We start from the raw sequence: 70949 nt of genomic DNA, 5'->3' as shown, positions 1-70949 counted from the left end.
TTGATCACACTGAAATTAGTAGATATGCAAACTTACATAAAGAATCAGGCACAAACTGATCCTAAACTTGCCAGGAGGCAAACACATGTCCCCTGGCAGAATTTTTCTTTAAAAAACTGGCAAGTTTGGGTCCCAAATTTCCATGAGTTTCTAATGGAAACTCATGGAACTTATGGAGGTGGTTTTTTTGTTTGTATGAAATATAGGAAAACTTGTTGATGTCAAGTAACGTGATCAAAGTAGCCTATTTTAAAAATGTATGACAATTACGCACGTCATGTTTATAGGGGAGCCACATTCCCACCCCCTTAGGTGCATAAACATGGCTGTTTCAAGAACAAGACTGTTGTATTGGGGTGGTCAAAGGGTTCTGCAGTGAAAAGAAAATTCAATTTTCTATGCTTATAGTGCATTGCAATTACTTTTACTTGTTCATGTAGCTAATTGCTAGATAAGAAGCACCAAGCTTTACCAGGTAGAAAGTGTAGTCCAAATAATATAGTCACATAATAAAAAAACAGGATCCTGAAGCAGAGTCAATGTTTTAGCGATCACAAGCTTTTGACACTGTCACAGCATCTTTCTCAAGTGAATATGGCAGGAATCTATAAATCACGTGAGTTTGGGTGAACCATGTCATGTACAAAAACATCCCTGTCGAGACAGTGGATTTGAACTTCCAGTCCTATACGGGGATGTTTTACACGACTTGGTTCAACCAGGCTCATGTGACAAATAGATTCCCACCATATTCACTTGAGAAAGTCGCTCAGTGTCAAAAGCTTGTGATCGCTAAAGCATTGACTCTGCTTCAGTATCTTGTTTCTTGTTATGTCTACTACAGAGACAGGAAACAGTTATATCTTTTCTCAGTCATAATCATATTTGTCACATCACTCACCTGGACCAGGAATATGTTTCAGTTCATGTTTCATTATAATCTTCTCGTGTTTTAGCTCGCCGTATCGAGCCACAACACTCCAAAAGAACAACCAGTCCAGGCGACATCTGTGGTTCATGATGATGACAGCATTCTCACCCTTGGGTGCTTTGTCGCCAGTCACAACAATCTTCACTCCAAACATCAGCTCTGTGTCAAGAAATGTAAAAGGTTAAGTGTGCATACAAGCCAAGTGGCCCATCAGGCCGGAGCTTATCCCGGTTTCTGTAGCATGAAGCGACTAGGAGTATTTCTACTCCTGTTAGTCCATCACAGGGATGCCCCCAGAATTAAATTTGCTGGTACCCAATTGTACACCTGAGTGCCAGGAGAGAGGCACTGTGAGAGTAAAGTGTCTTGCCCAAGAATACAACACAATGTCCCCAATAAGGGCTTGAACCTGGACTGCTCAATCCTGAGGCAAAAGCACTTTATTTTGGATGTTTAATTTTGGAACACTTTGTATCTTATTTCGAACAAATTTCAGATGAAATATTTTGGACCCTTGATGAAACAGCCAATGTGAATTTACGCCTACAAAACACAAATTAGACTGAAACAACATTCTGTGATTGTGTTACTGTACCCTAAAGGTTTTACAGATACAACAATGGGAAAACAACACAAAGTCTATCAAGCCTTTACGTATCTCATTCTGTGTCTCAACTAGAGTCTGCCCCATAAAGGAAACTAACAGCTTTGCAGCTATTTAAAGGTTTTATACTGAACTGTAAATATTTCGGATGCTTCAAATTTCAGACATTAAAAAATTTCCTGGACAGTGTTATTTTCGAACACTTTTTTGGTCCAAAATTATATTCATCTGAAAGTTTTTGCAAATTTTTGCAGTTGTCATGTATTAACCAACTTTACCACTGTTTTTAGCTTACATTTGTACCTATATAGCAATATTTAATAACACTAGACCATTATATTCAGGTTTCCATCACTGAAAATATGTTATTTAGGTGTTGCCTTCTTGAAGTCATTCTTAAAAAATCCATATGATCAACACAACCTCGTTTGATTTCAGCTGCATGGAACAAACAATAGGACACAGTTCTATAATTTTGCAACAATTTTTCCAGTTGAATGATTTTGTGCAAAAAGGGCATACATCTCTTTTTGGGCCAATTTTCATTTTTTGTAGGATTGAGCTAATTTTTGGCAGACTGCCAAAGTCAGTTTTCCAAGGGCATCTTTTAATTACGGAATGATGCTTTTCATGTCAAAACAAGTCAGTCTGCAAAAAATTAGCTCAATCCTGCTAAACATGAAAATCAGCCCAAAAAGTGATATGTGCCCTTTTTGTACGAAATTTTTCTGTAGTTGATTGCAACGATTCATAATGACCAAAAGTTGGACTGTAAGCAATGACAGCTGCATGCATCAGTGATCATAGAATTCTTGACCTTATTCTGTTATATTTGCTTGTTTAGATGCTCTCAACGGGGTTAACATATATCATAAAAAAATGGAAAATTTAACCACTAGCCATAAAAAATGTAAATCATAAAAAAAATTCTAGCTATGAAAGCGACAGTCTGGAGAACTCTTGCCAAGACTTTTTTGTGTCTTGTTTTGTAATAATAATACTTTTTTCCATCATTCTAAGACCTTAAATATATTTCACAGTAACCCACATAGATTCTTAACTTTATTAAACAAGGAAAATTTATTTTTGACTTCTTAAAACAAATTTTAAGATTTCTGTTCACCATTATGAAAACAAATTAGCTGTTAACTATTCACTATAAAGGCCACCTCCCAATTGAGAACCTCTGTTTTAAAATATCCATCGCAATCATAAGGTGACCAGACTGTGGTCAGTAGTAAGTATTTTTGACACTGGAAAGTATACGTTGAAATGCAACCATAACAGTTATTCAAATAAATCAAATAAGTAATTAGTCATCAGCGTAAACATAAGAAAAATGTTATATGACTAATATTGTCCAACTAGTAGCTGGAGGTTTCGCACCCAAGAGAGTTTACACCCACCGAATTCACACCTACATTGACTCAACTGGCGATCAAGAACTTAAAATTTATCTTTCTCTTACCGACAACATTGTAGGCATAATGAAACAAAAAGACACAAAACATGTTTATTTATCTTTCTTTAATCCATTGAAGGTGAAGGCAAACTCAAAATAGAAAGTTTATAATGAGTTCAGGGGTGCGCACTTGGTGGGTGTGCACTTGATGGATGCGAACTTGATTGGGTGCAACACAGGTAGCACTCGTCCAACCATATTACACCAATGTCCAACTATGAAATTCAAAATATGCTTGGATATGAAATGTACGTGTTGTGGTTCAATATTAACCTTATCAAATTTTGGTACTTTCCTTTATTTCACAGACATTATAATATAATTAACTAGAACAAAGGAAAAGTACCAAATTGTACCAAGGGTAAATCTGATCCACAACATCACTGACAAATTAAACTCACGAGCTGTCTAAGGCAAATCACATTACATAAAATCATGGCCACTATTGAATGTTTTTATCACATAGTATTATCTGCTGATAGTGTCCGGCAGATTTCAACACCTTTCCCTTACTCTCGCGATGAAAACAATAGGTTATGTAAAGCTTAAAATCAGTTTCTATCCGCCCACAAATATAGCACGTAGACAACTTTGTGCGTTTAATTACTGGATAGACTACCACGAACAAACAATATAATAATACTTAAAGCAATATCGATACAGGACATCTATCCTGAACTATTTTAAGTTTCCCAAAGACGGGTTATTTGGGCACAATTAGGTACTTCACTTACCCAGAAGGGCCTTTGTATGTAAACAACGTAAGTTTGTCATCAGATGTGGCGAAATTGATGATCGGAGGAAAAAAAATAAACAGTGACTTGTTATTTAGCGAAAATACACAATACGAATCAGATGCCGCGAAGAACAATCACTTCAACGATAGTTTGGAGAAGAAAATCACCATGAGAAGTGTTTTAAAAATGCTTTTCTCACCGGGGGCAACAAGAGCCACGATGAAATCAATCGATCGTTCAGCCACCGAAACCACTGCGGTCGCAGCCATAACAGAGGCATTGTGGGACCCATGAGGAATATACAGCCAAAGAATGCACAAAAATAAAGAGCCAGACAGTAAAATAGCCCTCCGGCATAGCTTCTGAGCATTTTGAAGATCCTGGATCAGCTTCGGTACCCCAAAGATGTCCAAAAGATCGAAAGAGAAGGCCCCGAAGATCGCGAAAGATCGAGAAAGCGTGACATGTGACACCACAGGATTGCAGCTGGCTTTTAGAGCACGCGGGCTCGAACAGCAGCATGCAGTGTATCTTGGGTACATCGTAACGCAGCCTCAAAGATCAAAGACCAGTCGTGTCCACTCATAACAATTCCCCCCCCCCCCAAAAAAAAACCCCGATGGCTCGTGATATTCACATTTCTTCTACCCATAAATGAGACTAAGAGTCACTGAGAGTGAAATTGGCTTTTTAACGCACTTTGGAAAATTTGGTCCAACGAACTTCAAGTCAGTCTTTAATCCTTATGAGTTTTACCAGTTGGGTGCCTCCAAAATTTTTCGTTCACCTTTCGTGCATTTAGGAACGAAATGACGGCTATCCGGACTAGTTTGACTACAGACCACTGCGGTGTGGCCAGAGCCTCAACGTACACGCACAGATCGCGCAGAGCCAATAAATTTACCCGTGGTGTGGCAGTGATGGGCAGATGTTTACTCTTTGTTCGGGCAGACTCATCATCACATGGTGTATAACAAGGTCGAAACACTTTGTTTACTGAACCTTAACTATACCCTAATTTTTGAGAAATGGCTACAGGACTAGGTGGAGTAAAAAATTCGGTCTATAATCATATGCAAGTGATTAACAAAATCGAACGACCGCGAAGTTAATCACGTACTCCCGGCATATAAGAAAGACGGGGGTGCTTGTCGGAAATTTTTAAAAGGGCCCCTAAGAGGTACCAAGATACTGTTTTGAGGTCTTTTTAATTGTGGGTATGGCTTGAAATTATTTTCATCCCTAAGAGGTACCAATTCTAAAACAACACATAATCTTCTGCCATATTTTTTTTTTTTTTTGGCTCAATACCCTAAAAGGCACCGCGAAAGCTTCCACTGTGGACCTTTGAGGATGAACACCCTCAGAGGAACCAAAACCACTTTTTTAAGCCCTAAAAGGTACGACGCGCAGTCCCCTTCCATTTCATATGGGACTGCCCTCCCCCCCCCCCCCCGGGAACGTGACGCGTACTGCCGGCCCAATATCACCAACAATGACTTGTCTACTGTCCAATAACCTTAGGGACGACATTTACGACCTCAATATTGCCTGGCACCGGACACGTCAACTGTCCAATACAGAGCATATGTCACCCTAACAGTCCAATACGGAGCGTATGAGGAGTTAACTGCCCAATAAATGCTAACCACGTAGGGCCTGTATTTGTTAGTCGCTACATAGTTTTGATTAATGGATAATTTACAGAAATTTATTTGAATTGCAAGGTTTCTCAACAGACCAATTTCGATATATCAAAATTTCTAACTTGGCTTCGAAGCTTAGGGGAATAAAATATCGAAATAGACCAATTTCCATATATTGAAATTCAGCCTAAAACAACCTCAGTACGAAGCTCTGGGGAATAACTATAGAGTTTGTGGGGTTTATTCCCCGGAGCCTCGTGCTGAGGTCTATTGTGTTAAGTCTATTGGCCAATTTGTTTAGTAATAAAAATAGCCCCAGAGAACCCCAAATTTTTATTTAAACTAGATTAGATCTTACATTGTAAATTTTTTAATTCTTATTTTGTAATTATTCTTTATTGTTTATTTACACACGACTCCACAAGCTGCAAGCTTAATTACTTATCGTGTTTAAATAAAGGTTACTTACTTACTTACTTACTTACTTACTTACTTACTTACTTACTTACTTACTTACTTACTTACTTACTTGGAACAAAAGAACCTTTCTAACTCCACATGTCATAGAATCTCACTGTTACAGAGAGGGGGACATTGGGAGTTTCTAAACACCGCAACATCGCAAAAAAAATTAACGAACACCGCATCACCGCAAGAAAAGTCATCGAAACACCGTCACCGCAACACGTATTTTTAGCGCCATGATTTGTTCATCTACACTTAAAATAATACTTTTATACCTCAACAATTTTCCACAAAATAAACGCATCACAACGCTTTTCATTGCGGGTATGTCGATACTGCTGATGCCTGCAAATCAGTTTTCTTGCTCTTGTGAAGAAACCTTGCGCGAAGCTAGGAAGCGGATGGAGACAAAAGAGAGGAGCCTCGAGAGATGGCCTTTACCCCAGATCCCTCTCTTCCTTTACTTCACGCACTTTTCTTGGTGTATAAACCGACTGCCTGAAGCCCTATCTTGACCGTCGGAAAGTATTGCTTTCCGGAGCTAACTGCGTTTGCGTTTTTTGATAATCGTTTGAAAAATAGAAGGTCAAGAAAGTCGCAGGACAATGGAGCGGGTATAGACCGGTATCAGAATGACCTAAAGACGAAGCCGAAGCCGAATAGCAAAAGGAAACAAATAGTAAACGTGTCTAATTTACAAAGCTTCCTTAGCTTAGAAAGCCTTCTTTCTTCCCTGCCAACGCGACATCTGAATATATTTTTTTTGGCTGGTAGTTTTCGCCACCTTTTCCTTTTTTCGTAGAAATTAAAAAAGCTGCCCAGTCAATAATACATTATTGGCGTTTCCAGAATTTCTAAGATTGTTTCTGTCCTCGTTCCTCCACGTGTCTACCGAACACTCAGCTCCGGGTGACAGAGGTCGAGTTACTTGTCAAGTTACGTATAAATGAAAACAGCTTCGGATTGGCAGCCGAAGCATATTGAAGATCGACTAGAAAGTGATGGTCTGTATTTTTTAATATAAATTATTAACCTCAATGGTACGTGTTTGTCATAAATTAGCTTCGATTAACGAAGTTTACATGCTAAATTTAGGTTAAAATTAGGTTTGAGAAAGGTAAATCAAAAATCCCCAGCACCGCAAACAATTTCATTTAACCGAACACCGCAGCGTGAAAACACAAACATCGCGCACCGTAGTGTTTGAGATCACCGCAACACCGCAAGTTGAGATTTTATTCACCGCATCACCGCATTAAAAAAACATCAACACCGCCACACTGCAAGTCCCCATGTCCCCGTCTTACAGTTATTTGGCAGTGGTCTAACTAGGGCATGTTCTTTCTATTTCAGGAAAATCATTTACATGCACAAAGCTTCAGACACAATACATTTACAGAAAACAAACATTCATTTGTGTCCAAATTTCTTTCATTATGGTCATTAAACTCTCATTAACACCAATATCACCTTCATTTGCGCGTAAGGAACGTTCAAGAAAAACATTTACATATGCATTAACATTCAAAATCATCAAAAGAAAAACAATACCTTCATTTGACATTCATTGACTGTAAATGTATTTTCATTTTGGTCGAAGAAAAATTCGTTGTCACGAAACGACAATCATTTACACTTTACGACATTCAGTTTTCAACAAAAGACTTTCAATAACACAATTTGCATGAGAACTAACATTCAATTGCATTATTATGCAACCATATCCATGCAGGTAACAATCTTAAATGCGGTGAGACATACATTACCGTGTTTTCACCTAACGTTAAGAGAAAACAATCGCTCATTAGCGTAATTCTTTTGAACAGAGATATCTCGCCCAATTTTCCTCGAAAATTTGATTATAGAACAAGGGACCATATGTACTTTTTTCAAATCATAATTTCACAATCCTCCCCTTGCAGATATAAATTCGGCCACTTACGAAACTTTTTGCGTACAACTCAGAGGGCGCACTACAGTATCCGTGTGACATACATGTACATGTAGTGACAGTTCGATTTGTCCAGAAATGCCACGAAGAAATAGAATCGCATTTGAACACCGCGAAAGGATAGTCAGGGCTTTTAAACATGTCAACGAAGACTATTTACTATTTACTAGTGAGGCAATTGAAGGATAAATCGTTCAGCGAATTTGATATTCTATCTTTCAAAAATAAATGTTATTATGGCTGTAATGTTTGTCTCGCCGCATTGAAGATTGTTACCTTCATGGATATGGTTGCATAATAATGCAATTGAATGTTAGTTCTCATGTAAATTGTGTTATTGAAAGTCTTTTGTTGAAAACTGAATGTCCTAAAGTGTAAATGATTGTCGTTTCGTGACAACGAATTTTTTTCGACCAAAATGAAAATACATTTACAGTCAATGAATGTCAAATGAAGGTATTGTTTTTCTTTTGATGATTTTGAATGTTAATGCATATGTAAATGTTTTTCTTGAACGTTCCTTACGCGCAAATGAAGGTGATATTGGTGTTAATGAGAGTTTAATGATCATAATGAAAGAAACTTGGACACAAATGAATGTTTATTTTCTGTAAATGAACAGCAAAAGGTGTAAAGGACAGAGCGTTATCACTCATGTGGCAGGCAGCCGTGCAAATTTATTGGAACAAAGGAAGTGTTTTCATAAGAAAAGAGTTTATCTCCCACAGGCTTAATTTGGAACACAAACATGGCCGCCGTTTCACTGCTTTGGGACACTGACTAATATGGCTGCCTTGACGTCATGTGAAAACACTCAACTAGTCACGTGACCAACTAGTGCAATGCGGCCGTTGCAGATAACAGGTGCCGCTATGTACGCGTTTTTAACGTCGTTAATGTATCTTTTTATCTACTGGATGTACAAGAATAATTAACTTCAAAGGCTTCTGTTATCTTTTAAAGTCTTGTTTCCACTCCATTCAGTACGGAAAATAGAAACAAGTCTTCGACACGGTCTGTTTGAGATGCAATTGAAGTAATATGCACTCAACACGTACCTCAAACTCTCTGATGCGTTACGTGTACACAATGCATGTAGTCGACAAAATGATCGGTCACATATTGAGGTGAAAATTCACCGACAAGGTAACACAGGTAGCTAATCTGTCTCACAAGACAACATCAGTTTACTTACCTAACAGAGCCTGCTCGATTGAACATACAACCAGCGACATATGCCCATGAAAGAAAGAAATATTGTAACAATTTTAAAACCGAAATATAAGCAAACTGGTGCTGAGGAATATTATTTAGAAGAAAATCAAAGAGCAAGGAGTGAGACTGAAAATAATTTTTCGAGAAACTTGACAATACTGAGACAGCGAGAAAGGCAAACTATACAGAAGAAGAATATCGAGGACTCTTACCGTTGGCAGCACAAGCCACCAGACCATAAGGCGATCATTAACCCAACGAAACAAACTTGGCCGTAGCCACAGCAGAATTAATGTGGGGCCCATTACAACCAAAGGGCCAAGAAAGGCTGCAGAGTAGGTCGCTGCGATGAAAAAAACTCCCTTTAACAATCGCCTGTTTAACATGGTCGCTATTTCCAAGCGCTGAATCAGTTGATGTCTGCGACGCAACCAACTAATTTGATCGTACTGTTTACAGTCCTCGTTATATTCCCGTCAGATCTAACACTGTGGCGTTACGTGAAAAATTTGAATATTGGAGATTAAACTGAATCAAATTACTGAGTCATGAAAATTATGCACAGTGAGTCAGTCCTTCTCTTCGATCCGTGAAGACAGCTTCTCTTTGTCTTTCATTGGCTTTATTGACAATGCCCCCATTTTAAAAGGCTTTGGTTTAATTTAAATAGCCCAAAGCAGGATGTGGATTGGCAAATATGCAAAACTGAAAGCACAGTTTTAGTTTTTACAGTGATTAATCCACGTGTGTTACTTTTTAAAATAACATTTCACGCGCTCGATCGGCACTGCATAAACTGTATCCTCGCTCTGTATAAACTGTGTTTTCCTCATCAAAAAATAAACTGATATATAAAATAAGTAAATTTCTCATACTTAATCAGATCGTGAAAACCGTAAATACTGTAATTCATGTCGTTTTGTAGAAATGATGGTTTGATTTAAAAAAAATCAGCCTGACTACATTCATGCCATCCGTTATTTTCTTCGTGACGTAACGTTGGTGTCAACCGAATTTTATATCGTGATACGTGACCAAAGTTTGTGCTGCGTCAAATTTCCACTCACCACCAGTATCAAATGTGAAGGTCGGAAAATTGAGCTTGGTCGCTTTGATCGAGATGGTGAATAGCGGCAAGGCCTGAAAGGCCGCATTTTTGAAGTTCTGTTTCTATTTTTACGATAATAAAACTGAAACTTGCCCATGAAGACGTACAAATGAAAGCTAACCCTATCCCTAATCAAACCAACCGCAGTGTTAACCGAAGTACAAATGTTATCTGGCTAACCGGAGGGCTATGCAATTGAGGATAACTCCGGGGTCGATGATTCTAACCCCCTTAAAACAGCTGTAGAAAAGGCGCGTAAAGCAACAACAAAAACAACAACAACTTTTATTTCACACTTGAGTTAGAAAGCAGTACTGTTCACGCTGATATTTGCAAACTACCATTCGTGTTACGCGAACGGTCTTAGATAAAGTTCTATAAAATAAAAAGACTAAAAAGAATAAATTAAAAATGAACAATATAAATTAAAATAATCTTTCAAACATTCACTTACATTCTTCACCATCTACGGGTATATTACGACCTTAAAACGTAACCAGCTTCCAATTGGCTTGATAGCTCAATTGGTAGAGCACTGCTCCGGTACGGTATCGCAGAGGTCATGGGTTCGAATCCCGTTCAAGCCTGAATTTTTTTCAGGCTTAATTTCACAACTGCTTGATTAAGTTGGGTGTATAACTGCAATGACCAATCATATCTTCATATCTTTCTCCGCAGATCAAACACATGACATAATCATTTGTAATAAATTATTTACTTGGCTATTCCTTGCCTAACTACAGTACATGCACTTTCTTATAAAGAATGCTTATATCTTCATTTTTTTCTGGATATTCGTATTTTCTGCCGACCTAAGACTGAAAATATTCTCTTGTTCTTTTTTTCTTATATCATTGTGCATGTATTTCAGTAGAAAAAAAAAACCAATATAAACGCATGTGACCAGGAAGTGAGGCGTCGTCCACACTACGCATGCTGGAGAATTTGAAAACAGAGGTTTCACTCTGAAAACGCATCAAATGCTTTCCGTCCACACTACCCCGGAGATATTAAAAAGGCGACAATAAACGTTTTTTGGGGGGGTTTGTGTTTGAGGAAAACTCGGTCAGGGAAATCACATGGTTATCGTGACGTCATCGATTTCGAAAAGCTCCGTTTTCAAATTGTTTTCCGTCCACTCTAAAACGCAAAGCCGGCGTTTTCAAATTCCCCCTGTTTGAAGAGCGTTTTCGAAAAGCTCAGTTTTAGTGACGGATTAGTGGGGACGGTAGGCCTGACCGTAGAAATAAAACTACGTTTTCAAATTTCCCTAGCGTGGTGTGGAGGGGTCCTGAACTATCAAAAAGAACTGTACTGATGAATTTAACCATGCTCACCAAGGGGACAACCAGTACTTGGTCAGTGGTCAACTTAAGAAAACACGTGACATCAATGAGCTCTAAACCTGAGCCCGCGATATGGTCACGTGATACTAGTCAGCCGATACCTTGTTCTGATAGGTGTCATTTGACCACAACAGGTGTTAATTATTCAATATCAAAGATGTACGCTGAAAACCAAGGCTGCATTTTAATTGGAATACGGCCGCCATGTTACGCAATGTCGTCGTCGTCGTCGTCGTCGTCGTCGTCGTCGTCGTCGTCGTCGTAAGGCGAACGCAACCGTGATCCATGCCACTGGCCATGTTTACCATGATAAAAGAGTTGCATGGTTATGCATGTGGTTCTGTTCCTCTAGTTATGGTGCTCCGCTTGGCGATCCTTCACGGCGGGCCGTCGAAGTTCTGCTATGATGCCACGAGTTTCGGAATCATTTTGGATAAAAGAAATTCAGATCCTCTCTCAATTTACCGCGCGTTTTCTCTTGTCGAAAATCTACGCTCGATCGTTTTGGCTTTCTGCCATTGTAAAAAAAAAATTCAGTCCTGTTGTTGATGTTAAATTGTATCACAATATTGTCAAAGTTGCCAGGGGTTTAAATCAACTCAATTTAAATTACATTTTTGTTGGAAGTGGGCGTGAAAAAACAAGTTGATCCGCCTGGATGAGGGTGAAATTTTGATTGCCGTACAGTCAAACACTATTTGTTGATAAAATGGAATGAACCAATCATTGAGAGAGATCTGCGGGATGAGGAATAGACCACTTAATTTCAACGTCATTTCAGTGTAATTCCAAAGCAAACCTTGTCAATCTTTGTCACATTATAACTCGTTATGTCTTCGCCGTAGCAAGTATAACTGATCTCCAGAGCTGCCACGAAGCTGAAGGGAAGACTGTAAAAGGACAAACACAACAGCCGATCGACGTGAACTAGTAAGTCAAATTGTTTAAATCTGTAGATTGTGTCCCCTCGACGTTCAAGTTTCTCAGCCGTATTATTAAGTTCAACTCATTTAAGGTAAAGTTGCTAATTCTGGGAAAGGGTTGTAAGTTTCTGTTTTGTGGGGGATGCTGGAAGCTGTCGTTAGTCATTGAGCTGTAGGGCGAAATTCCAACACATAACCGTAGCTCATTGCAAAAAAAAAAACGACATAGAGGTTTTTTGTTTCTATCTAGTTAAGTTCGTTTCAACTGACGAGAAGGTACCGGCGTGTGAAAGATAATATATTTATTGTTAAGCAAAATCTTAACATACCAAAATGTCATTTTTTTAATTCGGAAATTGGCTAGCTGCTTCAAACAAACAGCAGTTTATTTCTCGAGACTGGTGAATCAGTGTAAGTTATGCTAACTGGCACAACATCAGAACGTGTTTGTCATAAAACTAAACCCTAAGAATAACCTATAAGTTGACCACTTTTGTCCAGTTGTCTGGTTTTGGTTTTTTTTTTTTGTAGTTTTTCTTTAGATATCATCTGCTATACATGCTATGCTTGATTCGAAAATGTGGCCATTAAGTTATTTAGTTGCCAAATGATTTTGCTGGATGCAGTGCTAGAATGGGGCACGGCATTCCTTTGTGCAAAAAACCGGGCAAGAATTAAGTAGCGCATGTAACTTGTTTGTTTTCAACTCCTTTGGGCATTAAAGTTATGACTTGGTCGTCATCCAAAATAAACGTCGCCGAAATTTATGACGAATAACGATGCATAGCTTTCAACATTTTTGACAAGTTACTAGGTCGAAGAAAACGAAGGTTGTTAACAAATTACATGGCTTCTCCGGTGAATGATTTGAAAGGCTTTTCGTTGAAAACGCCAATGACTTTGTGGAGGATTTTATTTACGCTAGATCATTTATGTCATCCTTGCTTGCAGAGTTGTGCAAGGTGTTTGTTAAATGTTGTGGGTCAAATTGGGTCGAAAAATTCCTTTCACGTTAACTAATTTGTTTCCGACCTACATTAATCTGTTTCAAGCTGCTGAAGATAAAAATCTCATTATAATCACAATAAACAGTTTGAATTAATTCATCAAAAACATGTTTTTAATCATTCGAAATCGGTAATTTTCTTCTGTCGAGAATTTTTTCAATCAGTTGATAACATTTTGTCAACAAATAAGTTATTAATTATTGAAGTTCCTGCTTTGTGTGCTTAAGTTACTCGTGATAATAGCAGTTCACTGATTTTGCTCTAGATCTGTATATAATGCTTGAATGATTTAGCGCTAAGAAGTTTAGCACCTGATACATATACCGACGAAATATTGTTCTTTAGCTCTTCCAGCAACAAATGATAAATCTTAACCGTGTGCTACAAACAAATTCAGTTGAATGCGATGATTAACTGCTAATAAGACAACAATACGGTGACAACAGTAAAAAGGAAGCAATGCCGGTATCATGAAAATCAAACGGTTTGAATTTAATTTTCATTTAATGATTCGCTTTGGTAAACGTTCTCCCGAGGGTCATATGTTTTACGTGTTTGCACCCTTGTTTACACTAACTGCCCTTTATTTCAATAAACGCTCACATGCAAATTCCGATAGACGTATTTTCATTACACGCTCAATCTTGCAATGTCAGTGCTGAGTTTAAAAGAACAAAAGTTTACGGTTTGTATGTGAGCACTTTGAGATGCGCGTTTTTTTTTTTAACATTAATTAAAATGAATAAGCAACTGTTTGTCCATGGAACGGTTGTTAATTAAACGGCCGTCAGAGAAAAACCAAAGTAATCACTCTAGCCAATCACAAAGCACACAGGCAATCCAGTGAACCAATCAAAACTCAATGTAACTATGGACAGGTAGCCGACGCAAAGCGTGGGAAAAATCATGCGAGCGGGGCACGATTGGTGTTGGTTTTACTTTTGATTGAATAACGTGACGTGCGTTTTTTGGCCAATCGCTTGACGTGGTAGTACAAAGCCAAAGCAAACGCAAGTGAAAATCGCTCGACAATCGCCCTTTCTGAGTTACACATAAAGGGAGCTGTTAATTTCAAATGATCGTGACAACTTTGCTTAGCAAATTTAGATATTTCATTGAAAAGTTGCCGATTGAAGTAAACCCTGAATCTAAAAATTTCTTAAAATGTTCAGTAATGATTCTTGCAAATTCAGTGAAAACAGTTGAATTTTTCGCTTAGTTAAATATAGTCGCTTACCCTTGGAAAATCAAGTCACTAAATTTACGGCAGCCATTATTAAATTTCCTTCTAGGTAAACACTATTGGAGTGGCCAATTAATTTCCCCTTAAAGGATTAGGATTTTTAATGAATGAGTTCAAATTGTTTAATGTGATTATCATTCGATCACTTCAGGTTGAAACAGATTAACATGAAAACAATTTGTCTTACAAGATATTTTCAAAGGCCGTGCGTCATGTAAAATGCGGGACTTAATCCCAGGCAAACAGAGCGGCCCTTCAAAAGGTTTCCGGCAAAGACGCACCGTGTCGTAAACGGAGACATTTCATTACCCGGTAAAATATTTGTCGCTTTGTCCTCATCATTAGTGTTTCAATTCGTTAAAAATGTCACAAAGCTATATGGCTTTCACACCTCAGGGTGATAAAAGAATTTTAAAGTGATGCTAATTATTTGCGTTCATAGTGCTTAAAATTAAATTATAAAACAACCATGCAACACCAAAATAAACGAGGCGGTTACTTCGTGCGCGAATGAACTCTTGCTTTTTGTAGTTAAGCTATTTTCGTAAATAAGGTTAATCACGCTCTCAGAATATGTCAAACCCATGTCATCAAATCTATTGCTGGAGCAATTAACTTATTCCGGATCACGCCGAAAAACTGTTAATTGGACCGTTATGTTGTTACTGCCAGCTCTGCATGTAAAGTATAACTGATGTGACAAAACTCTATTACTACATATCAACTAACTCTATTACTACATATTAGAAATACTTGTACCACAGGTATTTCTGATTTGTAGTAAGAGAGTTCCCAAAATTACCCCTCCGACTACAAGTTCCCCCTCTCCCCCCTCCCCCCGCCACCAATTCTCCGGAATATATGACAATGGCTGACGCTTAACTCCGAAGAGCCATACAGCACTTCAATAAACAACTTTCTACTGTATGGTTAGTTTTTTAGTTTATTTTGTTACTGTACAATATGTTCACATTCGTGGAGCCAACACTTTTTGAAACAAACAAGCTGACAAAAACGATTGTTATCCAGATTTTCAATACTCATGATCAAGGATTACAAGTTCCTAAAAACAACTGTGCAGAGTGTTCGTTTAAATTAACTTCAGTTGAATAATAGCTCTTGATTATAAAAAGAAACTCTAAAAAGATCTAATACGAAAAGGTAAAAAAGAAAGACTCTTCGCCTTTTCGCGTGGAATTGTTAATTTTGAGTCAAAACCTTGAGTGAACTTAGAACAAGGGAAATTTGTGAAAAACGCGAAAATGTTGAAATACTGCCTAACACTGCAGAAACCAATATTGTTTTATAGCTGTTGCTGTTGCTATTGTTGTTCTTGTTGTTGTTTACAGAAATTGATGTTCAAGGATTCAAGCATGAAGAAGCTCATTCTGTTGGTGGGATTTGCACTGTTTTTTCAGGTTGTGAAAGGTAACTTAACGTCGAGTTTGAGGAGTGTAGAAAATGTTTTACATTCTGAAATCTGAAAATTCCACTCAAACGGTTTTGGTTTTGGTTTTGGTTTTGGCAAGGGTCTGGATGGACTTAAACTGACAGCTGAGAATTGGTTAGAATTTTAACAAGTTAACTAGTGAACAAACCAGAGAGACGATTAATTTAATGGTTGGATGGAAAGAGTTTATAGAAACACTTTCCGATTCTGTGGTTTCCTCAGATACTTAATTCAGACAAAAACGAAAACCCATACTCATTTTCACGCTAAAACAATTCGAGATCTATTCCCGACTTCACAGCGGGGCACAAAAATATTACAGCTAATAAAGGAAGTGCTGGACTGTGTAGGGTAGGGGCGTTTGCAGTCACAGTTTAGAAGTATCGTCTTGGACTCCGGATCGAAAGGTCGGGCTTCGACCTCTTCAGGGCCTGAGGTTATTGGGTAGTGTTCTTAGGCAAGACACTTTACCATCACAGTGCCTCTCTCCACCCAGGTGTTTAAATGAGAATCACACTTAACCTTAAGCTTTTCTTACTTGCAGGCGCGAACCACTCTAGTCTTGTGGGACCTATTGGCAAAGTCACTTGTCACAACAATCACACGGTCGATATAGCCATCACCAACGTAGATGATCTTGCGAGGTGGACTGAAACTGAGTGGCGATTACAAAACAATGCCTCGTGCCAGCCAACATTTCAGAACAATAGGACGGTAAACTACGATGGTCTTCCCCTACCGGACTGTGCTTTTTCTTCACAACAGCTTCCTAACAGCGTCAAATACATCCTTAAAATCAGCGCAAAAAAGGGTGACCCTGGTGGTACAGGCCAGCTGTACGAGTATGATCACCTGTACTATGTGTCGTGTGAATATGGCAATCAGAACAAGACAGTGGCAAGCTTTGTGCCGGTCAAGAACCGTCAAGACAACGACTCAAGTATGTGATATAAAACAGTACGTTCCTTGATAAGTGGGTGTGTTTGGGGATGGAGGTCAGGGAGTAAGGAGAGGAAAGGGAAGCTAAGCATGCACTTAGTAGGCTCTGTTAAAAGTGTTTTAAGGGTAACAACTTCAACTGGTTACACAATATACATAAATTCCACGTAAATCCTTACTGTCTTGTGGATGTACACGGAATTCTTTCGTCAAGGGCGCAGCTTTAAGAAAATTCTCTTATGTTTGATAATAAATGTTGTGTCCATGTCGCAGTACTCAGGATTTAAATTAAAAAAAACAACATTTGATATTGATAGGATGGGAAAGTAGGAATCTGCCCGGGGGATGTGAGGATTTCTCCACTCCCCCCCCCCCCGTCTCCTCCCCGAGCTAGCTTTACACCGGGGGACGTTGCCACGTGACCTTGACAGGTATAGAATAAGTCGTCATGGGAAATAACTCACAAAAAGAGATTAGAAAGGTTGCCCATTTTATAGACTGTTCACAGCCCTCTATTTTGTCGTATTTATTCGATCGTTGAACGCGCGGATAGAATCGCGAGAGAACTGGACGCCAGCACAAAACGGAAGACTTGGCCGGGCCGTTTTTTTAGGGTAAATTTTTATGTTGTGTTTTGAGGAGGAGTTGCTCGATACAATACAGCTTCGATACAATACCAACTAGCAAATAATCAATAAAGGTCAGGTGACCATCGTCAATCCTGGACTTCATCTTTGTATCTATATATTTAACAATTAGATTATGAGCTCGAGATTTCTATCGCGTGATAATTGACGAGGGCGCAGCCCGAGTCAACTATCACGCATAGAAATCGAAAGCGAATACCTAATCGTTTTGGTATAAATCTAAGTCGTTCAAAAGTCTAACTAAATCTTGTTCACAGACACTTCGAAAACGCAAGAAAAGCGGCCGTTAGTTCGTTAGGAATAGATAGTGAGTGAATGACATTCCTGATAGAACGCTAGTAAATTTATACTAATAACCTATATACTCCGAGTAATGCTCCTCTGTGAATCAGATTGCGATGTTAGCAATAGTTAGTCACTTTTTTATATCAACATTATGTTATCTACATGTATCTTTCAGGCAGTGCATTCTTCACCTTTAAACTTGAAGCTTTCTATTACTCTAATTTTACTGGTGAGGTCCCTAGCCCAGTTGAGCTGGGCAAGACTTTGTATTTCAAGGCGACGGTACAGACTATAAGTGCTGCACCTAACCTTGATCTTTTTCCTGTGCACTGTTGGTCATCAAAGAGCGCCGAACCAAACTCAGGCGAAGGAAACATAACTCTGATAAAAAACGGGTAAGTACATATATCCACTCTGTTGTTTCACAATCCAGGACACAGACTATAAGAATAGTTTATCTTAGCATGAAGTGACCTAGTTCCCAGGTTCTCTCTTCTTCTTGCCTTCGTGAAGTCAGACCTTAGAAACGAGGTTGCATGTCAAGTGGTCATTGGTCCATCAAAGTCTCCTCTTTTAGTGCTGCAGCATGCACCTCACCCCATGAGGAAACAAGAGTACCACACTGGGCGGACCTCTCTCTCTCCCTCATTCAACGCTATGTTCTCTTTTGACCTCCCTCTTTTCCCGGCGTCCTTCTGAAAGTACTGTGACGCATAAAAGACACAACTATAAAGCAGAACCCTATTTTGCAACACTGCTCTTTGGCTATTATATCAGGTAATCTTTGTTTAACTTGAAGAAAAAAGTCAGTCGAAAACCATTTTGTTACGTTTGTCTTGTTAACGCGTCCACATTTCTGATGGCCAGTTAATGGTCCCCGTAACGCGTTAAGTCCAGTGTATTCATCTTTGTTTCTTTTCAAACCAGCTGCGGTAACAAGGCTGTGAGTGAAGACATGTCCGAATCCTTGTCATATACTTGCGCAGATGACAGTGTAGCCGAGAAATTCTCCATCCGGACATTCAGGTACTATGGTGCTGAGGAAGGCGATGCAGTTTACTTCCATTGTGATCTCAGAGTTTGCCTGGCAGATGTCGATAATTCAACGTGTCAGTGCCCTTCTGTTTCTGACTGTAACCCTAACGCGAGAAAAAGGCGTTCACTTGCTGATGAAGTCGATCAAACTAAGGTGTACCACACGTCAACAGGTCCTTTTATTTTTAAGAACGACGAGGAAGAAGAGGAAGAAGAAGAAGGTATGTAGAATTCGTTTCTGTCAATTAATTAATTAAGCTTGTTTTCTTACATGTATTGGACAGTTCAGATTAACTAGATTTCAACACGCCATTTTCGAGTTGTTTTTCCCCTCTGTTTCAAAACGGGTCTGGGTGCACAAGCCTTCACATGGAAATGAGTTGCAAGACAATGAAGGTGCAGGAAAACTTCATTTCCTTATGAAAGGTTGTGCTAGTTTTGACTAGCAAGACTAGTTTTGAAAAAGAAGTAACAGCAACTCATTTCCTTCGCACGCACGGCAATCGAGAAACAACGAGTGAAGATAAGTGAAATTATGTTGATTTCACTTAGATCGCGGGAAATAGGTTCTGGAATTGACGTCACTAGTCCCATTCCCCCCGATTGTGGCCTCACTCGGACTTGAACCCAAATGGCGTCTTTTTTGGCGGGATTTTCCGAAGATTTAACCAAATTAAAAAAATTTTTCGAATTTGTATTCTGGATAATACGAAAAAATAATTTAGATAGAAAAACTTTTAGGGGTTAGGTGCACTTCAAATAAAAAGAAGTTTCTTTCAATCCATTTTGCTGTTATCGAGTGAAATTTCTTACCAAGTTTTGTTTATAGAAAATAACAGTTATTTAGGGACCAAAAGGAGAAAAGTTACTGAATAGAATTAACATCAAGGCAGGGCAGTCAACCGCGATGACGATCCTTCCTATCTGGCAAAAGTCAAATTTCGTTTGAGACCACCACTTTCAGGGACTTTTTTCTTAACTTTTCTCGCTACTTCCAGCTACTTTCGGACGGCCAATAGCCTTTGGGGGACTACAGATTCAACGATTTTATCAAAGTATATAAAGCTGATACAGCACTTCCACTCTTTTATTTAAAGTTAAGCTCTGAATACAGCACAGTAAAAAGAGAATCAAATATCCAGTTTAGGACCAAGGCCTCGCCGGCAACGACGATTAGGCCGTTCTGCCGTTCTGGGGACGAGAATGTGTAAATCACCGTGACAGTTTTTGTATGACTTAATGAGGCACTCGTTTCCCTTCAAGCGAATGATTGATCTTAGAAGTTCTTCTACCAAGAAATAATAACCGATGATTAATTTCCATCACTTGGAAATGAGAACATTACAATGTCTTTCTCTCTTCTTTGTTTCAGGTGGTGAACCCCAGTCCTTTCCGACCAATTTAGCGGTAACTGTGACGGTCAGTGGTGTTGCTGCCTTAGCCATTATCTGTGCAACCGCTTACCTTGTTGTGCGCAGCTGCAGCAAGCGCAGGCAACGTGGAGATTTGAACGTGGCTACCTAAACTCCAGACTCCGGGGGGGGGGGGGGGGAGCTACCATATGACAAGGTCGGGGATGCTCGCCGTCTCGCTTAGGGATATAAATCAAGGATTCTGATCTCCCTTAGGGTGTTCATGATGAAACGCGCTAATAATTCTTAGCTTTCAAAGTATCTTTTAGGGTGCACTCAAGAAAATAGGGATAAAAAAACGCTGTTAGTTCCATGTTTTGGCTCGATTTCCGCCACTCTCACGAGTCTGGTCTACTAGTGCGGGTTCCTTTTCTGAACAGTGGCTGGTAACCGAGCCTATTCCATTTTAAGTGGTATCTTTTAGGGGTCAAATAAAGCCCGAACCACGCCCAGTTTGGTCTCCTTTAGGGGGATCTAAAATTCAAATTTTCCGACGAGCAGCCTCAACCTTTTCATATGGGAGTTCCTCAGAGCTCCAGATTAAAATCCCCGGCCATTTACAAGAGCTCTACAGACTATAGCACTAGCGGAACACACTCGACATATATTTCATTTTAATTTTTGTTTGCTATACGTTTTTAAAAGCAGTAAAGAAACGGCTTTAATGAAGAAAGTTTACTGCATGGCGAGACAGAATCGTGATCTATACTGATCTATAAAGTTAATTTTGGATATTGCGTTAGACCACAAAGCAGTTCCTATTTTAGTCAGGAAGTTCGACGTCGGTGAAACATTCATCACCCCAAAATCAAGAGACATAGAATACTAGCTGATCGACTTCATGTTAATTGGACGGAGTGTCTTGTTTCAAATTTGGAATAAACCTTAATAACTAAAGTAGGGAGGAGATCAGCGGACAAGTGCGTCAAAATATTTTGAGGAAAGAATCAGTACAGACTGTATCGCAGTTTTGTGCTGTGATTGCATGGAAGGACGGTTAAATCAATTAACTTTGCAGTTTCTCTGAACTGACCCAGATAAACCTCAACTGTAATGGTACTTGACTGTCGATTTTTTAGCATTGTTTCCTCCGTTTTTGACAACATTTTAATTCGTAAACGTTATTTTAGTACTACTTTAAACATTCTAGATAATACTGATTATATTTGATATTGTATATTCCTCTTTAATTTTATATGCCTATCTGGCGATTTTGCGCGCGAGTGCTTTTGTTACAATTCTTTCCTCGCGCGTGAAATCCCTCCTGCTGGTTTTTAGTTTTTAAAATACATAACGAGAGATGGAAATAGTTTAAAAACAACATAAGAAATACAGGCCATTAAGATTATCGTCTCTTAAGGCCCTCTATAAACAATCCCCGAATCTGATTTTAAGCTGCTTTTTGTACTTGTTTTTTCGTGTGTTCTAAATAAAAATTTTATAACTGAGACATTTTTCTGGCGACCCTCAAATGGTATTTTCTAAGGAAGCGGATATTGCCTGATGGGATATGAGGGGAAAACGCGAAGCGCGATAGACGATCGAGTGCTAGATTCCGTCCACGAAAAGTGCACGCGAGGAAACCCACGCGAAGCAAAGGCCGAGAGAAAACTGGTGATGAGGAAACTGCCTGCACAGATACTATGGAGTTTTTTATGCAGTGCTAGATTTCATTGACACCGTTTAACAGCCAATTAGAAAGAGAGTCAGAGAATAAGACAGGCTATTGATTATAACGACACAAACTGCGTCAGTGCTTATCATCAGTAAACCGTTATCCTTGCTGGGACAAGTGCACACAGGACTTACAAAGCGAGGAAAGACAACAAAACAAAGACCAGTGCAGCCAAAGTACGTCAGTAAGGTAAAACATTTGTGTTAGCTGCGTACTTTATAGTTTTTTCCTCGGAGATATATATTTTGAGATTGCAGGTCTCAGTGTGAGTGCTAATTAACTATTGTAGGTGTTTCAAGTAGAGGCTTTCGAGTGTCCCTGGGGCAATCTCGAGTTCTTAAACAGTCATGTATACCGGCCACTTGTACTGATATCCGACATGCTCTTCTAACCAAATCAGTCAGCTCATTCCTTTTCCCACTGATCTCATTTTTGTCTTCCCTAAAACTTCTGCTTACAGCCTGCTGTCATTGATGTAACAACATACAAATAAAATGAACCCCGGCGCGTAGACGGGAAAGGATAAAAAACAAATTAGCTGAACCTGACGAAGTCCAACACGGTAGAATTTCAACGTGCATTTGTCCGTATTATCCGTGATGCGAAAAAGCATTCTCTTGTAATAATGTGAACACCGGAACTAAGTTTGGTTATGTGTCTTTCCTGAGATGCTGTAACGCTAAAACTTTCCTCTGCTAACATTTTACGTAGTAGCTTACTGCTGATGCTGAACTGAAAGTATACAGGAAATCGGAAGTTGAAATAACATTTGCTGTTACGACAGTATAATTATAATTCACGAATTTCCCTATTTTGCCCTTGTTGATTCTTACGATCTCACTGTTTGTTGCAATTTTCTACACTTCATTTGAATCTGATCTGGAAAATGTCAAGTGTGCACTGTACATAAAAGGCACAATATCACACCACTTATAGACAAGCCAAACATTTTTTTTTTTTACCTTCGACTAAAGAAATCTGTAAAAGCAGCTGACTTCATGTACGGCAGAAGTACCATCAGATGTTATCCTTTTTCGTAAACTGTATAATTCAGGGCTAATAACTGGCATATTATGGCACGGAATACTGGGTCCTCGCTTTTCTTTTACTGTACACTGCAGAAACATTACGTCTCCAACTAAGGGCAAATCCTCCGCACCATATCTGCCACTGTACGAGTCAAAACAATAACGACACCTTGTGTAGTTCTACCTGAGCTTTTCAGGAACATAGGTATGTACTGAGAAAAACCTAATCACAAAGCTAAGGACAAACCTCACGGTTTTTCACTTTTCATCTCGGACCTTCCAAGCGAATTTCTGTCTATTGTTCGTTTGTGAAGACTTTTTAAATTTCGTCTGTGTCGTCATTTGGTCGTCATCTGGACCCGCGCGTGATTACACGCGCGGTCGATGCGCGCCTGCTGTCCGACGCGCTGTCCTTATAGTCTGCGCGTACTCAGGTCGCCTAAGCTCCATATTAGGAAGTTGATTTTCATTGGTTCGGAATAATCGACAGTGGATCAAGGTAACTCGATTTGAGGTTAGAAGTTGCAAACGAAGTTTTCGGCTTTCCCGGCCCTACCAAGTTTTTCAAGCAACCGTCAGTAAAATCGAACATTGTCCGCCTTTAAACCCTATACAGGCATCATGCGTCTAAAAAGGACAATTATCAATACAAATTGCCTCTACAACACGTATACACTCAGCTCAGTGATTGCTAGGGAGACCATGCACAACGGCAACGTGGCCGTCACCAAACGAAAGGTTCAATGAGCTGAACAATGGCTAAGCACGTGCGTTGTAAATATTTGACATATTTGAGTATTTCTTTGCTGTCCTCTGTAAAACAAACATGCAACGTGAAATAATCAAGTTCTGCGTGGCATGGGGAGGGCAAACCACGACGGCTAATTTTTCGTATTTCCCGTTCAGAAATTCTAAGGAGTGAAAAGCAAGAAATGAAACGAGAAACAGAAAAAGAATAGTATGCACTATTTGTTTAAGACCATAAAAAATTGTAGCTCAGGCTGTGCCAAAGTCTTTCTTAATCTTTTTGACCATCAGCGACCCTGGAAATGTTCTTAAGGTGGACGTGACCGGAAGTAAACTATGCCATTTTAACAATTATTTCACGTTTCGTTGTAAATTCCATTGCCTTGTAAACACTGCCAGGCCAATATCTCTATAAGGGTGTTGTGTTCCCAATGGTTTCAGAATAAACACCAGGTACGTTACAGATTTGTTTTGTAAGCGATCTCTGACAGTAAGCGCCCGTTTACGTTTCACTCTGAAAACACATCAGATGTTTTCCGTCCACACGACGCCGGAGAAATTTAAAAAAAACGCAACGATCACCGGTTATCTTGGTTGTGTGTTCAGTTGGGGAAAACGCGGATAGGGAAATCAGATGATAATCGTAGCGCCATCGTTTTCGAAAAGCTCTGTTTTCAAAATTTTTACCGTCCACACGAAAACGAAAAGCTGGCGTTTTCAAATTCCTCCTGTTTGAAGAGTGTTTTCGAAAAGCTCCGTTTTCGTGCCGGATTAGTGTGGACGGTAGGCCTAACCGTAGAAATAAAGCTGCGTTTTAAAATTTCTCCGGCGTAGTGTGGACGCTGTTTAGTTCATCCTATGATAAGCAATTAGCAATTCTATGTTTTTTCTTCCAAAAAATACCCTTCAGTTTATCTCAGCCTCGCCAGGATTCTGAAAATTCTGAAAAATCTTATGCTCAATGCTCAATGGTTCTTACAAAAAAACTATAATAATAACCACCCTCATTAGAAACTCTTATATTTCACCTTTTATTTACTTTAAATTTCGTAGTAATTGATGTTAATTCGAGCATTGTATTAAAGCGTATCAGTAACATATAATTAGGAAAAACAGAACAGATTGATTTCAATTAACCCATAAAACAACATGTAACAATTATCCCTAAACTGTCACAGAAAAACAAAAGAAAACAACACCATTAGTGTCTGATAGCATCCTATTGTGTATTTATCTATTTTACGGGTTAAGGGTAAAATCATTCTTAGGTAAACAGACAGGCACTAACTAACTTTGTACAGCTACTAAATAAATTCACGTCACGAGATTGCACGTGCCATTAAGCACCTCCTTCCTTTAGAGGAATACGTTATGCACGGCATACCTCGAAAACTCTGGGTTTTTTTTTTTCAAAATTGTCATCTGTAAATCGTCTTTTGCTTCCTCGGCAATAATCATCTTTGATTATTTACTTTGCTGTTTTGCCACCTTAGAGAAACATTATTTTGACTTTTCCCTCAATTTGAAAGCAACTTTGCACTCCAAAAAAATATAATATCCTAGACGAAGTGTCTCCTTAAATATTTTTAACTGCAAGCAAAAGCAAAGTTACTGTTGTTTATAAGAACTTCCTGAGATTCCCGTAGGTTTTTATTATGTCAGTATACAAATGTTTCTAGTCTTTTCGTTGAACAGATCCTGCCACTCAAAGAGCGGGCATAAGCTTCTTATCCTAACTGATATCACGGAATTCCAACTTCCTTCAAGCACGTACACATTTTGTCACGTAATAGTGAAGTTAAGCAAACCACGACGGCAACGGCAACGAGAACGCCACCAAACAAAAGGTTTAATGAGTAGAACAATGGCTGTGCACGTGCGTTATAAATCTTTGTACATTTCTTGGCCGTCCTCTGCACAACAACAACGTGAGAAGACCAAGTTCTGCGTATTTTGGAGAACGCGAACGACGACGGCTTATTTTTCGTATTTTCATTTGGATTAAACGCTGGCGTTACGTATTTAGCCTGAACAAGTTTTAAGACCAATAAGCGCACTGAACAGATCTAGACAATTGCAAAACTCGAAGGTAAAATATAAATTCATTTTTTACTAGGCGTTGTCCTCGGGGTCGCCGCTGTCATTGCTCAAGCTCTCTAATAATTTTATGTTGCTTCACAAGATGTCAATTTCGTTCCACGTTGGTGTCCATTTCTTGGAATTTGAAGGGTTTTACATTATCGAGAAGGTTTATTCAGAATTCTTAGGAGTATAAATACCGCCAGATGTCCCATGATATTCATCTCAAAATTTTCAAACCAAGTTTCTGTTCCTTGCTTAACACATATCCATCCTTTCTACTTAAAAGCCGATCGCTTCCCTCAGGCAGTTTACAAATGTACACTTCACAAAAGACTGTGACTAAATTATGCGCAAAACTACCGTATTCGAAATAAATTCCATTGATTAAATTTGCATGTGGATATAACAATGTTAAACCCCCGACACGGGATGGAAATATTTAGGGATCAATTTCATTTAATTTCACCCCAGCAGTAGTATGCAAGAGTGTGGGGTGCTCTCTTTAAAAGAGGTAACAAGCGTCCTGTTACTTTTCAATAGTTGAAGAGTACAAATATTAACTAACTTGACGCTGCACAGATCACACTGTGTGTACGCTACCATCCTGCGAAGAGGTGTGTGAAGATGTCCTGCGAATCTGTGGGGGAGAGAGCTCCATCTGGGTCTGGAAAGGGCCAGTTCTTTCTCTGTCTCCGTCCATAAAACCGTCCTGGTCGTCCCTGAAAGTGAGTCTACCCTCTAAGGCATTCGGAAGGTCGGTATTCGTGAGCAGAAAGCCATCGGTTTGCCGCTTTCCATGAACAATATGGTAATATATAAACAGCAGTAGATTTATAAACAGGATACCGCACAAGGATGCGAGGACTGCATTCACGTTGGAAACCTCGCAGTTGGTGGAGTCAAACTCGACAGAATCGCACTGCGAGCTTCCTTTGTTTGATAAGTGAAGGAACAGTGATATCAAAGCTGGCCCGGCGAATCGACCGAGAGCTTCGGCGAAGTTGAAGAACCCGAGGAACAGTCCTCGACGATTGCGAGCCTGATCGCTAAAATCGGTGATTTTCTGCGAGTAATAAACGCCGACACCGGTGAAGAAAGATGCACCGCCGGAAGTCGCGAGCGCCACGGCTCCAAAATAGAAGCCATTCCTCAAGCGTTCATCGGTGATTTTGTAGTCGAGGAGCATCACAAATCCCCATACGTTAGCAATTAGTCCAAGAATAGAGAACATGGCCGGAGAAACTTTTCGATGAATTGTACCTCGTATCAGAACTCCAGCGAAGACGAAAGCGATGCCACCGGAAATATACACGTTCCACAAGTCTCTCTGTGCTGACACGAGTCGGTATTGTCCGAACGCGAGGGTAAATAAGTCGCTTATGATACCCCAGAAACACGCCGTTCCGAAAAACATCGATAGCGTTAGCACTGTAGTGTGAGCTATCAGTCCTTTGGCTTCTTTGTAGTCAAATTTCATGGCCATATGAGGCGCCATTGGGTTTTTGAAGCAGTATTTCACCAGTGGCAACATTATCACAATAACATTGGCAGTCGCCAACCAAGCCGGTGTTGTGTACATATTGAACACTTTACCCGTGGTCATCGAAACGTTGTTCTCGATATTACCCGCTAGTGGCGGCACAAGAAAAATGCCGATTATAGGTCCTCCTAAAAGACCAACTGCTTGGGCAAGCTTGAAGCTAGCAACGGATTTTCCTCGAGTTTCTCTTGGAGTTGTGTTTGTCAAGTAGATTAGTGCGAGAGTAACCGAGCCGGCACTAAGCCCTGCTATGAAACGCCCGATGAAAATCATGATGAGCGACTGCGAAAGAACAGACAGGCCGTATAACACATTTCCCGTAACGTTAACAGCCAACGCCAGCATTACGGCGAATTTTAAACCTCGCAAATCGGAAATGTAGCCCAGCAAGGGCGAAACGACCGCTTGGGCGAGTGCGTAACTTCCGAACATGAAGCCATAATAAGTGGTGCTTCCACCGAGCGAATACCAAAGTTCTTGAACTGACAAAAGCACTATAGAATAGTCCACAGCCATTGTGAAGCCAAAGTAATGGATGGCAACGGTAGACAAAAGGCTTTTAGTCGACATGTTGAGACCTGCGTATCAAACAGGCCCGTTAACAACTACAATGATAAAATCCGCTTTCAAGAATATGAGTAGTTCCTGTTTTCAGTGGATGGCGCGAGTAGGCTGGGAGCAAGGTCACGCTTGGACACGTGGCGTGTTAGTCTCGTTGACCCTCAAAGATAGCCTTGAGTGCCTTCAATTCTGAGTAATCCCTTGTCTTTTGTATGATAATGCAGTTATTGCTCATAATTTTGTATGTTAGCTTATGTTGTAGCTGTGACACTCTTTCTCTGAAACAGCGCCAAGTTGGCTGTCCAAATCATACAATATGCCTAGATTGCGTCACACAGTATTGCACATTTACTATATTACACAACTTCACAATTCAGCATTTAATACATTTCACGCAGACTTAAACAAACTTCCATCAATTTCTTGCGAGTTCTTTGTATAAGTGAAAAGTATTTTTTATACATATATCGAACTAAAACATTTAAAGGTTGATGGTGAAAATTTTAAGAACACTCCACGCAGAGGGCGTAAGAATAAACTCCGTCTATCCGCCCATTTCATAATACGGCCACTTCACCGTATCATGGTAACGCTTTATTATTGGCAGATCTAGGGTTACTCTGGGATTGAAGTGAAGGAGACGTAAAAGAACTTTCTGCGGTGGCCGAAATTTTTTGTTATATTTTTGCTCTTTCATTGTACTGAATCATTTTTTTAAGCTGTTGTGTTTTGAGGTTAACACAACAGACGATATTGTCTGGTCTCCCGGTGATGTTCTTTATGGGTATTTCGGGGCTTTGAACACGTTAAGGAATTTGGGGTCTAGTCTATTTATCGCAAGGGTGTTTTTCAAGATGTTCGTTTGATGATGCGGTGGTCCTCGGCGGCCCGGCGTGGAGAAGGTGGGGACGGGGGTGGCCTTATAACTCACGGCACCTTTCAGTTCCGGCTCGAATCATTTCAGTCCGTCAGTCAAGTCTATCGCTGGGACAGTCAGCCATTCAGTCAGCCTTAAGACTAGTCAGTCAGTTAACCAGCCAGTCAGTCACACAGTCTTTCAGTCAGTCACTCACTCACAGGAAAAATCCCGTGTGACTTGTCACGCAATCCTTCCTTTGGGTGGTTAATGTTGATTCGAGAAAAGACTGCGTGACATGTTAAAAGAAAAAAAAAACATCGCCCGATCCCAGTGCATGTTACTCTGATTGGAATCAGAACTCCGATGTACACACTAATGCTACTAGAATGCCTGCATACACGTACGTGTCCTACCCAAAAAGCGTTAAGTTGAAAAATATCAAAAATAAACACTGATCTTCATTTTACACTCTCTAAGATCTTGGTCCATAGTTTACAGTAAACATTGCAGTAGACCTTCTAATTCTAGATTTAGCCATTTTCCCTCTCATCTTCCCAAGAAAAACGGGCTCAGCTTAGCAGGATCCAGGAAATATTTTAGAGTCATCTTAGTTTGTTCCGAGATAAATCGAGTGACCGCGTTGAACTGGTCCTAGCTGTCAGATTTGTTTACATTGACAATTACATAATGTTTCAAATCAATCAACTCGCCGAACTACGTGCAGACATTTCGTTAAACATTGTTCCATCTGCCCATAAAGGAAATGTAGAAAGTCACGCCAGTTATATTTTGGATGCTTGGATGTTAACAACCACAAAAGCGTTCTCTAACTTTGGTAAGTAAAAGCTTGCAAACGTTTCGGTTAAACTAGTAAGAGAAATGTTTTAATGCAATTTGGTTCGGCAGTCTAATTGCCACAGTAAAGCTTGAAGTGCATGGATTTTATAGATTTAGAAATCTAAATTGCGTGCCACAGTAAAATACAGCTGAGTAAGTGAAAGCTGCGTGCTTTTTGAAATTAAATTTTCGACTACACGTCCATGTATACGAAAAATGCACAACAGATGAACGCGTTCCTACAAGTAGTAGAAACTTGTGTTTACTAACTGGGAGTACGTATTTAGCGATCAAAGACCACAACCATTTAGTTGATTAAGACAATTAAGTATCATAAAATGTTGTTTATTTTGATACATGGTGCAAAAAGAAAAACTTGTGGAGAGTAGTTTCGGCCGTGCAACATGAACCCTTAGAAGTCATTCTCCACGTAAAACGTGTTCGCGCGCATGTATTTCCAGCGTCCAGGGGCACCCAACGACCGTTTTCTCTCGAATGCTTTTAAAAGCTGTTTTAGGCTATGTGGAGTACTTTTAAAGCTCTGTAGGTTAATTTTAGGTTGCGCTAAAAAAAAATTATCTGTTCGGTTATTCTAGGGGAACTTGAGTATTCTCGAATTTATTAGGGCTTTTTTGTCCATTTCCCGAAAACCTTAGGTCTTATCGCCTTTCCGAAAATGATAGCTGACCTTTTTTCGGTACCCAAAACGACATTTTTTACAATTCGAAAACAACAGACATTAAATTTCTCATATCACGAAAGTTCGAGGTGACAATTCTCTTAAGAAAATCAGAGGGGATTAAAGGTCTTCCGAACAGATAATTTACCGAAACGATCCGTTGGGTGCCCCTGAGCGTCGTTACCTAGCATGAAGTCTTCACGTTTTAATTATTTTCTGCGTAAAAGACAATTTTGGTTGGCCCACTGTTTTGTAAACTGTAGTCTATATAACATAGTTTGACCTGGGGTTGGGGTATTCCTTTTATTAACAGTCCCTGTATTAGGGAATATTCAAGTTGTTTTCAGGGGTTTATAATATAAGTTTCAGTTGAGTGACCACATGTTTATTCGAGTACGGTATAATTATTAGGACCCAAGCAAAACTGGAAAATCTGCGGCCCATGTCTGTTTCAATCTGTTTGGTGCAACCATCTGGTTACTTTCCAGGGATAAAATGAATCTAAACGAATGCCTGGTACATAAGGGTCTTGATTTACAAGAGAGTTCTACCTCGCTGACTCCCCACCCCCACTCTGTAAATTATTTAACATTACCCTGTAGATCAAAACACTGTCTCGTACAAAAATGATATATTGTTTTATAATTTTTAAACTACCTGCAAACAATGTTGCTTTGGTAAAGGAACTGTAAAGGTTTTCAAATCTTAGTTGATCATAAAATGATCTCAAAGCTTAGAAGCATTATTTCTACACAGCAAATCAGCCTTTTTCACTTGTCAGCGGCTTTTTAAATCTCTTAATCCATTAACCTTCTATTGTTGTGCCCTTGATTGTGTGCTGCAGATACCATTGTTCAAAGAGAGATGATATATTTAAGTGATTTGGGTTACACTAAGGTCAAGATTGTTGCTATTTTAGGTTCCCATTTGGGACTGTTAATCTTCAGTAATAACAGAGCTCTAGGGTCGCCAGTGGGACTGAATTTTTTTCACTTGCGACTAACTTTCCATGCTTTTCACTGATTGAAATACTTTTGCTGGCAACTAAATCTGAAAACTTAGGGGTCAGCTGGCCCCAAGGTTTTTTCCTGAAAGTCAAGCCCTGAATAACCGCTCTTTATAAGACAAACAAAACATGTTTCACATCTGGTGGACAAATGATCTTGGATTTTTGAAACCGCACTTCACATTACCCTCCTTGGAGTTCCTTAATACTAGGCCATAGTGCCGGCCATTTTCTTTATATTTTCTTTTTGTCAGGTAAATATTTTCCCTCATTTTGGGTAGACTGTAGATCATGACTATAACTGAAAAATGACATTGAAAAAATGTACATACTTGACTTCACAGTTGCTTACTGGTAATTTATTTTCCAGGAAAGTAATGGGAGAGGAATTATTAGGATTTGTTGTCTTTTTCTAGTACAATGAAACCCTTATTGTTAACTGACTGTTCTGTGTTCTGCACAGGTAGACTGTGCAGCCAAAAGGCAAACATTGTTGGAGAATGTCACCTTAATCATTCAGTCTGTTGATAAACATGGCTTGGCATTCAACAGTACTAGTGACGTCAACAGCAGTGTAAATAGAATCCTGGGAGGGGGAGGGGCTCCCAAGCTAAAGGTTTGACAATATGAATTTGAATTAGACTTACAAATAAGACCAATCTCGGTATGACTTGTCAGGAGAGGATTCCCACATGAAAATGTCAGGGATGCTCATTGTCTAACTTAGGGGTGTAAATCATAGATTTTGGTCTCACTTAGAGTGTGCAGGACAAAAAGCCATTATTTTTAGCCACATTTAAGGCATATTTAAGAATCGCACTTGAAGAAACAATGAAAACCACTGTCATGCCAGCTTTATCTTTTAGTGGTCAAATAAAGCTTGAGCCATTGCCCAGATTGGTCTCCTTTAGGGTTTAATTCCAAATTTTCAAAGAGCATCGCCAACCTTATCACATGGGATCCCCCACCCCCCTCTGGGAATGACTAAAGCCTTCTTTGACCACCAAAAGATTCCATCTAGCCTCCTTGGCTTCGTGCTGCGAATACCCTGCTAATACAAAATCTGGAACTTACACCCCTTAGTGAGTGACTTGCATTCCAACTCTTTCACACAGGAATCCCATACCCTCAGATGAAATGTGACCAATTGGGTGCTTGTTTCATTTGCAGTGTAATATCGCTGTGGAATATTGTCAAGGATTTAAAGAAGCACTTATTCAATGGATACAAAAGAAAAGCCAAATGTTGCAGTCACTCCATGTGAGGTATGAGGTGTTTCTAGGGGGGTTCTAGGGTTGAAGAACACAGACTGAAACCCTTTAGTAAAGGTTTTTGAAACAATTTTGACAACATTAATGGCTCCAATGTATCAACTGTTTGACTCAAATAATTATTGTCAATAAAGACAGCACACTAGGGTTGCCGGTCCAGGAGTTTGTCGACTTTTGCCAACTGGCTCATAGCTGCCGGAGCTTATCCCACTTTCTGTAGGATGAAGCGGCTAAGAGTTTTTCTACTCCCCCTGGATGGGATGCTAGTCCATCGCAGATCACTCCCCTGCAATTTCTTAGGTTTCCCCAACAATTCACTGGTACCCATTTATACTCCTGGATGGAGAGAGGTGCTGTGAGAGTTAGGTGTCTTCAGCCCAAGAACACAATGCAGTGTCCCCGGCCAGGGCTGGAACCCAGACCCCTCGATCCGGAGACGAGCACACTAATCATGAGGCCACCGCGTCTCCACTAGGCCACTTGACAACACTATAATAATATTAAGAAATATTTTCTCGTGAAATGCAGAGGTTCATCTCCTTACCTACTAATACTTAACCATTGGAAATCTGGCGAATTTATATGGTAAAATAACCGTGCAGCACTTTTCAACTAAGAGACAATGTTTCGTTGGCATATGAAAATGTCCTGGACATTAATGCTCTGTGGTTCAAACATTAAAATGTGGGTAATTTCCCACTTTGCAATTTTAAATATAACTTAAATGTGTCTGTTTTCAGTGTGGCTCTTCTTCAATGGCCTGTAACCAGTTAAGGTAAGACACTTTCTTGACTAATTTCTTCAAACTCTTGACACTTCAGCACCTATCATTTTCATACTACCCACCCTCACATGTTCATCATCATCACCATTATCATAATTATCGTCATCATCTTCACCACCCTCACCCTGTATGTGTGCCTGATGTGAAGTTTTTTCAACCTCCCAGATTAGAAAATGAGGAATTAAGAGATAAACTACAAAAGTTACTAGAGAAGTCTGAGGGCTCCATGACTGGTAACAACAAAGATGAACTCACTTCACTGGGAGAGGAGAAAATAGAGAATGACAAAGAAATTAAAGAAATGCCAGTGACTGAAAAGAAGGAAAGAAATCTGGAATTAACCCAAGAGCAAGTCAAGAGGTAATTTAGAAAATCATCATCATCACCAGTCTTTATAGCGCCAATTACTGTGCATGTGGCCCCCCAAAAAAGATAAAAGCACAAGCTAATTTTCAGATTAAAGTTCTGTAAAACAAGCAAAAAAGACCAAAAGCTTACCTTGCCAAGTTAGAAGCTTTCTGAGTTATTTCAAGTGGCCTCTAGATTAACACTTGTTTAAATATTAACTGTAGTTTTGGAAGAAATGTTGTTTCAATGTTAATATTGTGGTTGCATTGGATTTAATTTCAGACTTAAAGCAGATTATGACGATGTAGTGAAGAAAAATCAAGAGCTTGAGAACAGAATCCTTCAGTTGGTAATTAATATATTTTCCAGTGATCTGTTAATTACTGAAACATGCATGAATTTAAATATGTTAAAATGTGCTAGCTAATGGTATGGAGAAAATAGGTAGTGATCACTCTGTAGAAAGTAAGGATTAAATCAGTTCATATGCAATTTAGTATATTGCGACAGAATCAGAAATGAGCTGCGTGTGTCAATACCGGTAAGTGTTGAAAGTTACAAATTTATCTAGAATTACTTTGGTCTTTCTATCATTGATTTAAAATGCTCAGGTGCCTGTTACCCAACCAATCAGATGTAAACCAATCATTTGTTGGTCCCACACAATTTCCTGTACTTCAGGCACCTATGTGAAGTATATCTGTAAGGTCCATTGAGGAACAGACGTTTTATCTACATGACTCTACTTGTCGTGTCAACAGGCTGCCGAGCTTGCATCAGAGAAATCCCGCTTTGAAGAAACAGTAGGAGCCATGTCAGAACAGTTAATGGACTTTGTTGAGAAAATGAACAAGTTGGAGAAAGAATCTGTGAGTCCACATTGTGCAGTCAAATAAATCTAAGAGGAATGGTCCAGGGCCATGGCCATCTTTCTGTGGAAGAATATATTAGGCACACAAAGGGCTGAAATCCCTATTCTTTTCTAAGAAAGGAAAAGCCTAGATGCTCACCCACCCACCCCCACCCTTTTTTGGGGGGCAAGTTGAAGGAGAGTAAAGTCTGTATGGGGTCAAGCGGTCCATCACGCCAGAGCTTCTTCCAGTTTCTGTGGCATTAAACTCCTGCCTGGATGGAACGTTAGTCCATTGTAGGGTTACTGCCCAGCATTAACTTCACTAATACCCATTTATACAACTGAGTAGAGAGAAACACTGTGAGGGTAAAGTGCCCTTTTGGGGGCAAGGGAAGGTACATTACAGTATCAGTTTATGATATTGGGATAATTAGTATGACATCACCGGGGCTTATGGCAATTGATTAACTTTCTTGTAACTAGATGTAACTTGATTTTTGTTGTTAACTGATTGTAGATGAAGAATAAAAAGGACTGTTCCCTGGTTGTTCAACTTTTGAAATGTAACCAGTCCCTAGACAGAAAGTTTGTGTCTCAGAAAATGGATATGGTAAGTAACACATTTTTTTTCAGTTGAAAATGATTTTAACCAGTCAGTGACACATTAGTACATAGTATCAAAAAAGATTTCTGAGTTCTCCCCAGAAGACCATGGGCTCCTGGTACTTACATCATAGGGGACCAACTGAAAGCCCCTTTAAGACACTCAGTGGTGAGATGACTACTACTGGGGTACACAAGACTGTGGGAACTAGTGCATTAATAAAACTAGGTTCAAATGTGACAAATGTCTGGGATACTGCTAGGATCAATTCTCTTGACAAGTGGGGATGGGTGGAAAGACATAAGAGCCTTGTGGCTTCCTTCTTTACTGTACAAGCTTGACAAAACAAGTGACTCTTGAGAGTTCTGTTGCAGGCTTGATTTTGATTGGTTTTAAAACAATGAAAATAAGTGGAAGTAAAAACACCAGTGACTTGATTCAGCCATGTGTTTGCCTGATAGTCTGATATTTTCTGTCTTCCAGTCAGAACTTTCCAAGGTCGCCTGTTTCCTAAATGCTGGTCAGTTGTAACAAAGACTCTGGGTACAAGGTTTTATGAAATAAATTAAGTTGTTTTTTTTTTTTTTTCTAACCTGTAGTTGCCATCAGAACTGAAGGACAAGTTGACAATAGAGCTTGACCTTAAACAAGAGCAAGAGCCTCTCAGTCATCATCCACCATGGAGTAAAAAACTTTGGAGGACAAAGAGCACGGGATCAGATGGGAATGCAAAAACCGACGCACAGAGAAACCCTTTTCACTCATATACAATAAATGAATGATGGACTGTACCCATGCACCTCCCTCCCCTCAGCAACCCAATGTCACCTTCCAGTGTATCCTGTTAAAACGGACTGGTACTGTGCAGTTAAGCTAATGGGATATTGATGAAGCTTTCAATTGCATAAAACATTTCTAAAAACTCTCGTCAGTCATGCTTGTAATTAGCTAAGTGGTCAACTGAACCTTCTACCCGTTGGAATTTTTAAGCCTGTTATGTTTGTATATTGCCATAATTTATGGAAATATTTGTTTCGTTTAGTTTATTAGTGGCATGCCCGAGAACTAGCTTAGGACTGTAACTCAGCACATTGGTCACTATAAACATAATTTTTAACAGTCTGAACATTTCACTGACGGTTTCACATTTAACATTTCAAAATGAAATCAGTGCTGTGAACAGTATAGAAGAATTTAAAGCTACTGTCTACCTCTGCGACCCACGACTAGAACCGGCTAGTGCTGTAGAAGTTTACTAACAAGATGTTATTGAAGCTGTCAAGAAACATGTTCAAAAAATATAATCAGTAGTGTTAGGGCAGTATATGAAAAATCAAGGCTGTCAGAGGTAATGAAGATTACTTTTTTAGTTTCTTGTCGTAATTATAATCAGAATTTCAGTTTGTTATTTGATCAATCAGCTGAGGATGGAAAAATAAGAGAAGAAATGGGTAGATATGAGGGAACATCAGATAAACATTGATATTATGAAGATTGAACCAAATTATTGGAGATTTATCTAACTGTGTGTTTGTGTTTGTGCAGAATTTGCGTTCTGGATCACTCTCTTGTTTATTATAAAAACAAACCAATAGCTAGTTTCAAAGATAGTAAACTTGATATTTTGACTAAATCCTTTCTCAGGTGTTGCGAAATCAACTATATTTTATGAAAGTGCGTCCAACAACTGGAAAACGAGTGTTAATAACATAATTAATCAGAATATTTTTATAAAACTATATTATTATTTGATTGAAAGAAGACTGAGAAAAAATTGTGATATTTTTTACCTGTTGTACAAAAGAAAATAAGCTCATTGTTTTTATAAAAGTTAAATTAATAAGAAAGGGATTTTGTGAAGTTTGCGTTGTGGAAAACCACAGACGTTTTTGAGCCACGGACGTCAACCGAAAGTCGAAACTTCTCCTCTTCGACGCGTATTACTCCCTTTCGTTGAAAATGTCAAGTTGTAAATACTAGAATGAGAGCTTTGTAACTCAGTGGCCGGGCATGAGAACGTGCTAAGAGCAAGAGCATAAACTTCCGGTTGACGTCCGTGGCTCAAAAACGTCTGTGCTTAAGCTCTCTATTTTCCTTTGAAAAGATGTAGGCTAAAAATTTGACTCTTTCCGAGTGAGAAAATTGTGTGTTGAATAAGCTTAACTTAATAAATATTCATGACAAGGAGAATAAAAAGTAAGTCTAATAAGCTTTGAAATACGTCTAATATTACTGATGATTTTGAAGATCATAATTCTACTGAGAGTCTACTGAATGACAGTTGTTTTGACATTTAGCTCACCTTCGGTCACCTGTATTGAAGTTTGCACGGTTTCTCAAGTCTCTCCTGCGGTTCAACGTCCACTGGAAAATAACTGAGTACTAACTTGGGCAATTGTTGCGTCTTATCATGTCTATCATGCTTATCAAAATTTGATAATATAAGAAAATTTCACCGCGCCGTTTTTGAACTATTTCCGAGTTGCCTAGTTCCGGCTTTCTCCCAGGCCTTCACGGTCAATTGATTTAGGTGACGTGTATCGGTGACGTTTCCCCGACGAATGGCCTCAGACCACGTCACCCAAAAACGATTATCGAGGCCTAGGAACAGGTGAATGTCAACTGTTTCCCGCTGATATGTAGCTGACGCAAACTGGAAACGAGAGGAAATGACAAGGGCTGGACTTGTGCAAACCATGCGAGAGCGACTCGCAGTTGCTGATTGGTTGAGCTATTAAATGGCCCGTGTGTTTTTTGAACGCTACCCACGAGTGAACTCACTATAGCGCTTCTCCAACGGGAGATGCTGAAAAGATGCAGTCGTTTGTCGTGATATCAAAGGGAGCAAACAATCTTGTTGGATAGGACGAGAATTGTAGTAAGTAAATAAAGGAATGACAAGAATGAATAGTTTACCTTTGTCTCCTGTTGTCATCTCTTACGCGACCTAACAGGGAAACCGTTATCTACATGGCCTGCTAAACCTCGTATACCTAGCCGGACCTTTTCGCGCTGTGCAAAAACGTTTCTGGTTTATATATAATTTGACAAACTTGAAGGGATAAAGCAGACGGTCCTAGCCCGTCTGAAATAAGAAAACAACTTAAAAAAGAAAAACATCCTGCCTTTTCTCGACGCGTCATTGGCTTCGTGGCGGTAGTTTGCAGCTGAAGGAAACTTGTCGCCCTCAGTCAGAGTATATTTAATATGTGCAGCTCCAAGGATTGTTATTCTTGATCGCTGAAATATAAATATGTATTCCACTGCATGTTGCCTAGAATTGGGTCTGTGACTTAAGTTAATATTTTTTCTCCATTTAGTAACCGTGTTAAGATTTGAAGCCCCTCTCAAAGTTTTACACAAACAAGAAACCATTTCTGGTCAAGTAGCCGATGTCTTGTGTGAGTTTCGGGCCCCGTCCACACTACGGCAGGGGAATTTGAAAACGGAAGTTTCACTCTGAAAACGCATGAAATGTTTCCCATCCACACTACGCCGGAGAAATTTAAGAACGCAACATTCCACCAGTCATTTTGGATTTTCGTTTAAGGCCGGAAAACGCGGGAAATCACATGATTATCGTGGCGCCATCGTTTACCAAAAGCTGCGTTTTCAAAATGTTTTCCGTCCGCACGTAAACGAAAAGCCAGCGTTTTCAAATTTCTCCGGTTTGATTTAGCGTTTTCGAAAAACTCCGTTTTCGTGACGGATTAGCGTGGACGGTAGGCCTAACCGTAGAAATAAAACTGCGTTTTCAAATTCCTCAGGCGTAGTGTGGACCTGCCTCGGATTTCTAAAAAAAGGTATCTTGTCCGCGTGCTGGGTCGCGAAACAGAGTATCAAAAGTCACAGATTTAGCAGGCTGTCTACCCCTACAACATCTATGAAATCAGTTCCAAATGACTGCTTTTAAACCGATTTATTAAGCAACAATGCAATCCAATTCGCTCTCTGTTAAAACTGCTGCAAAGTAGCGGACTTTTTAAAGTCCCTATTAAAATAGGGATCGATTGTTACACAGTTTACTTGCGAGTCCGGTGAATACGAAAAATATTAATAGTTTTATTCACTGCAACTCGGCTTATTAGTTTTTAACTAAGCGTCTTATTTACAGCTTCATGCATGGTTAGGTTATAAAAATTAAAACAGATTACAGAACACACAGTAGGAAGTCGCATCCTTCAGTTAGTATACTTCATAGAAGACTTTACAGCTTCCTCTCCTTCTAAAAAGCACAGGTTTCTCATCATTAACTTAGAGGTCGGCTCGAACTCGCATTTAAGATAAACACGGCTGTTGGCAGCCCTCAGGGTTTCTCTTGAACAGTTCAGTTATTTCAGCAACGAAGTCGGCCAAGCCGTCCAGGTTTACTTGAAATAAGTCATAATCAGTTCACCTTTATACAAAACCAAGCACAGCTGATCAGGTCCAAGTCCATTCGTGGCCATTTTTTTAAAACATGAAGCAAGTTCTACTGATTAGGTTGATCCGTGTATAATTCCTTCATAATTGTTTCTGCCTATAAGTAGTACTCTTTTGAAATGGGTTACTGATAGACGCTTTCCGTGACAATGCCAGATAGGAAAACGCTGTCCCTGTTTGCTCTTAACAAGAAAATAGAAATTAAAATCCATTATAAAAAAAGACACTCGAAACTTCCAGTCAAACTTGACCAGTTTCGGTCACAAGTTAACACTCGGAAAGTATTTTTCTCACAAGGTTCCGTTTGAGGGCTCTCTTGCATGACCAGAACGAAAGCACCGAATTATTTCATACAGTGCTGTCCAGGATCTTCATTAAAAAAATAAATGACTAACTTTGAACGATGTCAAAAGAAAGCACACTTACTCAGCTTTGTCGTTCATCGTTTTCAGTTGCATGGCGAATGTGTGGGCCAGCTCTGTCATCGTTTGTCCTCTCGCGATTGGCTCTGTTTCTGCGGGTTCTGTTAAAGGCTGTTGGTGATTCTCGCTCGGCTTCAATGCTCTGTATATTTTGATCAAGTGATACAAGATTAAAAACTGTAAAATAATACACACCAGGCTGGAAAATTCTGAAGTGCAAAACTTGATTTCGAAATGCGTATTTAGAACGATCTCACTGAAGAAGACAAAGCTAGCTATGAATATCAACTTCAAGATGCCCTACAACTGCTGTTGAGTACTAATTTATTTCTTGTTTATAGGGGTCATCTACCTATAACAATACACGGTCAAAGGCTTTCCGGTCTCGGTTACGTTCATGGAACATAAAGCTGGTCTAAGTGCAAATGACGTCATGAGCCACGATGTCATTGAATGCGCCTACCTACACAAAACAAGCAATATCTAAAGAGAAATTCGAGGTATGAATGATTTAGGAAAACAAGGCTTCAATGGCTTATTATATGACTTGTGTGACTTAAATGTCCGCTGAAAATACAGAGCGTTCAGCCACGGTCATTTCAATGCATCTTAAAAGAAGCATAAATTGATTGCATTTTTCCGTTTCAAGTCAGACAGACCGTCGGCAAGATTAAAAATAAACATAAGTGAAGCGTGAAGTCAAATATGCTTACGTTGCACAAAAAACTGAATTGAGGAAAACACCAAGCTCTTTTTCCTCGTCGACGTCCATCACGCATGGATAATTCAAATATGGTAGTTTGATAAAAAAAAAAAAAAAAATTAGATAGATAATAGAATCAAACATATTTGTTCAAAAATCGATCACCCAAAATAATAAATGTATGGAAGACGGTCAATTTAAGCGACGGCACCAAGTTCAGTAGATAGTATCACTTACTTAATAATTTGTGTATGGTGGTATTGCGTTCGCAGAACGCAGTTCATAATCTTGGGTGGTTTATAGTTTATTTTATATGTTCACGAACATGACGTTGAATTGCCTTGGCTTTGGGATGTTAACCGTGGGAACAACTCTATTTCATTCGCTGTAGTTTGATTGCATTTGTTGATTAGTTCCAGTCCCGACAGATAGCTCAGTCCTTATCCGGTCGAATATTGTTTGGTCCAATATTGTTTGGAATGGGTGGAAAAGTACCCTGAAGGCAAGATCCATAAGAGTGAGCCTGAACCAAGGAACGGCAATGTAAAAATACTGTCAACTTTTATCAGTTCATCGGGGGAAATATTCGAATCAGTAGCACGGAGTTTGTTTACGATAAACAAGCACACGATTGCAGATGTTTGCTTATATTTGTGCTTCCAGCTTAGAATGATGTACGTAAAAAAATATATATACTTTTGCAAATAAGCTTTTACGCTTAAACATGAACCAGTTAATGTGAAAATATGTAGCATGAAATAATGTAAATATTTTTGTGACTCTACGGAGACTAGCACCGTCGCGCAACGTATCAACAAATCGTAGTTTACACAGGGCACCCCTTCATCGGCATGTACTTTGACACTGATATATCTGTCTGTGAAACCTCGGTTGTTGATGGAAAATGTTGATTTTAGCAATAGATAGAGGTTGAAAGTCAGCTAGCTACTGAAATCATTTAAAGTATATATTTAAGTGACGGCGTCGAAAGTACCCCTTAGGGGTGATTTCAGAGAAACAAAGAAGACGAAATGCCTGCATGCATATTTCCATAACATTTAAGTGTTTGTTTTTAATAAGATACCCCGGCCATTCATTGACAGTTGCAGCTGGCTTAGAAAAACAATCATTAAAAATAATTTAGATGCGATAAAACGCAGTCCCTGTGGATCATGTGTACTAAGGCTCCGTCGCTGTTTAAAAAAGACTAATATGCTTTTCAACATCACATGGTCTGTTGACTCTCAATATTCCGCATGCCTGATGTGAACTTTTATGCGCCATCAAGATTCTCAGAACTCAGTATAAGTTATAGGGATTCGTATGTCATGTTATGTCATTCACCTGATCTATACAGTAGACATAAACAACAAAATGTATATAGGCTCGGTGGCTGGTTGTAATTGTACATTTGCCAGAACAAACCAAACTTAAAGGCAGACGGTCCTCGTAAGAAAAACGAAAATAAATAAATAAATAAATAAATAAATAAAACATATCTTGCCTTTTCTCGACGCGTCTTTTGCTTCGTGGCGGTCAGGGGTAGTTCGGGGTTGAGGGAAACTTGTCGCTGTCCACACTACGCCGGAGGAATTTTAACACGGAGTTTTCACTCTGTTAACGCATCAAGTGTTTTCCGTCCACTGCACCGGAAGAATTTGAGAACGGAGCAGTTTCACTCTGAAAACGCATCGATCCGTTTTCGTGACGGATTAGTGTGGACGATAGGCCCATAAACCGTAGAAATATAAAACTGCGGTTTCAATTCCTCCGGCGTAGAGTGGACACTGCCTCGGATTCCTGATCTTTTCCGTGTTGAGTCGTGAAACAGAGTATCGAAAATCACAAATTTCGCAGGCTGTTCACCCCCATAACATCCATGCTTTTATATCGATTTATAATTTAAGCAACAATGCAATCCAATTCAAGAAGTAACGGAGAAGTAACAATCCAATTCAAGAGTTACGGATGTTGAACGGATCGATTGTTCGTGACAATTTATTTGCGAACCTAGCGAATCGGTGTAAAATATAAAAAGTTTTATTCACTTCATATCGGCTTATTAGTTTTTAACTAAGCGTCTTATTTACAGCTTCATGGTTAGGTTATAAAAATGAAAACAGATTGCAGAACACACAGTAGAAAGTCGCATCCTTTAGTATACCTCATAAAAAACTTTACAGCTTCCTCTCCTTCTAAAAACCACAGGTGGCTCATCATTAACTTAGAGGTCAGCTTGAACTCGCATTTTAAAAGATAAACACGGCTGCTGGCAGCCCTCAGGGCTTCTCTTGAACAGTTCAGTTATTTCAGCAACAAAGTCGGCCAAGCCGTCCAGGTTTACTTGAAATAAGTCATAATCAGTTCACTTTTATATAAAACCAAGCACAGCTGATCAGGTCCAAGTCCATTTGTGGCCATTTTTTTACTAAAACATGAAGCAAGTTCTACTGATTAGGGACCGTTCATTTTTTATGAGGGAGGGGGGGCTGGTGGGATTTGGGAAGCACCATTTAAAAATCACATGACCCCCCCTCAGCTTACCAATTTTTTCACATGGCCCCCCCTTATAGTGGACATTTTTTGGGATGACCCCCCCCAAAAAAAAAAAAATTGAACAAACAATATTTAGATTTCAACTTTTTTAATATTTCTCTTTTATCCCCCTACTTCACGTTATTGTGCTCACTATGAAGACAATATTTACAATCTCTATACGACAGAGAGCTGTTGTTTAAAAAACAAATCAAAAGAAAGAGAAGTCAATTTAGGATCTCCTAGTTATGGCTCGCCCTGAGCGTGTGGCATTTGGCCTCTAATTGGCATCTTCCTCATCTGAATTGATGAATGCAAGAGTGATGTCACTTGAGTCATCTTCTCCCCCAGAGTCAATGGCATCACTGTCATACTCATCATTGTCACTTTCATCTGTTTCACTGCTGTCAGCACTTGCCCTGTTGTCATTTTGTGTCAATGTCCTGGCATTTCTCAGTGTTGGTGGGCCAGCTCTGAGAGGACTCTTCTGCTGCAAGCATGAATGTCTTACAATTGCCTTTACTTTCTCACTCTTGCTGCTTTTCAAATGCTGCTTCAGCCCGTGGTGGTTTGAGTACTTGTTTAGTTCTGGAACACGTAGCTTTTTAAGCTTGGTTAGATCTTCGCACAACTCAGTCCAAGGATAATCCTCCTCCCTACTTAACTTTGCCTTTTCTTCTGCTCTCTTTTTCCTTTTAAATTCCAGCACTTCAAGATGCTGAAGATAATCCACCACAAACTTCGATTTGACAATAAACTTATCTGCAAATAGAGCAACGCTCTCTGGGTCAGATAAAACCAGCCTGCCACTTCCATGCTCGTTCTTCTTTATATTGTTAATCCAATCGGGGAAAGAGCGCATTACTACATGAGCATCATGAAAGAGGCTCATTCCAAAATGCGCAATAATGGCGAAAGCGACGAGTCGTTTAAGAAAAGGTTTACAGCTGAACGATCCAGGCAGTTTGACATCTTACAAGCAAAAGAAGCAATTTTTCTAGGTGCGGATGGCTGTTCAGAAAGGGCGAGTGAGTTTTCCATGCAAGGGTACCAGTTGAAGCCCAGTGATGGAAGAAAACTGAACTTCTCCATCAAAGAGCACAGAGCAATGGTGGAAAAGTTGAATGTCATATTGAAAGATGTAAAGGAACACGATTCCACACTCTTTCAGTCCAATGGGCTTGCTTTAAAGCAGGGCGAAGAATTTGCCCACAGTTTTAATGTAAAACAGATCAAATGTACAGAAGCTAAGTTGACGAAGGTCACGCAGGACATGGAAGCACTAGAAAATAAGAAGAGCAATTAAAACAGCATATTCAAAGGCATACTCAAACAGCACATCAACAAAAGGAGAAGGAAAAAAGAAAACCGCAGAAAGTCAAATGAAAGAAAGAGGAAGCGGACTGAAAACAACGTCCAACGAGTTTATGGAATCTGTGTTGGAAACCCGCTAGGAAATGATCTTCCACAATGCCTTGTGTACCCTCCTAGAACGGCCGTCCCGGTAGAGTGTCTTAAAGTTGAGGATGTTACCACGTCGATATTTAGAAGAGATGGGCCATACATCGCACAGCTCTTGGAAGGGAATTATTTCACCAATGCTGCAAGAAGCAGAATCACCACCAACCTTGAGCGGGAAGTCAGAGATTATGTTTACACCTTCATTTACCCTGAAGAGTACACTCTGACGGAAAGCAGTGCTGCTTCTTGCAGCATTGGTGAAAGAGACTCCCATAGCAGCACAAGCAGCGACGAAGAACTCGACGACAGCGGAGATGAAGATGAGTGCCAGTGAAAGTTGCATTCGAAAATAACAGTGTTAAATACTTCTTTTCAGTAGCTACAAATGCTTTTTGTCGCTAAACGTTTTTTTAAAGCAGAAGGAAAGTTTGTAATAAATTTGTATCCTGCCTTCTATGTTTATTCTATAGCAATTTTTTTGATATTCAAACATTATGCCATTTTAAAGTTTTACTAAAATATTTCACGTGACCCCCCCTTTTTCCCTTATTTTTTTGGGATGGCCCCCCCTCGAAAGCCATTTTTTTTCGCATGGCCCCCCCCCAAATCCCACCAGCCCCCCCTACCTTATAAAAAATGAACGGTCCCTTAGGTTGATCCGTGTATAATTCCTTCATACTTTTTTCTGCCAGTAAGTAGTACTCTTTTGAAATGGGTTATAGACACTTTCAGTAAGAAAGCCAGATGGAAAAACGCCGTCTCTGTTTGGCCTAAACAAGAAAATAGAAATTAAAATCCATTATAAAAAAGACACTCGACACTTCCAGTCAAACTTGGCCAGTTTCGGTCACAAGTTAACACGCGGCAAGTATTTTTCTCACAAGATTCCGTCTAAGCGCTCTCTTGCATGGCCAGAACGAAAGCAACGAATTTATTTCATAAAATGCTGTCCAGGATATTCATTAAAAAATAAATGACTAACTTTGAACGATTTCAAAAAGAAAGCACACCTACTCAGCCTTGTCGTTCATCGTTTTCAGTTGCATGGCGAATGTGTGAGCCAGCTCTGTCATCGTTTGTTCTCTCACGGTTGCCTCTGTTTCTCCTGGGCTTCTGTTATATGCTGTTGATGATTCTCGCGCGGCTTTAATGCTCTGTATATTTTGATCAAGTAACACAAAATTAAAAACTGTAAAATAATACACACCAGGCTGGAAATTTCTTGAGTGGAAAACATGATTTCGAAATGCGCATTCAGAACGGTCGTACTGAGGAAAACAAAGTCGCCACATACGATTACTGCTGAGTACAGAGTACTTATTTATAGGGGTCATTTCAGGTGTGAAACCTGAAAAAACGGAAAAGCCGATTTCCGTGCCAAACAATGTAGTAGACGAAATTAGTGTCAGTGAGTGCGCATGTCTAAACAAAACAAGCTAAAGAGAAAGTCAACGAATGAATGAATGATTTAGGAAAACAAAGCTGATCAGACCAAGTCTACAATGGCTTATTATGGCTTGTATGACTTAAATGTCCGCTGAAAATACAGAGGGTTTAGCCACGGTCATTTCAACGCATCTGAAACGGCAGCCAAACAGGCTAAAATTGATTGCATATTTCCATATTTTCTTTTCCAGCCCAGAGGCACAAGTCACTGGGGCGTCAATTATATACCGTTGCTCTGTTTGCTGTGTTGCGTGGGCGTGACATACCTAACACACCTAAGCCGTCCATCGCGCCGTCCATCGCGCATGGATGATTCATAAAACGTCTTTGTTTCCTCTAAACATTAAAACAGAAATTAAAATGCATTAACGAAAACGAATAGTTATAAAATGGACAGCCAAAACTTCAAGCAGTGAAATTTGGCCAGCTTCCGCCACAAGTAAGCACGAAACTGCATTAGATTATTTACAAGATTCCGTCCTAGAATTGATGAGTCAGATAAAAGCAGGATGCCTGTAAAAATAAATGACTAACTTTCAAGTCTAAAACATCTTTTTATTTTTCCAATACAAAAATTTCAAGAAGAAAACACACTTACTCAACTTTCGCGTTCATCGTGATCCGTTGCATAGCGAATGTGCAAGTCAGCTATATCTGATCTGTAGTTTATTCTCTCGCGATTCCTCCTTTCTCTGGCTTCCGTTAGTTGTTGATGATTCATTCCCAGCTGCAATACAACTCTGTACATTTTGATCAAGTAACACAGGATCACAAACTGTAAAGCAATGCACGCCATGCTGCAAATTTCTTGAGTGAGAAACATGACTGAAACTGACGTGCTTTCAAAGTAAAACTATGCAATAAGCATGACCATCCAAAAAAGTCACCTGTACATTCGCAAGAAGCGTGTTTCCGGAAAAACAACTTTACACTTCAATGACCATTGACTGACCGTTATTTACACAAAAGGAAGTTAAAAATAATTATCAATTTGAAGACTATCTGACATTAATTACAAAGCCAGCACACAAAATTAGCCTGACAAGGCTTAGGTTCGTAATGTCATGCATTACGAATACAAACTGGCAAATATGAAAATAGAGGAGCATTAATCCCAGTAGAAGAGCGACCATGTTTAGTATACAAAGAAAATTGCATAGAACATGAACAGCATTTCTTGATGTATTGTCGGGGGTATAGCACATTAAGACATGAGCTGCACTCACATCAGTTTCAAACGCTGACACCCATTACCCCGGTCATAACGAGAAGACGAAGTATTTACTTAGAGCAGAAAACACGGTTACATCTAAAATTATAGGAAAATATATCCATTCAATGTTTCAAAAAAGGAAAGAGATTCTTGGTTCACAAATATAATAAACGCTATGAATTTCTAATCAATTGTACACGGATATGGTAAATGTTATTTTGTATTTTTGTTAATTAATGTTCAAATCTTTGTTGTATTTAGACCAATAACTCCCTTTGGAGAGTAAGGCGCAATAAAGAATACTATCACTATTACTATTATTACTATTGATTGGGTTCATTTTATCCTCGTACCATTGGCCCAACATGATGTTAACAGTTTTATTCACTGTAAGTCGGCCTATTAGGTTTTAACTAGTCGTTTTATTTACAGCTTCATGGTTAGGTTACAAAAATAAAAACAGATCACAGAACACACAGTAGAAAGTCGCATCCTTTAGTATACGTCATACAAAAAAACTATACAGCTTCCTCTCCTTCTAAAAACCACAGGTGGCTCATCACTGATTTACAGTAGAGGTCAGCTAGAAGTGCATTTAAGATAACACGGCTGTTGCCGGGCAGCCCTCAGGGCTTCTCTTGAACAGTTCAGTTATTTCAGCAACAAAGTCGGCCAAGCCGTCCAGGTTTACTTGAAATAAGTCATGATCAGTTCGCCTTTATACAAAACCAAGCACAGCTGATCAGGTCCAAGTGCATTCGTGGCCATTTTTTTAAAACATGAAGCAAGTTCTACTGATTAGGTTGATCCGTGTATAATTCTTTCATAATTGTTTCTGCCAATAAGTAGTACTCTCTTGAAATGGGTTATAGACGCTTTCCGTAAGAGTGCTAGATAGGAAAACGCTGTCTTTGTTTGCCCTAAACAAGAAAATAGAAATTAAAATCCATTATAAAAAAGACACTCGAAACTTCCAGTCAAACTTGGTCAGTTTTGGTCACAAGTTAAGAGTGCATCCACGGTAGGACCAGGCAGGGGCGGCACAGGCTATCTCACCGATTTCGATGAAACTTGGCCAGTTTGAGGGGTTCACCCAAAACTACTTCAGTCTAAGTTTAAGGAAATTTGGTCAAAACCGGGGGGAGCTGACCACCCCCCTCGTTTTTTCAACAAAAATGACCAAAAATAACCCCCAAAAGGGTAAAAAGTATAAAGCTCTACTGCTATAAGAATTCACTAAATCTCTTCAAATTTTCAGTGAATGTTGTCTTACCCAAAGACAATCTACTGTCTACGTTTCGTTCTTCTACGACTAGTTCCTATTACACAAGTCGTCTCAGACAAGACCCCCCTCACACCCAATAGTGAAAACTGTTAAAATACCCAAAGTTTAGGCCAAAATATCTCCAATGGCGGAGCATGCTTCAAAAAACGGAGCATACCGTCTAAAAGGTGGGACTTCATACTAACATTATCTGTAAAAAAATCTTTGGACACTTACTGAATTATTCCACAGGAGGGCTGCAAACACTTCGTCCACCATAGGGTACCGGCGTCAATTTTTTTTCATTATAACACGCAAATTCGTAATTATGACACAGCAACAGACAGAAAATGCCACAAAATGGTTACACACCATACACTTTAATGAAATAGAACCATTTCTATCTAATCGCTTAAAAAAACTTCGCCCACCACAGGGTACCCAGGTCAATTGTTTGTTGTTATTTTTTCATTATAACGCGCTAATTCGGTAATAATGTCATAGCAACAGACAGAAAATGCCGCAAAATAGTTACAAACCATAAACTCTAATGAAATAGAGCCATTTTGAAGGCTTTTGTTTGTCCTAAGCCACGAAAATAACAACCGACGGCTTAATGATGGCCTCTGTTATTGTATAAGTGAACTAGGTGACAGGAGTTACTCTTTGCTAAGTCAAACACGCGAGTCACAGAACACTATCAAAATGCTTACATTGTCTATATTTGAACGTTAGAATGATTGTATAAGGAAATTTGCTTTTGTTCGTCTAATAAAGGAATAATACATTTGCTTGAAACTTCTACACCACATCACATCTTGATGCAGAAAACTTTATCAGAAAGACCTCGCAATACTGAAAACAATATCAACTGCATGTTTTTGTGACCTGAGCCCTAAAGAATTGTCCTTTGTAAAAACTATTAAAGAGTTCTAATGATGGGAGCTTCAGCCACGTATGGGTCTTCTTGTCATCTCTGCTTTCTGCTCCCTTGCGTACCGGTTCTGTCGGTGCTGGCCTCGTCTCCTCTGATCTATGAAGAGCCCCACTCCTGTTTAATGCGGCTAATCTACTGAAATATCTGGAAATCTGGGTAGATGTCAGCCACTCGTCTTTGGTGAACACCTTCGTTCCCTCAGCGGTTCGCAAGGACCTCATTCGTGCTCTCCTTGAAGGAATACTTCACGCAAATATTGGCGCACTTTGGTGGTGAAATGAACAGACTTCTTGGTCTTGTTTAGTGCCCAGCCCATGTCAGCTGTTGGCGGTGCGTCTTCCGACTGGCTATGGGAAACTGAGGCAGATGCAGATGTGGGCGGATGAGCTGCTTCCATGTAGCTACCAGAAATTGACTTGCGCGCCTCTGCCCACTTCTTTATCTCGTCGTACGTGGACTCTCTCCCTTTCTCTAATGCCAGAAGGTGTTTCCCGGCATCAGAGTTGTCGATGCAGGCTGCTATGACTTTGGTAAACCTTTATACAACCCTCCTCTGGGCAGCGAAACACCACACTCTCTTCTTCTTCGAGCTGAAACCCTTCTAGGCTATAGGCGCCATTGGAGGTACTGCAGGCTGCTTTTCCCTCGCGCTGGAAGGGGCACGGAAGACACCAGTCAGCATGTCACGACTATTGAATGCCTGGTGAACTTGTAAGTTCGTCGGGCCTTGAGAGGTGGCGAGACGCGCCAGCGACGCCGCAGAAAAAACCTTTCCAGGTCCGACATTGTGGGCCCGACAAGCGATGATCTCTCCACTTTCAGTGAACACAAATTTGTTTAAAGACTGTATGCCACTCAGCGAGTGCTTGGTCATGTTTTGGGACCTTTCCTCAACCTTGCGCACCACTGAGTAGCAACCTTTGATGGCCCCATGCGAGTCGATAGCAGCTTTCATGTCACTGGCTGTCCTGAGGTCATTGACCACATTAATGTAGCGCCTAATATAAGCCCAGGTAATCTATTAGCGTCTAATATAAGCCCAGCTTAGGCATCACTGAAGCCATAACGAGCTGTGCGGACACCAACGCGATGTGCAAGGCTTGGAAGACTGAGAAGAAGAAATCCGCAATGATAACAGCCTGCAGTATAGTCACTGTAGCTTTTGAGAGAAGTGCCCTGCCTTACGCCCCTCCTGGGAAAAATGATCGATTAGAAGCAGGAGCCTATGACCATGGGCATCTGTTAGAAGATAATCTAGCTAACATACAAGAAAAGAAAACAACAGAAAGGCAAATTGACTTGGAAGATTTCAAAATAGAATAAAACTCTTGTGGATCAAAATTCGCTACACAATGGCCTATTTGCTTGTTTTTCTTTTCCGACATAAATATTATACGCTATAACTTATAACTAATTTCTTACAAGATCTTCCATACTTCCCCCCCCCCCCCCGCCCCTTCCCATAAAAAAAGGAAGAAAGGAGAAAAAACTCCTTTCCCACTCTAACGTTGCGTTTATTAACAAAACAATTGATTAAACCATTTATTAGTCAATCATTCGCCCCATGTAAGAGAATCCGGGTTCAGGAATCCGTGAAATTTTGCTTGTGGAATCCGGAATCTTGGGCTTTGGAATCCGGAATACAGCTCAAGGAATCTGGAATCCTACTAACGATTGAAATCTGGAACCCAAGTTCCACTGACAAAGACTGGAATACAATACCTGGAAACCGAAATCCACTGCATGAAATCCAGAATCCAAAATTGTCTTGATTCCCTTACATGGGGCGAAATCATCAAGAAACCAAAGCATGTGTAAGAACCGTATTTACATTCACTGATCATGCTTACCTGAGCCTGCGGGAACCAAAACGTCCCACGTTTTCTTTATCTCTTTCGAAATTTTCAAATTCACCCTTCTGGATACTTTACCCTTACGATGACCATGCAGCAGATGCTGGCACTTTCTTGGAGGACATTATTTTACTCCAAGTAAAGCGCGATGCTCGGGGCAAATAACCATATCCTCACCCTCCTCGTCAAAGACAGGCAAGTATCATCTCTCTCTCAGAGGCTACACGTGATTGTGTTGTTTGTAATTCTCTCAAGTGCGCCTTTACATAACTGACGAAAGAATTCAAGGGAAAAACTGCGAACGATATACAACACTTTGAAATATCATCCATGCTCGTGCACTCCTTTTCGCAATCAACAGTCTATTTATAGAAAGCCTGTGAATCTCAACAACCTTTTGATGTATCTGGGCTATTGGGTCTTTTACATATCCTAAGCCCCAATTCAACATTTAGTATTGCCAAACCGTTATACATGTACTCCAAATTTTAGAACAAAACAACACAAGTCGATTCGTGCGCATCAATTTGTATTTTTAGGGCGAAAGTTTGTTCTGTTTGTAGTTATTATGGAAGATCGAATCAAGCTATCAAATTACAAAGATGTAGGCGCTTGCCAGGAGGTAATTTCCAGGGATTACTTTACAGCCAAACGCTTTTCTTCTTTTCAGGCATATTAGGCAACCAACATTGAGATGCAAGCAATTCAATATATTTGCAGTAAAGCGAGGTCTTTTGGATAACGTTTTCTGCATCAACACTCTATCAACACTGTATCAAGATGCGATGTCAGTGATGCAAGTTTCAAGCAAATGTATTATTCCTTTGTTCGACGAACAAAAGCAAATTTCATTATACAATCATTCCTACGTTCAAATATAGACAATGTAAGCATTTTGATAGTGTTCTGTGACTCGCGTGTTCGACTTAGCAAAGAGTAAGTCCTGTCACCTAGTTCACTTATACAATAACAGAGGCCATCATTAAGCCGCCAATTGTTATTTTAATGGCTCAGGACAAACAAAAGCCTTCAAAATGGTTGTATTTCATTAAAGTTTATGGTTTGTAACCATTTTGCGGCATTTTCTGTCTGTTGCTATGTCATTATTACCGAATTAGCGCATTACAATGAGAAAAACAATTGACGTGGGTACCCTGTAGTAGGGGAAGTTTCTTTTAAGCGATTAGATAGAAATGGTTCTATTTCATTAAAGTATATGGCGTGTAACCATTTTGTGGCATTTTCTGTCTGTTGCTGTGTCATAATTACCGAATTTGCGCGTTATAATGAAAAGAAAATTGACCCCGGTACCCTGTGGTGGACGAAGTGTTTGCAGCCTTCCTGTGGAATAATTCAGTAAGTGCCCAAAGATTTTTTTTCAGATAATGTTAGTATGAAGTCCCACCTTTTAGACGGTATGCTCCGTTTTTTGAAGCATGCTCCGCCATTGGAGATATTTTGGCCTAAACTTTGGGTATTTTAACAGTTTTCACTATTGGGTGTGAGGGGGGTCTTGTATGAGACGACTTCGGTAATAGGAACAAGACGGAGAAAAACGAAATGTAGACAGTAGATTGTCTTTGGGTAAGACAACATTCACTGAAAATTTGAAGAGATTTGGTGAATTCTTATAGCAGTAGAGCTTTATACTTTTTACCATTTTGGGGGTTATTTTTGGTCATTTTTGTTGAAAAAACAAGGGGGTGGTCAGCTCCCCCCGGTTTTGACCAAATTTCCTTAAACTTAGACTGAAGTAGTTTTGGGTGAACCCCTTCAAACCGGCCAAGTTTCATCGAAATCGGTGAGATAGCTTGTGCCGCCCCTGCCTGGTCCTATCGTGGATGCACTCTTAACACATGGCAAGTATTTTTCTTACAAGATTACGTCTAAGCGCTTTCTCGCATGGCCAGAACGAAAGCGCCAAATTTATTTCATACACTGCCCAGGATCTTCATTAAAAAATAAATGAATAACTTTCAACGATTTCAAAAGAAAGCTTACTTACTCAACGTTGTCGTTCATCGTGTTCAGTTGCATGGCGAATGTGGACCCAATGTGTGGCCGGGCCAGCTATATTGCGTATCAGGTTTCTGTGGGCTTCTGTTAAAGGTTGTTGGTGATTCTCGCTCGGCTTCAATGCTCTGTATATTTTGATCAAGTAATACAAAATTAAAAACTGTAAAATAATACACACCAGGCTGGAAAATTCCCGAGTGAAAAACATGATTTCGGTCGCACTAAAGAAAACAAAGCTATGAATATCAAGACGACTGTTCGGTTGGGAAATAAGATGCTTTTCAAATGATGCTTAGTTCTCATCTATTTATAGGGATCATTTGCGTTTAAGATAAGATTACCATATTTCACTCATCCATACGTGATGGACTCGACGAGGATCAAGAGCTTGGTGTTTTCCTCAATTCAGTTTTCAGGTTGTGCAACGTAAGCATATTTGACTTCATGCTTCACTTATGTTTATTTTTAATCTTGTCTGTCTGACTTGAAACGGAAATATGCAATCAATTTATGCTTCGTTTAAGATGCATTGAAATGACCGGTACCGTGCCTAAACGCTCGGTATTTTCAGGGGACATTTAAGTCACACAAGTCATATAATAAGCCATTGATGCCTTGTTTTCCTAAATCATTCATACCTCGACTTTCTCTTTAGACGTCGACGTTGCTTGTTTTGTGTAGGTATGCGCATTCAATGACACCGTGGCTCAAGACGTCATTTGCCGGCAGCCTGTACGTTGTACTTTTTCTTTTCCACCCACCGAGACCGGAAAGCCTTTGACCGTGCATTGTTATAGGTAAATGACCCCTATAAACGGGAAATAAATGAGCACTCAGTACCAGTTGAAGAGCATCTCATTTTGCCACCCGAAAAGTCGTCTTGATATTCATAGCTAACTTTGTTTTCTTCAGTGAGACCGTTCCAATTACGCATTTCGAAATCATGTTTTTCACTTCAGAACTTTCCTCCCTGGTGTGTATTATTTTACAGTTTTTAATCTTGTATCACTCGATGAAAATATACAGAGCATTGAAGCCGAGCGAGAATCATCAACAGCCTTTAACAGAAGCCCTCAGAAACAGAGGCAGTCGCGAGAGGACAAACGATGACAGAGCTGGCCCACACATTCGCCATGCAACTGAAAACGATGAACAACAAGGCTGAGTAAGTGTGCTTTCTTTTGAAATCGTTCAAAGCTAGTCATTTATTTTTTAATGAAGATCCTGGACAGCATTGTATGAAATAAATTCGGTGCTTTCGTTCTGGCCATGCAAGAGAGCGCTTACACGGAATCTTGCGAGAGAAATACTTGCCGCGTGTTAACTTCTGACCGAAACTGGTCAAGTTTGACTGGAAGTTTCGAGTGTCTTTTTTTATTAAGGATTTAATTTCTATTTTCTTGTTTAGGGTAAACAAAGACGGCGTGTTTCCATCTGGCACTCTTACGGAAAGCGTCTATAACCCATTTCGAAAGAGTGCTACTTATTGGCAGAAACAATTATGAAGGAATTATACACGGATCAACGTAATCGATAGAACTTGCTTCATGTTTTAAAAGAATGGCCACGAATGGACTTGGACCTGATCAGCTGTGCTTGGTTTTATATAAAGGTGAACTGATTATGACTTATTTCAAGTAAACCTGGACGGTTTGGCCGACTTTGTTGCTGAAATAACTGAACTGTTCAAGAGAAGCCCTCAGGGCTACCAACAGCCGTGTTTACCTTAATTGCGAGTTCAAGGTGAACTCTAAGTTAATGATGAGCAATTAACCTGTGGTTTTTAGAAGGAGAGGAAGCTGTACAGTCTTTTATGAGGTATACTAAAGGATGCGACTTTCTACTGTGTGTTCTGTAATCTGTTTTCATTTTTATAACCTAACCATGAACAACAACAACAACACCAGTTTATTTCTACTACTGTAAACAACTAAAAGAATTTACAAGATTATAATTATAAATAAATAAATAAACAGTACAGTACATACAGTAGTGGGACACCCAAAATAACTAAAAAGCTAAACTAGTTGGGTGACCGTAATTATAATAATTAAAAATGTGAGAGTCAGGAAAGAGGCAAAACAAATACATTGGTACACATGAAGCTGTAAATAAGACGCTTAGTTAAAAACTAATAAGCCCACAGTGCAGTGAATAAAACTATTAATATTTGTCATATTCATTGGACTCGCAAGTAAACTGTGTAACAATCGATCCCTATTTTAATAGGGACTTTAAAAAGTCCGTTACTTTGCAGCAGTTTTAACAGAGAGCGAATTGGATTGCATTGTTGCTTAATAAATCGGTTTAAAAGCAGTCATTTGGAACTGATTTCATAGATGTTGTAGGGCTGAACAGCCTGCTAAATCTGTGATTTTTGATACTCTGTTTCACGATCCAACACGGAAAAGATACTCTTTTTCAGAAATCCGAGGCAGGTCCACACTACGCCTGAGGAATTTGGAAACGCAGCTTTATTTCTACGGTTAGGCCTACCGTCCACGCTAAACCGTCACGAAAACGGAGCTTTTCGAAAACGCTAAATCAAACCGGAGAAATTTGAGAACGCTGGCTTCCCGTTTACGTGGAACGGAAATCATTTTGAAAACGCAGCTTTTGGTAAACGATGGCGCCACGATAATCATGTGATTTCCCAAGTTTTCCGGCCTTAAACGAAAATCCAAAATGACTGGTGGAATGTTGCGTTTTTAAATTTCTCCGGCGTAGTGTGGATGGGAAACATTTCATGCAACTTTCAAATTTGATTAAATCGCTCCGAATCATTTCCCCCAAGAAATCCTTTGGAGATCGACAAGAACTACTTATCGCCTTCCAAAAGCCAGATTTTCAGTCAATTATTTCGTGTAGTACATAGTTAAATAACTCGTTTCTTTTGACCTATTTTCAGTCTAGTTAAAGTAGGTCGGATAAAGTTAATTAGATTTTGTAAATAAATAGGCAAGAATTGCTCAAATTGCTGTCAACATATATTTTGATGTCGGTTTTCAAGATTTGACAGTTTTTATTGGTCTAGGTTGTTTGATTTTGTGACGCGAAGCTCTGAGATTCGTCCGACCGGTAAGCTCCAAAAGCGGCATTTTGACGGAATTCGGTTATTATCGATTTTCTCGTAAATAAATCGATATTCATCCAAACGAAGTATTTCGTGATTTGTTTGACACTAAGGCCTACCTTACTTGAGAATATGAGCAGAATTTATATTTTGGCTGTTGCCGCGATATGTTTCACCATTGGGAACATTCGCTCTTAAATGTTATGGAAATGTGCATGCAGGCGTTTCGTCTTCTTTGTTTCTCTGAAATCACCCCTAAGGGGTACCTAACTAATAACTATTAGTAATCAAAGATTATGAGTGCGTTCGACGCCGTCATTTAAATATATGTACCTTAAATGATTTCACTGGCTAGCTGACTTTCAACCTCTATCAATTCATGGCTAAAATCACCATTTTTCATCAACAACCGAGGTTTTACAGACAGTTACGTCAGTGTCAAAGTACATGCCAATGAAGGGGTGTCCTGCGTAAACTACGATTTGTTGATACGTTGAGCGACGGCGCCAGTCTCCGTAGACTCACAAAATTATTTACATTATTTCATGCTTCATATTTTCACATTAACTGATTCATGTTTAAACGTAAAAGCTAATTTGTAAAAGTATATCTTTTTACGTACATTATTCTAAGCTGGAAGCACAAATATAAGCAAACATTTGCAATCGCGTGCTTGTTTAACGTAAACGATCTCCTTGCGACTGATTCGAATTTCACTCCCGATGAACTGATAAAAGTAGACAGTATTTTTACATTGCCGTTCCTTGGTTCAGGCTAACTCTTATGGATCTTGCCTTCAGGGTACTTTTCCATCGATTCCAAACAATATTCGACCGGATAAAGACTGAGCTATCTTTCGGAACTGGGACTAATCAACAAATGCAATCAAACTACAGCCAATGAAATATAGCTGTTCCCACGGTTAACATCCCTAAGCCGAGGCAATTCAACGTCGTGTTCGTGAACATATATAAAATAAACTATAACCCACGCGGTGGTCTCCGCTTTACAATGCTCAGACCAGACCACTACGAAAAACGACGAGGTGCGCGATGGTCTTTGTGGATATGACGTGTGACATATGACGTCATTCAAAATGGGGCAGAAAATGCAGACGTTCGACGAAAAAATCTCAAAAGTCAACCTTGAAACCACAGGACACCCAAGATTATGAACTGCGTTCTGCGAACGCAATAACACCATACACAAATCATCAAGTAAGGCATACTATCCATACTGAACTTAGTGCCGTAGCTTAAATTGACCGTCTTCCATACATTTATTATATTCGGTGACCGATTTTTGAACAAATATGTTTGATTCTATTATTTATCTAATTTTTTTTTCATACAAGTCGCTAGCATACAATGTATAACAATACACATAACAATACACTCGTGAGTGACTATGTGCGGGTGCATTCTGCTAATGACATAATGAGTGTCTAGCGTAGTCTAAACTAAACAAGCAAAAAACTGAGACAAAGTCGACTTATGGGTGAATGATTTGGGAAAACAAGGCTGCTTAGATCTAGTGTACAATGGCTTATTATATGACTTGAAAATACGGCGTGATTAGCCACGGTCATTTCAATGTATCTGAAGGGAAGCTAAAATTGATTGCATATTTCCTTTTCAAGTCAGACAGACAAGATTAAAAGTAAACATAGGTAATGGTGAACCACACTCGTGAAAATATGTGATCGTGAGCAAAACAAACAGACATACTCGAAAGGGCTCAAAAGGAAACACTCTGTGTTTGTTTTTCTCACGTTCACATCCACTCTGCGTTTGTTTTTCTCACGTTCACATCCACTGTTTGTTTTTCTCACGGTCACATATTTTCACGATGTGATCAGCCGATACTTGGTACGTCTTGTTTCAAATAAACGAGTCCTCGTGCAAACCTTTCATATGAAAATGAGTTTGATTTGCATGAAAATGAACCTATAGGCGGAACACGGCTCGGCGGAACACGGATTGTCACTCGGCTCCAATGCTCAGTAAATTTTGATCAAGCATACAAAATTATAATAAAAAAACTGTAAAATAATACACACCAGGCTGGAAAATTCTTGACTGAAAAACATGATTTCCAAATTTGCATTCAGAACGGCTGCATTGAAGAAAACAAAGCTATGAATCAAGACGACCTATATGTTACCTATCACAATTGGGTTCTCAATTATTTATAAGGATTATTTTATTTACCGAAGGCAATACGGTAGGTTGTTGTCAATGACGTAATGAGTGTAAATGAGTCCAATGAATGATGTAGGAAAACCGAAGCTGATCGGAGCTAGTCTACTGAAATGACTTTAATGTCCACTGGCAATACAGAACGTTAAGCCACGGTCACTTCAATTCATCCGAAAAGAAGCTATAATTGATATTTCTTTTTAAAGTCAGGCGGAAGTGAACCACACACGTGCAAATATGTCAATGTGACTGTGAGCGAGGGTAGAACAATCACACTGTCGTTGAGTCGCTGACCGAAGCGTGTTAACCATGTTTGTTCTAGTATTGCACTGGAGCGACAACAAAACAACTCCAAATAATTACAAACAATGACCTGTTAAACATGTTTTCATTGTCGCCGTCCACGAAGCCAAAAACAGTAAAGTTTTCTGATTCTAGCTGGATTTCTATTCGCCGACTCCTGACAGTCTTGACAGTTGATTCAACTGGAATGGCTTTTCTCGAGCACGCGTTAGATATTGCAGCATTCAAGGAAAATTCATAACCTGACTCGTGAATTCCATGTTAAATTTCACTTGAAAAACCGATATCGCACGTTTCGCGATTCGTGCGATGTCGGGTTTTAGCTTGAAACTTAAAGTGGCCTACATGTCTGGATCATAAATTGTGCGCCATGGACTACACCCTGTAGTGGGATTTTATGCATTAAGGCGGCATTATTTTGAGCATAATATTGAGGCAATAGTAGTGACAAAAACTGGCCGACGGCTGGGGGCCTTACGCAGGCCAACAGAAATCTGGACAGCAGTAACTCACATTACACACAGCACGTGCCAAGAGGTTTTGTTAATTCAACCCTCTTGTGCTACATTAGAGCGACCTTTATCATTACTAGAAAACTCATTTCATAATAACCAAGCTAAAGCAATGAAGGATTACATTGGGACTTCCCTCATGCCTCAGTATAACAACGCGAAGGGTAAAGATATACGGTTTGTCTTTGTTGAAGCTGTTATTTAATTAATGGTTGTACAAATCGCTCATCATGTCCAAACTTTAACTTGCCCACCCCACCCACAGCTTGCTACACAACCGGGTAGGATGGGGTGATAAGCCACGTCCATACATGGTGCAGAATGAGCATCAAGTGTTCTAATCACACGAGACGTTAAATGATCGTAGAAAAATATTTTCCCATCCGCTGAGCCAGAGGAGACTATTCTACCATCAGGACTGAAATCACATCCAATGTGATAACCACAAACCTGAAACCAAAAACATTACTAATTAGGTTTAATCGAACGTGTAACAAAATACGCAGAATATACGAATAACAGTCACTCCCCTCTCGCCGACTTCTGATCTGAGGGTTTGAAACATTTTTTTTTGTATGTTTGTTTTATTTTTTAACTCTTTCAATGCCTTTTCCTGGTACATTAAACCTATTCACTTTAAGCAAGTCTCCGTCCGATTGGCGCGCGTAAATCAGCATGGTCTCCAGGGTTTTTAGCTTAAAATATCAAAGTTGAATCAACGGAAACAAACTATCTTAGTAATATTTTGTTTAAGTGAATCCGTTGCTTTAATTCCAAAATTATGTTGTCAACGTGATCACAAAACTTAATCCTTCAAGAGGCATTTGAAACCGCCGCAAAGATAAACGAAAAGCTAAAAAGAACGGAATTCGATGCGAAAAATTCAAACTTCAAATCATAGATTTTCTTCACTTTTTCGCTACACGTAAAAAATCGGTAGAGAAAATGATCCATCAAAAGAAAAACAGGGGTCTTCGAACGTCCAAGATCGTTAAACCCAGGCAAAGCTATACCAATGGCCATCTGCCCTATCTTTGTTCATTTTATTACTTAGCGCGCGCTCGATGCATGACGTGGCGTGTGAATTTGCGTGCGCAGTAAGGATGCGCAGAAACACTTAGCGCGAACGTCCTTAAATATTTCTTGTGCGAGTTACGCCTCAATACTCTGTAATCTCTAAGAGTGAGCGAAAACCATCTCTGTACAGTAGACTTGAAAATACCGGAGACACCAGAGATACCAGCGTACTTCTTCGACTACTAAAATAATACATGAAATCATAATATAATCAAATTATTCCGTTTTCTTTAAGTCCTGCCAAAACAAGATACAACAAAAGTACGCCATTAAATAAGCTTGTTTCACAAAACCATTCGCAATCTGGTCTGGGTATGAGCCCAGCGTAACTCATCTCGCGCATGCTTCGTCATAAACGCTTATTGTGACGTCAAACGTTCACTACGATCTTTTTCGTGGAACGAACAAGTGGTGTGTTCATCACACGAGGCAAAATGTTTTGTTGTACGCACAAAGTTGTCATTTCCGCTCGCGGCGCTGTTGATTTTCTAGTTGTTATCATGCCTTACATATCCTGCTAAACCACACGGTAAGATTCCCTTGCGTTTTAAAACTAGTTTCCTCTCTTTTCTTCTCACAACCTGGCTAAACTTTAAATTTAAACCGAGAATCCACCAATCGCCCCTTCTCTGTATGAAAGAATTGTTTTTTTCTCGGCAAGCCAAGAAGTCTTTGTTCGCGTCAAAGGATAAAAAAGTCAGCCGTTAACTGTTCTTTGCCGATGGCAAATTTGGGAAACCTCTATCCTTTTTTCCGGAAACTAAACAACTCCGGTTTCCATGGCGGTATTTGCACGTGTTAAGCGCGTGCGTTCTTCTCTATTTAATTTCTTTTTAGCGCGCGCTTGCACGGCTACTGTGAAATCGGACAATTATTTTCGTTTTGGTTTTACCGCGGTTTGAGAGTGGTTGGGTAGTCGTTGAGTAGTTGACCAGTAATAATCTCTTTTGCTCTATAAATTTCTTTAAACACCCTTCTGAACTTTCTAGACTTCCTGTTAACGAAACGAGATATTTTCAAGGAAATGCGATTAAGAAGCACTCCTTTTGCTATTGATTTTGTTAGTAAAGTGTGGTTTAACATCTTTCAGTTGTCCAGTCATGCGGAGTAACTGCAGAATACTTGGCCACCTCGAAGCTGTATGACTTAAAAAAACCCTTGATACGAGGTTACGCAGTCATTCTCGCTTCCTTTATTTTCCCCGTTTTCATTATAGACACATTTGGCTACGGGGCTACGGGGCTATCAGAGGGGCAGCTGTGGGGCAGCGGCACTACGTGGCCCCGTAGGCCTGTGATCTTTTAGGACGTTTGATCCCTACTCGTTCCCAGTCGACTCTTGTGAGAAAATTATAAAACGCAGGGGATGACGGGAAGGTGCTTAAGAAAAAAAAAAACTCGACTTCCTGTCATCCCGCTAGTGCCTTACATTTTTTCATATCTGAGAGGAGACTAGGGACAACGCAGCCATTGATCTTACCTGTGTTGTATCATTACCTTATGGCCCTCGTATCTTTTAAACTTGTTCAGCTTGTAAGGTCTTCTTGTTGAGAACAAGGCAATGTAGTCTCCGTTTGACTGTGCCACAAAATGAGATTCACTTGGATGGACTCTTAAACAAGTACACGTGAAGGCTTCCTAAAACAAAAACAGAAACAAATGACTGCAGGAATAGCCAGCAATTAATTCATAACCGTCTTCAACAGACACCTTCATCCAGATTCATTTCGAAATGACTAGGCACCATTCCCGTATCCTTGGGGTGGGAAGGTGATATTTGATGAATAGACCCTCCAATATATAATGACCCTCACTCTTTACCAGAATTTTTTTTTACCTTGTCCCACCCCCTAATAATCCTAAAGAGAATGAGATGACCCCCCCTGGGAGTGATAAGGTAACATTAAACATAGCAAGCTAAACTTAAGATAAGTAAGTAATTTTGATTTATTGGTTGGATGCAGTTGTTAAATGGAGGGGTGGGGTTACCTGTATTTGCAATCAAATAGTTAGTGGGGTTGAATTGACGCTGTTCAGTACATAGCAAAATGGGGTAGTGCTGGGGATTCACAATAGAAACACAAAAAAAGGGCTATAAAGAAAGGCTATGCTTGAAATGTGTTTTTTGACATGATGACACTTTTTTTACATTTTTCTACATCAGCAACTGCCAAGTTTTACTTTCCTTTGAATTTTTTATACAAATACTAGTGAAAGTTTGGATGAACAAGAAATGCTGTGGGAGCACAAGCCACAGGTAAGTGTTTCTACAGCTTTTTTGAGTTCTCCTAAACCTTTGTGCTATTAAACAATTAGATTATGAGCTAGAGATTTCTATAGCGTGATGGTTGATGAGGGCACAGCCTGAGTCAACTATCATGCGATAAAAATCTTTAGCTCATAATCTAATTGTTTTAGTATAAATCTTCTAGTCATTCAAAATTTTATTTAAATCCTCTTCACAGACACTTCGAAATGGCAAGAAACTACCATCATTTTGTTAAGAAGAGCTTTCAGCTATGCTACTCACTATCTATCACAGAATAGATAGTGAGTAGCGTAGCCAATCAGAGAACAGGATTTATGATAGAATGCTGGTAGATTTATACTAAAATGCAATAGAAACACAGGCAAAATGTTTTCTATTTCTTTCACAAAACATCATCAAAATGTCAATTACCTTTGCTCCTATCATCATTACATCAGCAGCTTGTACAGTTTTGAGGGCAGAATTCTTAAGCCTGGCCAAACAATCGCAACATTTTAGCACAACATGTTGCACTTATTTGTCCACCCGTTGTGACGTGTTGCCACATGTTGGATGTTGTTGGCTCACGTTTGGAAATGAACTAATTTGATTGTTTGGCCAGGGCTTCACGGTGTGTTTACAAAAATCGTAATAAATTCCTGTATTGACTAAGCTTGTTTGGTCTGGCTTGCCATTGACATACCTGGTAAATCTGATTGGATAATAGTGCGGTCGATCTAAAATCCCAGACCATGATCCCTTTGTCTGTGGAATTCCGCCTGACTACCTCAGCAGCAGAAATAAATTCATCTCCTCCAGGAAGAAATGCCATGTCTTGTACTTGACCGAAAAATGCTGAGTAAGTTGATGCCACCTGTTGATGAAAATCACAGTTGCCATCAAGATTAGGCAAACAATTCACTAACACTAGTTAAAAACAAATATATGAGAGATCATACATTTGAACTGCGGATAAAGATATGAAGACATGGTTGATTATCGCAGTTTATATATGAAAATCAAAAACTGATTTTCTCTGCAAATTAAAAGAATAATGGAAGACCACATTGTAAAATCATTATAATTTTTCCAAATCAAAAGAAAAAAACTAGGCTTGAAAAATACAAAACACCACATTTTCCACGATGTGTCTATATTGTGGTCTGTTATCAGTGACCTCCCTGCCAAAAAAATTCCTGTCACAGTCACTTAAGCGGTTCTGCAAAATAATTAACACTTTTGGTTGGTTTCCCAATGATCAAAGTGTGTTTTGAGCTTTTGCAAGAAAACGGCTTCAGATATGATGATGCACCTTTCAACTATTCCATACTAACATTTCCAGTTCTTGTGTCCCAGCAAAGAATGGCAGATTTAAATGTCCCAGCTAAGAACAGGGCGGGGTCTGTGGGGTGAAACTCAACACAAGTCACATAGTTCTTGTGTGGAAACACTTTGATTTCCTGACCTGTCAAAAAAAACAAGTGTTTTAATTAATTCATTTATAAACATTATTTACAATGTAATGCACTTGATGTCCAGGTATGGTTTCAGCGGTTTCAGTCCAGGCCTTTGAAGTAATAAAAAAAACCCTCTAAAGTTATTGTACAAACAACATGAATGCACCAGTGAAAAATCTTTCTGGTGCCCCACATTCTGAAAATCACTACAATCTATTACTACTCTTCTGTAAATGCCCAAGAGATAGAATTATGAATCAACAACTAACAAAAACATCCTAAAAAGAATTTGGATAGGTAATAAAAATTTTAATTAAGATCAACAATTCAGTTCTCATCACCCAGCAGGCTTCAAGCAAGCATTGTGCTCTCCCAGCCTCCCCACAGAAGGGGTTTTAGTTTGAATCCCCTCCCCCTCCACTTCTACAGAAATTTCAGTATCTTCAAACCATCCTTTAATAGTTTTGGATATCAAGACCCTTGACTGTCTGGGTGGTCATGGATATTTTTTGGAACCACACACTGTGCCTTCTCGCTATTCCACGTATCAGTAGCTCAAGGAAAAATATGTGGAGACTGCATGCAGTCTAGGAGCTCCCTTTCTCTTCGTCACAACCCCTCCACTTCTTGCCAGTCTACAACTTACTTGCTCTAACTACATAATATCACTACCACTGTCACTACCTGTTGCCAAGTTAAAAAGTCTTGCAGTTTTGTCATAACCACATGTCAAGACTTGTGATCCACACAGACTCCACTTGGAATGTTTGACTGCTTCACTGTGGCATGTGAGTCTTCGGGCACAGACTCCACCTTTGTGTGTGTCCCAAACACACACCACATGATCCATTGATGCAGAAATCAACAAATTGCTTTCTACTGGATTCCATCTGACGCAGTTGACACCCTGTGAATGCCCTTCAAGATTTAGATGAAGCTTTCTTGGTGGTCTGCATACAAGATCTGTGCCTGTAGTTTTAATGCTAGAAATGTCAGTTTTTAGCTCAGATTTTAACTCAACACCTTTCAAAGTATTATCACAATCAATCTCTTCCAACTGAGGATTCGTTGAAAATGTTGAAGCCGTAATTAAGGCATTTTCTTGGGCTATTTTCTCTCTTTCTCTCTTAGACACATAAGGTTTCACGCTAAGTCCCGAAATGCTCGACTTTGTATGTGTTTTCCTTGTCACTGATCCGATGAAAGGTGGAGTTTTCTTGGTTTGGTTGCCAGCCCCTTGCGAATGCGTTTTATGATCATCACCAAGGCGATCTGATAAGCCACTGTTATAGTTCAAAGCACTGAAAGATGGTACTAGTTTTGATACCGAAATAGTACTTACAAACGTTCCTCTAGCATTTGAAGGGTTAAGTAATTTATCCTTTCGTTGTCCGATATTCGGTCCTGATCTACGACCATTGCCTCTATCAACTTCTGTTGAGCTTGCCTTTCGTTTCTTGTTTTTCGGTGATTCGTCATTGCCGTCAGAAGATGAACTGCTATCGTAAGCACACAAACTCTCCATACCTCGCTAGAATCTTGCAGCGTTTATAACGAGATGTATAGACTATGAGCGTAGCAGATCGAGACAGCATCCGCCATTTTCTTTTGCACAAGTTTGTCCCCAGTTTCTCTAGGTATGGTTAAGGAACCCGGAAGCTACAGTAACCCGGGACTACTTTGTTTAGTACCCGGGAAACTCCGTGATACCGGCTATCTAGGTGGGTGAGACCCCAAGGGGTATGGTTTTTGAGTAGTTTTGGTCTATAAAGGTATGGATTTTGACCATTTTGGTCTGAAGTAGGTTATGTTTTTCATACTGGCTGTGGCAATTGGTATTTTCAGGAGCTAGTATTTTGTTTACAAGGAACTACCGGTACTTTTCTCAGCATCAACATTGGCAATTTTGTAGCTCTATTTAAGGTGGCCGAACACAGTTCTCAAGAGCCTATGCTTAATTCACCATTACTTTTAAGCTATTTATGCTTTGGGGCTCGTTTTTTGCAAGAGTCAAGGTTAGCCACAGAAAAGTTTATTCTCGCATTTTGGCTAAGGTGTGTGCTGTTGCCATGGCAACGGGGCTGGTTAAAAACAAGGTTTAAAAAATGGTTTTTGTTTATTTAAAAAAAATCCAGTCGTTAGATTTGTTTCATCTTTTGCCCACTACGAATTGACATTAAATCCCTTCAGTCAACACTGTTCTAATAAAATTTTGACATAGGCGATTTTCGTAATTCGCCGTAAATCGTTTTCACCGCATGTTCTGTATTATTAAAAATTCCCTATGTCAAAATTCAGATTTTTTGCGATAGGTCATTCACGTGATTTCTGAACTATTTTTTTGCCAAATTTCTTGAAATTCTAACGACTGGATCGTCAGAAATCCGCAAGTTTCTGCAAAAGCAATCGGTCTCAATTTTTCGAGCAACTGCGCATGCGCTGCATTTAACTGGCTTCTTTCGGTAACAAAGAGAAAGCTGAGAATTGCTGGTTTCTTTGCGTGGTTACCTTTTCTAACATATCTTTGTAATAAAAGACTAAAGCCATCAATACACTGCGTTCAATAATAGAGAAAAAATAGCACAGATAGTGCGGGTGTTGAGTAAATAAAATGATCGCTCTTTGAAATCCTTGTGCGCGCGCTCAATTGCATCAGCAAAAGCGCGCGCGAAAACTGTGTTCGGCCACCTTAAGTGTTCAAGTAAATGAAAGCCAATAGTCTGGTTAGCTGCGGTCATATATTAGAGCCGTATAATATTAATAGATCTGAAATGGGTCGGTGTATTCGCAAACATTTGGATTTGAGTTTCATCTGAGATCATTACCATTGTACATTTGGTGGTCGATCGGTCAGGCAGCCGATTGCTTCACTTTCTGCTACACCGTTCTGACGATACCCAACAAGGTCTAAACAGCTGTCCACGGTTGCAATTCTTGACTTTCAGTTTGGATTCTATCATGTCGTTGTCCCGTTAAGCTTTCTACGTAGTAATCAGCCTTGCGTCATTGTTACGTTTCTATTTTTGGCTGATCAGATCTTTTACAGATCCTACGTATACCGGCAGCATTTTCGTTTGCGGTCTCTTGCATCATTGTTTTTATCGATTTTTCGTTCAGGTCTGAAATAGGGCAAGGAAATCACCGATTTTGGTTCGAAATAGAGTACAGGTTTCAAGGTTCGGGTTACACACCCCCACCAAAAACTTTGGGGAGAATATATCCCCACGACGCCGTCAATTCGAAAGACGATCATCTGCCGGCTCTCACTGTCGCGGTTTTGTCATTTTGTTTTCAGAAAGGAACAAAGTAGCAAAAACCTTAGAGAGTAGCGCTGCTCGATCAATCAATCATTTATTTTAATGCGTTTCGTCGAGGAGCTAATAACTCGTTCAAAATACGAACGTGTATAAATGAGAACTATAATAATTACAGCTAATAATATTATTCTATATTTTAGCTAATAATGTTATTCTATTTTAAAACAGCCTAACAGATACGTATACACAACTTTGCCTTTTTGACTAATTAACAGTGCTATTTATTGTATTTTAATTCGAGTATGTTCCGTATTGTCATCATTCCTTTATGATAATTCAGCGTAATGTCTTGGGTATTTCAGTAGTATTTTTTACAGCCTGAGTGAGTATTAAAATAATCTAAACAAAAGTGCTCAAAAAGGCCATTTCGGAGTTGCCTTTTGCGTCTGTCAAATAACCATTCATACGAAAGTGAGTTCCGCCTACAGGTTCATTTTCACTATGCAAATCTAACTTATTTATTGCACGAAGACTCGTTTTGAAACGGAGGCACAAAGTAACTGGGAAATGGCCTATTATCGTTCAGGGCTGAGAGAGGGCGAGTCGATCTAACAAACGTTTAAAGTCTATCATCTCTGATTTGAACGTTTGAACATAGTTAATAGAGGCGACTGGTTATGAAGGCCGCCAAACATCAAAGGAGCAAACAAAGATGTCAAGATTTATGTTGGAAGGTCCACGACCGTGCACAATCTGTTTTGCGCTCATACACTATGCATGACAACGGGCAAATTTATTCTACTCTTTTATTTTAGTTTTTAAATTACATAATATGGCACAGGTTGCTCATCATTAACTTAGAGTTCAGCTAGAAGTGCATTAAGACTGATAAACACGGCTGTTGGCAGCCGTCAGGGCTTCAGTTCTCTTGAACAGTTCAGTTATTTCAGCTGAACAAAGTCGGCCAAGCCCCCGGGGCCAAGCCGTCCAGGTTTACTTGAAATAAGTCATAATCAGTTCACCTTTATAGAAAACCAAGCACAGCTGATCAGGTCCAAGTCCATTCGTGGCCATTTTTTGAAACATGAAGCAAGTTCTACTGATTAGGTTGATCCGTGTATAATTCTTTCATAATTGTTTCTGCCAATAAGTAGTACTCATTTGAAATGGGTTATAGAAGCTTTCCGTAAGAGTGCCAGATAGGAAAACGCTGTCTTTGTTTGCCCTTAACAAGAAAATAGAAATTAAAATCTATTATAAAAAAGACACTCGAAACTTCCAGTCAAACTTGACCAGTTTCGGTCACAAGTTAACACGCGGCAAGTATTTTCTTACAAAATTCCGTCAAAACGCTCTCTTGCATGGCCAGAACGAAAGCACCGAATTTATTTCATACAGTGCTGTCCAGGATCTTCATTAAAAGATAAATGACTAACTTTGAACGATGTCAAAAGAAAGCACACTTACTCAGCCTTGTCGTTCATCGTTTTCAGTTGCATGACGAATGTGTGGGCCAGCTCTGTCATCGTTTGTCCTCTCGCGATTGGCTCTGTTTCTGCGGGCTTCTGTTAAAGGCTGTTGATGATTCTCGCTCGGCTTCAATGCTCTGTATATTTTGATCAAGTGATACAAGATTAAAAACTGTAAAATAATACACACCAGGCTGGAAAATTCTGAAGTGAAAAACGTGATTTCGAAATGCGTATTTAGAACGATCTCATTGAAGAAAACAAAGCTTGCTATCAATATAGAGCGACCTCTCTGTGTATTGAGTTGCAGCCTGAACGTCAACTTTGTCCATCCGTGACGGATTTCAAGCGCCTACTCAGGTGTAAGCTTCTTAATGACTGTTTTATTTAATTTTTATTCAACATTTGTGTTCATTTTAAGTTATCATTGTTATGTGTTTGGCTTTCTGCGTTTTTAAATTTTGTAATGTAACATTGACTCTGAAAAGCCCCGTGGGGACAAGCCAATAAAGTATGAATGTAATGTATGTATGTAATATCAAGACGACTCTTCGGGTGGCAAAATAAGATGCTCTACAACTGCTACTGAGTGCTTATTTATTTCCCGTTTATAGGGGTCATATACCCATAACAATACACGGGTCTCGGTGAGTCCAAGTGAATGCGCCTGCAGGCTGCAAATGACGTCATGAGCCGCGGTGTCAATGAATGCGCATGTCTACACAAAACAAGCAACATCTAAAGAGAAAGTCGAGGTATGAATGATTTAGGAAAACAAGGCTTCAATGGCTTATTATATGACTTGTGTGACTTAAATGTCCGCTGAAAATACAGAGCGTTTAGCCACGGTCATTTCAATGCATCTTAAAAGAAGCATAAATTGATTGCATATTTCCGTTTCAAGTCAGACAGAGAAGATTAAAATAAACATAAGTGAAGCGTGAAGTCAAATGTGCTTAAGTTGAACAAAAAACTGAATTGAGGAAAACACCAAGCTCTTGTTCCTCGTCGACGTCCATCACGCATGGATGATTCAAATATGGTAGTTTGAAAAAAAAATTAGATAAATAATAGAATCAAACATATTTGTTCAAAAATCGGTCACCCAATATAATAAATGTATGGAAGACGGTCAATTTAAGCTACGGCACTAAGTTCAGTAGATAGTATGCCTTACTTAATAATTTGTGTATGGTGGTATTGCATTCGCAGAACGCAGTTCATAATCTTGGGTATCCTGTGGTTTTAAGGGTGACTTCTTTTGAGATTTTTTCGTCGAACGTCTGCATTTTCTGCGCGATTTTGAATGACGTCGTATGTCATATGTCATATGCGCAAAGACTAACGCGCACCTCGTCGTTTTCGTAGTGGTCTGGTCTGAGCATTGTAAAGCGGAGACCACCGCGTGGTTTATAGTTTATTTATATATATATAATTTTGCAAATTAGCTTTTACGTTTGAACATGAACCAGTTAATGTGAAAATATGTAGCATGAAATAATGTAAATATTTTTGTGGGTCTACGGAGACTGGCGCCGTCGCGCAACGTTTCAACAAATCGTAGTTTACACAGGGCACCTCTTCATTGGCATGTACTTTGACACTGATATATCTGTCTGTAAAACCTCGGTTGTTGATGAAAAAGGTTGATTTTAGCAATAGATAGAAGTTGAAAGTCAGCTAGTGAAATCATTTAAGTATATAATCTTTGATTACTAATTAACACTTAGATTATTCGCTCTCGATTTCTATGAGGTGATAGTTGATGAGGCCGAAGGCCGAATCAACTATAACCTAACAGAAA

General features: G+C 39.5%; 5 protein-coding genes, 1 long non-coding RNA gene and 1 pseudogene across 9 annotated transcripts in view; 2 read left to right on the top strand and 5 right to left on the bottom strand.

Moving 5' to 3' along the window:
• LOC110056750 (lysocardiolipin acyltransferase 1-like) overlaps positions 1-4325 on the bottom strand; it is an 8159-nt gene extending 3834 nt beyond the window's left edge. The window contains exons 1-3 of the mRNA XM_020763273.2: positions 3934-4325; positions 3732-3741; positions 902-1090 (exon numbers count right to left, since the gene is read on the bottom strand). Coding sequence (XP_020618932.2) covers positions 902-1090; positions 3732-3741; positions 3934-4104 — 370 coding nt within the window. The 5' untranslated portion in view covers positions 4105-4325. The remainder of the gene's footprint in view (positions 1-901; positions 1091-3731; positions 3742-3933) is intronic.
• A 7879-nt stretch (positions 4326-12204) lies between these two features.
• Positions 12205-21856, top strand: LOC110056579 (uncharacterized). Of its 2 annotated transcripts, none has more exons than XM_089291316.1 (6): positions 12205-12395; positions 15988-16066; positions 16633-17028; positions 18135-18354; positions 18887-19215; positions 20367-21856. In XM_089291316.1, exons 2-6 carry the CDS (start codon positions 15994-15996, stop codon positions 20516-20518), a joined length of 1170 nt encoding a protein of 389 aa, XP_089147442.1. In that variant the 5' UTR covers positions 12205-12395; positions 15988-15993; the 3' UTR covers positions 20519-21856. The 2 variants fall into 2 exon arrangements, with proteins under 2 accessions (XP_089147442.1, XP_020618748.2); XM_020763089.2 differs by lacking the exon at positions 12205-12395 and adding an exon at positions 12403-12480.
• Positions 21857-24230: 2374 nt separating this feature from the next.
• LOC149111388 (uncharacterized) lies at positions 24231-37498 on the top strand. Of its 3 annotated transcripts, none has more exons than XM_089291318.1 (8): positions 24231-24309; positions 32591-32685; positions 33432-33466; positions 33641-33835; positions 34106-34172; positions 34585-34692; positions 35194-35286; positions 35880-37498. In XM_089291318.1, exons 2-8 carry the CDS (start codon positions 32641-32643, stop codon positions 36060-36062), a joined length of 726 nt encoding a protein of 241 aa, XP_089147444.1. In that variant the 5' UTR covers positions 24231-24309; positions 32591-32640; the 3' UTR covers positions 36063-37498. The 3 variants fall into 3 exon arrangements, with proteins under 3 accessions (XP_089147444.1, XP_089147445.1, XP_089147443.1); XM_089291317.1 differs by lacking the exon at positions 24231-24309 and adding an exon at positions 29584-29733; XM_089291319.1 differs by lacking the exons at positions 24231-24309; positions 33432-33466 and adding an exon at positions 29583-29733.
• Positions 24869-29511, bottom strand: LOC110056698 (major facilitator superfamily domain-containing protein 8-like). The gene has a single exon (XM_020763212.2). The coding sequence runs from the start codon at positions 28046-28048 to the stop codon at positions 26519-26521; it is 1530 nt and encodes a 509-aa protein (XP_020618871.2). The 5' UTR covers positions 28049-29511; the 3' UTR covers positions 24869-26518.
• A 1824-nt stretch (positions 37499-39322) lies between the features above and the next one.
• Positions 39323-40511, bottom strand: LOC149111387 (uncharacterized). The gene is made up of 2 exons (XR_016208092.1): positions 40477-40511; positions 39323-40266 (listed from the first exon to the last, which is right to left on the bottom strand). It is a non-coding gene; the product is annotated as an uncharacterized LOC149111387 (long non-coding RNA).
• Positions 40512-50284: 9773 nt separating this feature from the next.
• LOC149111386 (uncharacterized) lies at positions 50285-50892 on the bottom strand (annotated as a pseudogene).
• An 8911-nt stretch (positions 50893-59803) lies between these two features.
• On the bottom strand, positions 59804-66047 carry LOC149111385 (WD repeat-containing protein 25-like). Its single transcript, XM_089291948.1, has 5 exons — positions 65104-66047; positions 64297-64427; positions 63666-63836; positions 62212-62352; positions 59804-60088 (listed from the first exon to the last, which is right to left on the bottom strand). Exons 1-5 carry the CDS (start codon positions 65942-65944, stop codon positions 59867-59869), a joined length of 1506 nt encoding a protein of 501 aa, XP_089148074.1. The 5' UTR covers positions 65945-66047; the 3' UTR covers positions 59804-59866.
• Between the last annotated feature and the right edge of the window lie 4902 nt (positions 66048-70949).

Source organism: Orbicella faveolata, unplaced genomic scaffold (genome assembly GCF_042242905.1).
Source record: "Orbicella faveolata isolate gen_17 unplaced genomic scaffold, um_ofav_v1 contig_24, whole genome shotgun sequence".
In the NCBI taxonomy this organism is placed as follows: domain Eukaryota; kingdom Metazoa; phylum Cnidaria; class Anthozoa; order Scleractinia; family Merulinidae; genus Orbicella; species Orbicella faveolata.
The sequence above is the reverse complement of the archived record's forward strand: the minus strand, read 5'-3'. Positions and strand labels throughout refer to the sequence as shown.

Bases quoted from the DNA above. Each gene is read 5' to 3' on its own strand.
- LOC110056579 (XM_089291316.1), top strand. From the start codon at position 15,994: ATGTTCAAGGATTCAAGCATGAAGAAGCTCATTCTGTTGGTGGGATTT. The intron at 16,067-16,632 runs GTAACTTAACGT...TCTTACTTGCAG, and splicing joins GTTTTTTCAGGTTGTGAAAG to GCGCGAACCACTCTAGTCTT. The intron at 19,216-20,366 runs GTATGTAGAATT...TCTTTGTTTCAG, and splicing joins AGAAGAGGAAGAAGAAGAAG to GTGGTGAACCCCAGTCCTTT.
- LOC110056698 (XM_020763212.2), bottom strand. From the start codon at position 28,048: ATGTCGACTAAAAGCCTTTTGTCTACCGTTGCCATCCATTACTTTGGC.
- LOC149111388 (XM_089291318.1), top strand. From the start codon at position 32,641: ATGGATACAAAAGAAAAGCCAAATGTTGCAGTCACTCCATGTGAG. The intron at 34,173-34,584 runs GTAATTAATATA...TCGTGTCAACAG, and splicing joins AGAACAGAATCCTTCAGTTG to GCTGCCGAGCTTGCATCAGA. The intron at 34,693-35,193 runs GTGAGTCCACAT...AACTGATTGTAG, and splicing joins ACAAGTTGGAGAAAGAATCT to ATGAAGAATAAAAAGGACTG.
- LOC149111385 (XM_089291948.1), bottom strand. From the start codon at position 65,944: ATGGAGAGTTTGTGTGCTTACGATAGCAGTTCATCTTCTGACGGCAAT. The intron at 64,428-65,103 runs GTAGTGACAGTG...TTTTTTTGACAG, and splicing joins ACTTTTTAACTTGGCAACAG to GTCAGGAAATCAAAGTGTTT. The intron at 60,089-62,211 runs GTAATGATACAA...TTTTGGTTTCAG, and splicing joins AAAGATACGAGGGCCATAAG to GTTTGTGGTTATCACATTGG.